We start from the raw sequence: 72,089 nt of genomic DNA, 5'->3' as shown, positions 1-72,089 counted from the left end.
TTTCACTTTGTTCATTTATCTAATTCCAATTACATTTAGATTTTCTTATTCCATTCAAGTCAACTAGAGCAAATATCATAACAATAACAAGGATTTTGTTCAGTTTGGTTATAAATATTCATTCACTTGGTCAGTTCATTTATTCCACATATATTTATAATAGAATTTGAAAACACAGGATTCAATTTCTGACACTAAATTGGCAGGAGGGAGAAGCAGAGATTTTTTTTTGACTAAAATATTTTACACAACAGACTAAACTAGTGGCTTTGAAGCAGTATTGGGAGGTGGCTCTAAATTCCCAGTGGTCTCTATAGATAGTGGGGAGACAGCCAACTGGTTGGGCTTCAGTTCCTCTCTGCCTCTACCTCTCCTTACCTGCTATTCCATTTTTCCACCTAGTGCTCACCATTTACTTCAACCAGAAGAGTTTCAGTGTTGTTTGTTTGGTATCTGAGCAAGATTTCCTTTCATGGAAAACAAAAAGTTTTTTAAATTACTAAACAATATGTTATTGTTAAGTGTTACTGTATTAACTATTCACATACTTATTAGATTTATTGAGTAAGTATCGTTCTAGTCCTAACCCTGGGTAATAGGGAACATGTCTATGTAGGCATGGAAAGCAGATCCTCTTAATTAAAAAACAAACAAACATGTAGAACCTATCTGGAATTAAATAAATAGAGAGTGTTCACTGTGGATGAAGGTCTGGACTATTCCTGTTGGGGGAATATTGAGACAGAAAAAAGACAGCCCTGTAGTTTAACTTAGTTGGAAAGACAAACCAAACATATAAAATAAGAAAAGCTCAAGGGAAGAACTGACTTTAGCAGGTAGTACCCAATACTCATAGACTGGACCACTTCGTCTCCATCTGGAGGGAGTTACAGGAGAGAGTTTGTGTATCATCAGCCCAGGCAGGGGGCCCTCCTTGATGATGGCATATTCTGTTTGGGTTTAAAGTTCTAGGAGTCTAAAGATATTTAAAAATATGTCAGAAAGTCCTTGTCTGTTATAGATTATTTCTGCATCTCCAAATCATGCAAATTCTTAAGTGCCTTTTGGATTTGGGGGCAAATATGAAAACAGTATTTAAAATAATCTCATCTTCTCTCTCTGCATTTAGTCTCACCATTTCCAGATCTGAAATGAAAAGCAAAGTTACATAATTATATTCTTTTTAAAATTATTTATTTATTTATTTATTTATTTATTATTATTATTTTTTAATTTAAATTTTATTTATTTTTTAAACATATAATATATTTTTATACCCAGGGGTATAGGTCTGTGAATCGCCAGGTTTACACATTTCATAGCACTCACCATAGCACATACCCTCCCCAATGTCCATAACCCCACCCCCCCAACCCCCCTCCCCCCATCAACCCTCAGTTTGTTTTGTGAGATTAAGAGTCACTTATGGTTTGTCTCCCTCCCAATCCCATCTTGTTTCATGTACTCTTCTCCTACCCCCTTAACCCACCATGTTGCATCTCCTCTCCCTCATATCAGGGAGATCATATGATAGTTGTCTTTCTCCGATTGACTTATTTCGCTAAGCATGATACCCTCTAGTTCCATCCACATTGTCGCGAATGGCAAGATTTCATTTCTTTTGATGGCTGCATAGTATTCCATTGTGTATATATACCACATCTTCTTTATCCATTCATCTGTTGATGGACATCTAGGTTCTTTCCATAGTTTGGCTATTGTAGACATTGCTGCTATAAACATTAGGGTGCACGTGCCCCTTCGAATCACTACGTTTCTATCTTTAGGATAAATACCCAGTAGTGCAATTGCTGGTCATAGGGTAGTTCTATTTTCAACATTTTGAGGAACCTCCATGCTGTTTTCCAGAGTGGTTGCACCAGCTTGCATTCCCACCAACAGTGTAGGAGGGTTCCCCTTTCTCCGCATCCTCGCCAGCATCTGTCATTTCCTGACTTGTTAATTTTAGCAATTAATTCTAAACTGACTGGTTTAGGTGATATCTGACTGGTGTGAGGTGATATCTCATTGTGGTTTTGATTTGTATTTCCCTGATGCCGAGTGATATGGAGCACTTTTTCATGTGTCTGTTGGCCATCTGGATGTCTTCTTTGCAGAAATGTCTGTTCATGTCCTCTGCCCATTTCTTGATTGGATTGTTTGTTCTTTGGGTGTTGAGTTTGCTAAGTTCTTTATAGATTTTGGACATTAGCCCTTTATCTGATATGTCGTTTGCAAATATCTTCTCCCATTCTACACATTTAATGCAATTCCTATCAAAGTACCATCCATTTTTTTCAAAGAAATGAAACAATTATATTCTTATATATGGAGGGTGAAACATTTTTATTTGGGCTGTCAAGAAGAAACAATGTTAAATTCATAAAAATCAAAATTGCACAGAAAATTGGAGTTTTTGTAGCTATAGATTTTACTCTGAGTTTGATCTCTGTCATTGTCTGCAGAGTGATGTCTGATTCTATGATTTTCCATTATGTCTGTGTTTGAAAGCTTGGTTCTGTCCTCCCTTCATTTAAAACATTCCTAAAGCCATTTTCCAATGAAGTCCCACCCAGTGAATTGACTCACATCAGAAGAATTCCAGAAATAAGAACAATTGTGCTCTTTTTGTCATTGATGTAATGGTGTTTTTCAGCATACTTTACTAGTCGTGAGCGATATTTTGGCAGGCGGCTGAAACAACCCTAGATATCTGATTGCGTTACTGACTGCTACCTTCCAAAGGGTACCTCTGGGGAAGAAACATTATTTTAGGAACATTCTTTATTTCTTAACTTGAGGATATTATCTGTTAACAAAATAGTAGATTAAAAAACACGAGAGTTTTTTTTTTTTTTAAGTGTATCTGAGGAATATAACTGCATATATTCAGAACACCAAATTCTAAACATACAGATTCCTTAAAAACAGAGTAATATAAAACACTTGATAACTCCTGGACTTGTCCTTTTATGATTTTGGTGTTTTATTACAGCAGCCTTAATGGATGAAGACAGAAATACTTATTATTAACATATTTGCAGATTTCATTCTCATATTTTCTCTGGATATGTTTTTATCATTTGAAAAGTGGTCCTTATCATGAATATCTAGCTTTTATTTATTTTTTTAAAAAGATTTTATTTATTTGTTTGTCAGAGAAAGAGAGAGAGCACAAACAGGGAGAGCAGCAGGCAGAGCAGGCAGAGGGAGAAGCAGGATCCCTGCTGAGCAAGGATCCTGATCGGGACTTGATCCCAAGACCCTGGGATCATGACCTGAGCCGAAGGCAGACACTTAATCGACTGAGCTACCCAGGCATCCCCATACGTAGCTTTTAGATTTTAGTATTACCTTGTGAGAAGAGTTTCTTAGATGATCTTTAAAAATCACAATTTTAAGTGATTAAATAATATTCTATTATACAGAATAATAAGAATGTAACTTATTTAAATATTCCCTATTACTGAATGTTTAGGATTTTTTGAATTTTTTATTCATTATAAATAACATTTCCATGAACATCCTTCTCCATATATATTTAAAAGTATAATCGATACATTCAAATATATAAATATTTTAAAAGAATTTGAAGTATTCCAAATGCTTTTCTGAAAATTTGTAGCAATTTACCTGTCCATCAGTATTGCTTCATAGATTTATGAAACCCAAATCAAGACTTTCTTTTGCATTTTGATCTGTTACTCCTACATAATAAATGGGCAAATTCTCGCTAATTTCCCCCATGGTTAACACACAGGACAAAATCTGTCCTTGCTCATTATGACATTTAACTGCATATCTCGAATTACATTAAAGTTTCAATAGTTATAATTCATTTCTGAAGGAATTTTAAGTGGCAACAGAAAAAGAAAGGGATTAAAAGAATTACTGGCTATAAGAACTGTATGGACTTAAAAATGGCTAATCATTACAAAGAACAGAAGGGGCAGGCTTAAAGGTTTTTGTATTTTCTGCCCTCATTTCAAAGGGCAAAGACAACCAGAAAGGAGACTGGATCATCATTATTTATTCAACTACTTGGTCCTTCCTGTGGGGCATATTTTCTTTGCATCACTATTCACAACCAACTTTTCAGCCAAAATCTAATTGGATGTTAGTTGAGTGGAAATATGGCCAATGGAATTTATGTGAGAAGAGTATATCACACGTGTGACCTGCTTCTAGGATTCAGTCATTCATTCTTTAAATATTTATTGAGGACCAACTAGGTGCTGGGCCCCATTCTAAGCATATCAGTGAGCTAAAGAGATTAAAAACTCTTGCCCTCTTGGAACTTACATTCCTGTAGGAGAAGACAATAATAACACAAGAAATCCATCTTATAATACATTTGGAAGTAAATAGTGAAATAAGGGAGGGAAGGGGATAGCTTGAGGGGGAGTAGATGTTAACATTTTTAAATGGGTAGTTAGGAAAGGTCTCCCTAACCAGATGACTCTTGAGACAAACTTGAAGAAGGTGAAGAAATGAGCCACGCAGATGCCTGTGGCAAACCCCCACGGGGGTCCAGACATGTATGGTCCATTGGAAAATTGGCTCCGCAAAAGTATTCGTAAAGAGGGTCCAAGATACATGAGACAGACAAAATCCTGTGAGAGAACAGAAGGCTGTATGGATGATAAGCTTGACCCAAAAGCCTCTGAAGATGAGAAGAAAGATCTTATATGGTGGTTCCTATTTAAATCCAGTCTTGAATATGTCTAGAAAGACTTCTGCTGCCCAAGTGACACTGAGTTAGCACTGAGCATACCACAGAAGGGGAAGACCATTCTCCATTACAGACCTCACAGCACAAAGGACTATGCCACTTAGGGTATAGGATAAGAAGCAGCCATGGTCACTGTGGTATGAGATCATCCTAGGGAACTTGGCCCCTAGCAATTGGCTCTTGAATTGTGGATACTGGTGGGGATTATTGTGTCTTGTGGAATAAAGGGCAACACTAGCAAAAACTACTGTCTTGAATCAGGAGAGAGCTGGGGGAGCTAAACAGTCAGTGTGGCAAGAATCGTAAGAATCGTAAGAGACAGAATAAGGCAGAGCCTGGTAGACATCAAAGTAATGGAGTACAAAAAAAAGAGATCCCTTGGAACTTCTAGAAATTTGTGTGTGTGTGTGTGTGTATGTGTGTGTGCGTGCACGCGCGTGCATGTGCTTTATAGGAGGTCAAGTTCTGTCAGAGTAACTTATGTATGAAATTTATTTTTTCCAAGTTTTTATTTAAATTACAGCTAGTTAACATACAGTGTAATATGAGATTCAGGTGTAGAATTTAGTGATTCATCACTTACATACAACACCTGGTGCTCATCAGGACAAGTATACTCCATCATCTATTTAACCCATTCCCCCACCCACCTCCCATCCAGCAACCCTCAGTTTGTTCTATATAGTTAAGCGTCTGTTTCTTGGTTTGACTCTTTTTTTCCCTTATGTTCATGTTTTGGTTCTTAAATTCCATATATAAGTGAGATCATATGGTATTTTCTTTCTCTGACTGACTTATTTCACTTAGTATTATACTCATAAGCTCCATCCACATTGTTGCAAATGGCATGATTTCATTCTTTTTTTCATGGCTGAATAATATTCCATTGTCTTTATCTTCTTTATCCATTCATCAGTTGATGGACATTTGGGCCCTTTCTGTAATTTGGCTATTGTAAATCAAAATTTATTTTAACCTGATTTGCCCTCACAGGCAAACATATAAATTATTTCTTAGTATTTTTTATTTTTTAGTATTGAATAAAAGTTTTGCCATAAATACTTTCTCTTTAATTTTTTTCCTTTTTTAGGCCAACAATGCCAAAGACCAACAGTAAAAGACAGTACTAATTTCTGTAGCAGGGAAGTGTGACTAACACCACAAACCTGTAATTTAGTAAACTCACCTAAGACAAACTGAATATAAAGGACCATAACTCTTATAACCATTATTTTTACCTGGCCATTTTAAGGCCAAGTCAGCAAGAGAGATTTCCATCAGAGACAAAGGACTTTATTACTTACAACTCAGTAAACAGTGTGATCATCAGCATATTTGGTCACCTATACCTCCCTTCTTACTGAGTGATACTAAGGGAGCCAGGTGAGCCCCACCAGTTAAGTTGTTTATAGGGGGGGAATCCTGCACTTGGAGAATCTGCAAGTTTCATACTGGGAAACAAGCTTGCTGGTCCATTACCTGGGCTGGGGATAATATCTCTATCTTCCATGAGTGCCCACTACACAAATATCCTTGCACAGATAATACGGGATAAAAGAAGTCAGTGTTTCTGTTTGCAAGATATACAGAAAATGAGAGACCTACAGAAAACTATCTCCCAACACTAGCAACTGGTTTCATGGAAAAAAGCCAAAAAGCGAAGCACAAACCTAACACCTTTCTGCCTTTTAAGACTATGCCTTTTCTGAAAGAAACCCTGCCACAACTAATAAATTCTCAAATTACCATGACCTTCACATTGCTAGCCATATTTTCTGGGGCAGTGTGGCCCTTTCTTTTGTGCTATGGGGGGACGACCCTTGTAGCCATGCACTCCAGCGCTCTCCAGGCATGGTTACTTGAGGTGAATACCTTGTAGAGACTGGTCTCTATTCATCATTTCTTTGATATGCTGTGTTTCAGGTTCAGCAGAACCAATGGCATTTGGTCCTAAATGGGTAGACCTAGCTATCTGGTTACCTAGTGTTGTGGGTTAGAGTCTAAGATGGAGAGGAGATTGTTGGAAGAGAAGCATGACACAATGGCCAAATCATAAACCATAACTCCATTATGTCCAATTTTCATATTGAATAGGCAATGAAATTGTATTACCTGTCTCTTAAAATGGCAAGAAAAATCAATATATGCCATTTCTTCATGTGATGAATGTTTCTCTATCCTCCCTGCTATTGCTACCCACAACATTTTACATTAGCATGATAAGAAACATTGCAAAGTGTGGAATGGGCCTGGGTCTTCAGAAGGTGAGTTCTCATATCAGTCAGTGAATATAGTGTTTAAAACAACATTTGTCATTATGGCTTAAAAAAAAAAAGCCCATAATCAGGATAGAGTAAAGCAACATTAAATTACTGAACAAAGATTTCTTCTACCACCCTGTAGGATATCTGGGGATAGCAGTCAAGTGTGTGTTACATAAAAGAAAAAGTGCTAGATCTGGTATTCACTTCATCTCCATGTGGCTTAGTTATGTGGTCTTGATTAAATTTAACATCTCTGACTCACATGTTGATATTTTGAATGGGGAGAATAATCTTTGTTCTGTTCTCCTCATAAGTTCATAATAATTATTAAAATTAACAATGTACTATAAGCATATGAAGGCCTCAGTAATCATGTCTGATGTAATTGTGAAATAGTATTACAATTATGACAATATTTAAATCAAAGAAGAATTTTCCATAATATTGATATTGAGGAATAAGATCAATATTTCTTTTTTTTTTTTAAGATTTTATTTATTTATTTGACAGAGAGAGAGAAATCCCAAGTAGGTAGAGAGGCAGGCAGAGAGAGAAGGGGGACTCATGCTCCCTGCTGAGCCCTGAGAGCCCGATGCTGGGCTTGATCCCAGGACCCTGGGATCATGACCTGAGCTGAAGGCAGAGGCATTAACCCACTGAGCCACCCAGGCGCCCCAAGACCAATATTTCTGTGAGTTTCTTTCTTTCTTCTTCTTCTTCTTTTTTTTTTTTTTTTTTTGTAATATAGGGAGTCTTGTCTGATTGGTCAAACGACAAAATTTACATAAGAATGAATGACATTCTAGAATATGTTATGGTAATCTAAGTAACACCTTTCCAACATTGTTTTAATTTTTCACTAAAGTTTTTCTTTTTTCTTTTTTCTTTTTTTTTTTTAAGATTTATTTACTCACCTTAGCAAGCAGGGTGGGGAAGGGGGAGGGGGTGGACAGAGAGAAAGCCGTTGGGAGAGGAGAGAGGGAAAGGGGGAGAGAGAATCTCAAGCAGATTCCCTGTTGAATATGGAACCCCACACAGGGTGGATCCCATGACCCCGAGATCATGGCCTGAGCTGAAATCAAGAGTCTCATGCTTAACTGACTGAGCCACCCAGGTGCCCCTCACTAGTGTTTTTCTTAGGTGCACAATCCCCATATATAACCAAGTGATGACTAAATTGTTTTTTCATATTTCTTGGAGTGTCTTCTATATTCTTCATCTCAGTCTTCTGTGATAAGATCACCCTTAATTTATGACTCTAGTCCTAATACTAATGTTTTTTCTTTTTGACAACTGGGAAATTTAATAGGAATCAACAAATATACAGCAGGTAGGTAGTAGAGAAAAGGTCTTTGTCTCCACATGTGACTAGAGCAATTCATGCAAACCATAACCTATAAAATGATCTACAATATCTGCTTTTGTTTTAGTAAAATATGGATCCACAGTGATTCCATGGATTTTAGCCACCAACACTGGGAATTAGTACACCCAAGTACTAGCCCCCCCCCCCCCCCGCCTTTTTCTAAGCGAATTCCCTCACCACTAACTTATGTAAGTTCTCATCTTGAAACTGGTGATGGCTGACCCAGAAATATTTCTAGGATCAAAACTGAAAGCAGGTAGATGTTGTGGTTGTGAAGCTAAGAATATCACATCTGCCTGAATTGAATACATGTCGAGGTTGCTGAGATTTGGTTCATTGAGCAACTGGGTGACTGACATATAGTTCAGCTATGACTGCACACTTGGAATTTCTTTTAGCAACTGAATAGATGCTGTGTGTGTGTGTGTGTGTGTGTGTGTGTGTGTGTGTGTATGTGTATTTATAAGACAGTTACCCAGCAGAGTTAGTTTAAGAATCAGGTGTCATTTCTTTCCTCAGATACCCAGAACCAGCTGTCTCACTGGAGTGCTGTTAGCTACATTGGAGGGAACAACAGAGAATGATAAAGAAGGTAAAAGGAAGTTGAGTGAAGGAGTTTGGTTGAGTCTGGTTTCTTGGATAAACTACAGTTAGTCAAACATTCCAGAATATCTGCTTGCTAAGACTCAATTTGTGCAGGTCTGAGTCACTCTTTGGGATATTGTTTAATGCCTAGACTAAGTATTTTTTATGAATTTTTAAAATTTTAATACAATTGAAATCAATGTGCCGGGTTCATTTCAGCTCCTTCCCACCAAACTGAGGGCCAGGGGCTGCTTCAGTTATTCTGCCTTCTCTTTGCCTGTGATAACAAGATAGAAAGGTATCTGTTGCACTAAACTTTAGACTTCACCTTATTATTATTTTTTTTAATCTCAACAGATTTGGCATCCTTTCACCTGGCTGTGAGCAGAGAGTGCTTGATTTTATCAATTCTATGAGGCATGGCTCAGAGGGGTACAAAAGAGCATGTGTCTGGCACCATGAGCTTCAAGAAACAAGGAGTAGACTAAGTATTCTTGAGTGTTTCCTGAGCAATGGAAAGTCATGGTGGTATGTGCGAATGGTTTGAGTTGGTAGCTCTCAAATTGTAGCAGGCATCAGAATCATCTGGAGAACCTTGAAAGCAGAGATTACGTGGGCCCATCCACAGCGTTTCTGTTCAGAAGGCCAGGGGCAGGGCCTGGGAATTTGCATTTTTAACAAGCTCCCAGGTGACGTAGATAGCACCAGTTGGGGGACTACACTTCGTGATCCATTAGAATCTCCTTGTTTCCATGTGTATATTTTATAATAATCCTATCAAACTACATATTCAAATCTCTATGAGTAAGCTCCACCCCAACCCTCAATCCCCAACCCTTCAAATAATAGATGGGTGGGAAGTTAAAGTTCTTGGGTGAAAGTGACCAGTGGAGAGTCATGGAAATGAAGTCCGTGCTCAGAGGGACTGCTCTTTTTAAGAACCTGGCTGGCTTATTTTGAAATAAGCTGAATTCTAATACTTGTGGCAGAGACGATGAAACACAAGGTTCTCTGATGACAAAAATGATGACAACCGACCCCCGAGATGATCGTCTTCACTTGTAAATATACCATGTGGAATTGGATGGACTCAGATAAGAAATTAAGAAGGATCCTGTAGGACAAGGTGGAAGGTCTGGATGCTAGGCACTTGCATGTCCCCTCTCACTCTGCAGTAGCCTCTAAAACTTTTCCTTCAATCATTTACTCATGCCATCATACATCAAGTGGTAGTTGAGTGCCTACTACATTCTAGGAATTGACCTAGATGCAGGGCTCACAACAAGATCGGGCATAGTTTCTACTCTCGTGGTGCTTCCCTCTCAGTGTGGGTGGGAAGAGGTGGAGGGAAGAAGACAGAAGGGGAGAGCGAGTGATGATTGAGAGTGAGGTAGGGAGGGAGGAAGAGAGACAGAACATGAGCAAATAAATAATCCAGAAAAATATCATGTAGATAAGTAAAGTGCAGAGAAATAAAACAGTGATTTGATGCCAAAAGACAGGTTATAGAGTGGCTTTTCTGTATTGGGTGCTCAGGAAGGTCATTCTGGATGACATTTAAGCTGTGATTTGAATGACAAGAAGGAGCCAGCCATGTGAAAGATCAAGGGCAAAGAACCTTTCAAGCAGAGGGAGCAGCTGGTGTAAATGCCTCAAGGTGGGACTGAGCTGGCAAATTTAAGGAATGAAAGATTGGTGTGGCTTGATCATCCTGGGACAGAGCCTGAATGATACCAGATGAGGCTGAAGGATAGGCAGGGCCACTCTAAAGTCATTGATGGGATTTAAGTGTAGATGTGAAAGACAAAACTGTTGGCTAGTAGTGATCTGTTGGGACTGGTATCTTGCTGCTGCAGTGGACAGAACACCCCACAGAGTGGGAGACAAAGTAGAAACAAGTATCTAGATGGGCATCTATGTCAGTAGTACAGGGGAAAGGTGATGGTGGTACTGACTAGGTGTTTTGAGTTGGAAAATAGATTCTGGAAAAATGTGGTTGATTACCAGTTGTTTGAATATGTGTAGAGAATGTGCATTAGGGAAACAGAGGCACCAAGAATTATCTCCAAGGTCCTTGCTATTCAATAATGTGATTTGAGGACCACCAGCATCACATCATTTGAAACTTGTTATAAATGCAGAATTATCTGCTATAACTCAGACCTACTGAATTAGAAGACCACCAGGTGATTCATTTATTCATTAGAGTTTGGGAAGCCCTGTGCTTGATTATTGTTTCAGTCTCTAGGGAGATTAGTTCTACTTACAGAGATGGAGATTCCTGGGGCAGAAGTCACTTGGGATTGGGAAGAAAGAATACTTTCTCTTTCATGTGTGTGAATTTTGAAAGATTCATTTGGCATACAAATGAGGATCTCAAGTAATGATTGGTTATGCAAGTTTGGATTTCTGGGGGATGATCATGACTAGGGAGCAAGATGTTGGATTCGTTAGCATTTGGGTGGTGCTCATGATCCAACAAATAAATGGATGAGCTCACTAATGAGAGTGTGTAGATAGAAGAGAGGGACCGGAAGGAGATGAGCCCTACAAAGTTTAGAAGCCTACACTTAGCTCAATTCAGATATAAGTTGGTAAGTTGGTATTTTTATTAACTAAGCACCCTTTTAAAGATTATGTACAACTTTTGTCCTTCCAGTCCTCTGCAATGGCTCTCTGGATTGTGCCCCATTTCTGTAGTTAGCCAATGGGCATTTGTACCGGTGTCTACTTGGATAATGTAAACTTGAATTTTAGGGTTTTACCTAAGAGCTTTTTACCCAGCCCTCTCCGACTCTGGCCTGGTTTTGGATGCCAATTCTCTGTTTCTAGAAAATTCCCTGAGCATTGAGAGTGACGATTGTCTCTCATCTTTCTTTCTTGACGGAAAAAAGCAGCCGGTGATGTGACTTGATTCACATCTTTCAAGATCAAAGTACAAAAGATGAGGGAATCAAAAGCGAAGAAGGAAACTGGAGCTTGCTGGACTGTCCAGAATGATTCTTGAACCTTTGTTTGTAAGCTAGAAGAAGGCAGAGATGAAAGTTACATGTGGGAGTCCACCTAGGGAGATTTGGCTTGGAAATTAATTCTGACACATTGTTTTAGACCAGATAGGCTAGGTAATATTGTAGCAATAAGCAACACTACAATCTCAATGGTTAACCAAAATTTTAGTGTTATTTTCAGAGATGCAGTGCTGGCCCAGGCATCTCTCTAGGGGTCCTCCAGTTGGAAACCTAACATTCTGGGCTATTTCTACCTCATGACACTTTTCTCTCGACATGGGGCTTTAGGGTTTGCCTAAGCAAAGAAAGAGAACATTAGGGATTATGCATTGGCTCTTAAGTACTTCCTCCCCGAAGTGGCCTCCATGTCCCAAACCACTGGCCAGCAGTAGTCATAGTCCCACTCAACCGCAAAAGGGCCTACGGAACTTAGTTTTCTGTGTATCTAGGAATGGTTGGAAAACCAAAGAGGGCATTAGCAATGTCTGTTACAGACACCTTTGGGAAACGTCCCTCTAAGCCTCATATTCTTTGACATTCAGATGCTTAGGCACATGGGGTATGGCCTAAGTGGGAGGTGTGTAGGCAGTGGGGTGAGAATTTGTCCTATTTTGAAGACATGCACTGATGTCTTTATCCCTAAGCCTGTGTGACAAACTTCCAAAAATTTTTCATCTTGGCCCAGAGACCATTAAAGAAAAACAGACTAATCTCCTTATAGCCATGAGTAAATAAATATACTTTTACGAGATATTTTATAAGGTAGTCAAGGACTTTGAATTAAGGGCCTAGATCTAGATCCTCCTAGGTACAAAATAGGCAAGCATGGATTTATGTATTTTTTAATTCTATTTCTTCCAAGGTTTGTCATAGGATTAAACGTTAAAATAGAGTCCACACAGCAATGATGAATCAGAAAGGGAATGTAGAAAGCTTAGGCGCATACACAAAGGATAAACTATGAGCCTTCTCTGAAGGGCAGGAATGGGATCTTTCATTTAACACATCTTAGTTTGTTATCCTGGGAGCAGTTTTGATACCAGCTTCTCATTATGGGAATAGCCATCAGGCTCCACTGCCTTACGGATGTTATATATATGTGTATACAGTCTCACCTCTAAAATTTCAAGGTAATAGAAAGTAATCTAATTATGTGGATAATTAAAAACAACCAAATGGAAGTTTAAAACTTATACTTTTATGACTGCAGAGAAGACTATCAAAATGACAGGGTGTCTGGATGTGATCGTTGCACGCACTCAGATTAAATGAGTGCATTAGTTGATTGTTTCTGGTATGAAGATAAGCAGAGAAAAGTATAATAATGTTGGCATTTAAGTGGACCTAATTAGGCTTCAAGTTTAACACTCCATTAAGATGAATGGGAAAGGGTCACCCCTGTTCAAGCTGTGGCATTGTCTTAGCGTGTCTGGATTTTGCCTCTGAAGACAACAGTCTGTCAGCATACGTTCTCACAGTTACCCCTGGAAAGCGGACTGGAAATTTAATTCTTTTAAAATTAAATCTCAGATTCTGGAGGCCACAGTGAAATCCATGGGGAGAACTTAAATCTTCAAGTTCTGCAGCTGTATTGGTCAAACAACAACAGTACTGATAATACTTTCCCTTGTCTCTAGGAACTTTCCTGTGCAGATTTTAGTTTGACCTGAATATGATCTGGTGAAACTAACAACCTCCAGTTTAACTGAAGGACCCTGTCCGTAGAAGAAGTGAGTGACTTGGGTAAAGTTACAGAGCAGGTCACTGGTAAAGCCAGAAATAACATGGAGGGACTGCTCAGTTTTTGTTGCAATAGTTTGTCATCCATCAGAGAAAGGGAAAAAGGAATAATGATCTCATCTACTAAACTGAGTGCACATGCATTTGAAAGAAAACCCAGGAATCAAAGGGCAGCACAGCACAGTAGACCTGTTTACAGGGAGATGACCAGGTGAGTCCTAGCATCCTGCCATATGGAAATTTGGCTCAGTGATAGGTGAGTAGAAAAAACCTTGAGTTATGACAATGGCCAAGGTGCACAGTTATGGCCTGAAAGTTGGGAGACTCTGGAGCACATTCATAGTCATCACCCAAAGAGCCACAGGGTAACCCTGTGCCTTTCACTGACTGGATTTGGAAACTAGACGTTTGAATACTGCTTAGGAAGAAGTCACATATGGTTTGAGTTGAATGGTTGGGTAATGGTTGTCATGATTTTCTGATTCTTTGGAAGGTGGTATGGCTGTATCTCCATTATAATCACAGGGCTGCAATTTATAATTCTGGTTATGCTATGTAGATTTCATTCATGTCATTGGACGATTTTTTTCTTGCTAAAATTTAGTTGCTTCTTTTTGAAATTGGTGAGATGATATACAGCCTGCTTATCCAAATTCTTTATTTTGTGGTTGTGTTCTTCAGTAAAATTGTGGAAAGGAAGTTTTGGTACATACCTGGTGCCTAGATAGATCTATTACTATGTCTAGCTCTTTTCTAAATGTGAAATTATTATAAATTTTGGAATTGTTTAAATGGGTCCAATTGTAATAAAACAATGGCAGTATGTTTTTATTAATCATTGATCTTAGGCTTTTGGAGTCGGATGGAAAGAAATGTGGTTCCTAGAGCCAAATAATTATAAATACTGAGATTCATTATTTCAGATCCATGACTGATGATGTGCTTTAGCTCAAACGTTTCTAATAATGGAGAGTTGAGCATGGCACGATCATTTCTAATGTTGATCATCTTGAATTATTAGTTCTTTTCACTCTGTTTTGTAATATCTATACTTACTGATACTAATCTGACTCTGAGAATACAATGCCTCTTCTATCTGCTATTGATAGCTTTCAGATACCTGAAGCAACTGATCATGTTAGTCCCTTTGTTTTCTCTTTTTCATTCATTATAGGGCATACAGAAGTTTTCAGAAACTTTTCTTCAAAGTTTTCTCCCAAGTGTTAGTATTACATGAGGATTCAACCTAGCTTATAAATGTCCTATGGTGTTATCATTAATACTTGGTTATTCTTACTCATTGAGAACAGATAAGTTAGTATTTGGAATGCATTCATTTTCACAGTGTATTTTGGCTTTTAAATTGTTTTTGTTTTAGGGAAAATGAAATTCATTTGGGTCTATCCTATTAAATATTTTCTTTGTAGTAAGTTATTTGTAATAAATTTGCTCCAAAATGAATCATTTAATATCATTTCCAAAATGCATGGACAAGATAAAAACCTGTAAGTGGGGGTGCCTGGGTGGCTCAGTGGGTTAAAGCCTCTGCCTTCCCCTCAGGTTATGATCTCAGGGTCCTGGGATCAAGCCCTGCATCCAGGGAGCCTGCTTCACTTCCTCTCTCTCTGCCTGCCTCTCTGCCTACTTGTGATCACTGTCAAATAAATAAATAAAATCTTAAAAAAAAAAGATAAAAACCTGTAAGTGACAAAAAGAAATACGTAGAAAAATAAGATAGAAATAAGATAAAATAAAATAAGATATACAATTATGAGGTTATTACGTACTTATTTGTGGTGGGTCCAAATTGGATTCTTAACTTGTTAGCAGCCAACTTAAAGAAAGAAATAAGATAAGTTATGAGACTGATAGCATCTAAAATGATTCAGAGACAATTGGAAGAAACTTGATTCCTCATACTGAGTCCTGAGAACACTTTTTCCTGAGTTCGCAAAGAGATGACTCTCTATGATGAAGTAAGAGTATCTTCAACAACATTTTGCTAATGAATTCCACAACAGATTTCAAAGGATTCTTTCAGGATAAAGTGATAAAAATTCCCCAGTGCAATTGCCTGGTACTTAGTAAATGCTTGTAATGGGTTAAATTCCCTTCCCCACTCCCCCCAAAAGTTGAAGTCCTAATGCCCTGTACCTGGGAGGGTTACTTTATTTGGAAATAGGTTCTTTGTCGATGTAATCAGGATAAAATGGGATCATACTGACCTAGGGTGGGCCCTCATCCAATATGACTGGTGTCTATAGAAAGAGAAGCAATACAGACAGAGACATCAAGGGAATATGGCCATGTGAGGATAGAAGCCGAGATTGAAGTCATGGTGCCACTTGCCAAGGAGCACCGGGGGCTCTGAGGAGCTGGAAGAGACAAAGAAGCATCCTCCCTTTGAGCTTTCAGAGGGAGTGTGGTCCTGCCAACACATTGATCTTGGATTTCTAGCCTCCAGAACCATGAGAGAAGACATTTCTGTCATTTTAAGCCTCTCGATTTCTGATACTTTGTTATCCAGGCAGCCCTAGGAAACTATACTGTGCTCAATACATATTTATTAATGTTTGGATGAATTTTATGGACCACTTGACTGATAGGAAAGGGCTGCTCAGAAATTTAGAGACTGCTATGATCGACTAAGAATTAAATGGATATACTCTCACTGGATATATTTATCGTCATTTCTATTTTCACTAAAGTCAGCATTTCTGCATAGAAGATTTATTTATTGTGGGGTTATAATTAATAAACCATGATCAGGAGGTTTAATGTGTAGATTTGGCCACTACAAGGCACCATTTTGTTTCCTGTGACTTACAGCTCTTAGAGCTTTGTGCAGTATCCAGCATACAGTAGGTAGTCAATAAATGTTTATTGGAATTATATGGTAAATTCTATTATTACATGATTAATAATGAGGGTAGAGGAAGGTCTCATCCCCAAATGCCATTATTGTTATTATCTTTAAAGATTTTGTTTATTTACTTGAGAGAGAGAGAGCATGAAAGGGGAGAAGGTCAGAGGGAGAAGCAGGCTCCCCACAGAGCTGGGAGCCTGATGCAGGGCTTGATCCCAGGACTCCGGAATCATGACCTGAGCTGAAGGCAGTGGTTTAACCCACTGAGCCACCCAGGTGCCCCCTCCCCCAAATGCCATTATTATAAAGGAGACATATTACACCTATATATTTTAATTAGCAGTGTTACTTACCCTTGTGAATTTTACTAAGTATGGGTGTTCATGCTTCTTTTTCATTAGTCCTTTTCTCAAAACACATACTCATGACTTTAATCCTTATCATTTCCTACTATCTTCAAGAAATCAAATAAATCAATGACTCCCTAAACATCGAGAAGAAGAGAACATGAAAAATGAGCCAACAGGAAAAGCAAGGTCTTGATTCTGGTTGGAACACAGTCTACCAAAGATTTTGTGAGGCCAGTTTCAGTGTCTCCCGTACTGGCTTCCCTCCTACTCCTCTATCCTCCAGGCAGTCAAATGTTATGATAAGATAAAGGCAGCCAGGAATGGGTCATCTGCCCACTACAAATTATGAGAGCTCACCAAACACAGATGAATATCATGCATGATGAGCTCATTTGGAGAAAAAAGATTTCACGTTCTTTTCAGTAACCTAATATTTTATTCGGAATGATAAAGCTTTTGAGAATTACTGAACTCCTATGCATAGTGGTACTTTGAACTTGAAAAGGAGAGATGAGGTCTCTCAGGTTTTCAGTGCTGAAGTTATCATTCTGGACCAGAAAGGAAGGCAAGAAAAAGCTGAAAGAAAGAAAACAACAACAACAAAAAACAAAACCAAACATGTCGTGGGCAATCTCTAGGGGAACCCATGGAAATACAGAGTGCTTGAATGCTCCTGTGTTTGCAAAAAGTTCTGTTCTATTCATCCGTCCTAGGTTCATCCCACCGGCAGTCCCACCCCTGTCAGAAATATAATGGAGCACAATCTCGAAACGGCCCTACCCTTGCAACATTCACAGGTTCTCTCTCCCCCTAAATTTGAGCGGAGGCACTTTTCCTTTCTAAAGAGCAGCATCTGGCCTCTTCGTGCGCTCATTTGCATGCCAATACTGGATTGCTCTCCCAGCGCACAGCTATTTAATAGTGGTGCTGGTGTCCGAGCTCTGGGAACAAACCAAATGGTTTGGGTGTGCTTTTGTGTGCAGTGCGGGTCGTTGCTACAGTGTGCTTATTAAGAATAGTACACATTCATTATAACAAGATTGCTCTTTTGCTCAGGGGCCATCACGGCGCATTCTGTAAATGAATTAACAGTAGCATGCATTTGTGTATTATGGGCCCAGAAGATGCATTTGTTTATTAAATAAATCTGCAACACAGAAAGTATAGTTGGAAAAAAAACTAGAAAATAGAATGCGCATGTACAGTAGCTATTTGTTTTTTTTTTTTTTTTAAACCTCAACGTCTTGGCGAGTTTTCCTCCTTTGTTTCTTTTAAATTACCAGACATCATAGGCCACACTATAGACTACCAGCCTGCAAAAATTGATGTTAAAAAAAAAAAAAACAAACAAAAAACAAATTTAAGTTGCAGAAGCACAAAACATTTCCAGAAGTGGTTCTGTAAATAATCACATACCTTTAAAATGATTTAGTATTATGATTCTTTGTTTCCCTTTAAGTTCTCTTATTTTTCTTTAAGTCATTTGTTATTATTTTTTAACTTAATTTTTATTTTTGGCTAAAATGTAGCTTGCATCGCATATATAATTTCCCACATTAAACTCTGTTCTCTGTTGAAATACAAACTCTGCTTTTGGGACATTCAGCTAATATTGATCCATCTATTTCCAACCTTTTGGCCCAGGTATAGCTAGTATAAGTATATTAATAAACATGAGTCAGTCTGTTGGATTTTATTCCTGTTCACTAATAATTTTTTAGAGCCCAGTGGCTGTTCACAATTGCACTGAGAACTCAGAGTATGGTCGTAGCTGTGGCTATTCGGTATTTCTTTCCATTTATATTTTGTATCTTGCTGTTTTTAATATGTAATCTGGTATGTTGTTCACTGAAAGTATAACAGAAAGAAAATGGGAAGATTTTAAAATAGGAAATGTTGAGAGTCTAAAGCCACAGCTGGGATAGTAGGAAATCTATTAAAATGAATTGAGGAAAAAAAAAGGAAAGAAGAAACACTCATAGTCCCAAACTTTTGAAATTCTTATGTTGTTTAAAGGATGAATACGTTTTACAAAGGTAAACTAATTTCATATTTGATTTCTTGAAATAAATAATAAAATCCAGGGATAGTAAGTAAAATTTGCCAAAATATTTTAAAAGTGAAAGCCTGGTAGAATGAGGGGATGAGGATTTCATAGATTTTTGGCTTAGCAAAAGATCTATGACACTATTAAAAAAACACCCAGCTAATTAGTACATCTGCAATCTAAAAAAGAAATGTGTTTTGTAAGAAAAATGGCAGGACTTATATAAAAGATATCCCACATGTAGCAAAAATACATAGCTGACTGAGGCAGGATTATTCTTTTCTTTCCCATGGAATCTTCAATACTTCCCATTTTGTCCTTAAAAAATAATATTCAACTCTGCTATTTATTGGGGGGGGAGTCCCCAGCGAATCAACAACCTACCGTTGTAGCAATTGATTTGAGAATTATGTAAGGGAGAAGAAAAATACTTGAAACTCGGTTCCTTTGCTTTCATCCTTTTTTCTTGGGGAGGGGAGGGCCAAAAGCTCGATTTTCCAGAGCATTTTATTTATTCCAAGGCAGCTTTTAGAGAGGCCAGCCAATCAGAAAGTCTGTGAGGGCCCGGGCCCAGACTCAGTGCTGAGCTCCAAATGTGATTCCAGTCCTGACAGGGGGATTATAGGAAACAGATGACTTACGCTTCTAATTTGTGGCCTTAAATTGCAAACAGAATTTCAGGAGTCGAGCAGAGTAATAAATGGCAATAGAAAAAGCCACACACAGCCAAATCAGTATGTGGTGGTTGTAGGTTAAACTAAATGGGAAGAGACAGGTTATGATGGTTCAGTGTATTACAGAGAAGAAAGTCTTAAATTACCAGTGCTGAGAGGTATTGCTCCGCGGCAGACAGGGTGGACTGCGCAGTCTACAGATATCCCAAGCAGAACAATAAAAAAAACAGGTTTAACATAGAACCTGTTGCTGGAGGAATCATTTTTCCCCCTCTTTTAGAAATGGAAGCGGTGTTTTATGTTTGTTTTGACCTCTGCTGTATACTTAGCCCCTTCACATCTGTTTTCGACCGTTGCCGTTTTTCACACCAAATTAAATGTCGAGGAGTCAGATAAAATAAGTTCGAAATATGTCCGAGTTATTTTTGTTGACTTCCAACAAATGTCTTAGTAACTCTTTTCACATGGAACGATACCATTTAAATGCCAGCGTAGAAAATTATTTTCCTTTCAACATTTTAGGAGCTAAAGGAAGGAATTTTGAGGTGTACTTAAACTCGGGAAATATTGCATTGGCCTTTTTGGTAACTTGCATGACGGTTTCAGGCTTGCTTGAAGGCCATTCCGCCATATAAAGTTATGTCCGTTTGTTGGATAGAAATTCCAGAGAATTGTTAAACAGCAGCATATAAAAAAGCCATTATTCAGATCTGCTTCAAACCATAATACCAGTTAGAATCAAAAGAGATCTCCTGTTGACCGTGGAGAAACCAATGTGCAGGTAATCTCTAAATGTGTCTGTTAATGTGTACACGTGTGTCAGAGAAACAGTTAAGACCATCATGACACACATTTTCATTGTTATAAGAAGTCTGGCTGTCATAAGTCTTTGTTATGAAAATTTAAAAAGTGACATCACATTTTTAACTTCTAATAAATACTGTGATAAAGGTAAACTTTCTTTGGAAAGAATATCATCTTTTAAGATCTAATATGTCTGTACATCAGAGACTGACAACTAATTCATGATAAAGATTGATTCGGAAATAATTACCCCATCCTATATTATTTATTGCCAATATATCAAAATAACGTGTTCCTTGTGAATGGTAGAAACAGGGCTCACGGTAGTTCACGATGCTGGTTTGAAGTGGAGCCAAGTAGAAACTACAGTTTTTCTCCCACTTTCCTTACGAACAACCTATCTATCTATTACACTAAATTTCACATCTTTTAACTGCTGTATTAACTTTGAATTTGAGTCTTTTGTTTAATATGCTGAAGAAAAGATGTTGTCTGATGGGTAACCTGGGGAAAATGAACTATTTTCATTGTGCTCTTAACCAAGTCTGTTGATAATCATTGAAGATGACTGGCTAAATAGGTTTTGATTAATCACTTGCAAAAATTATGCTTGTTAGAGCCACTTTATATTCTGTGTCATGGTGATAGCAATGTAGGTTATAGCTGTTTCTTTGTAGATGGTGTGGGTTTTTTTTGGTTTTGTTTTGTTTTTAAATCACCTGGCAAAAAGAGAAAACAAACCTTAGTTGAAAGCTTTTGTCTCTAACAGAAAACTCTTTTCATGCCTGCCTTTTTTTTTTTTTTTTTTTAAGAAGTGCTCAATTATTATTTGTGTCATAGTGGGAAGACTGGGTCTCTATAGGGCCTGAACCTTTTCAAACAGGAGATAGCTTTTGTTTTTATACCCCATCAACACCGATCACCTAATTAAATCTGATATCTCTGGCTGAAGCAAAATGATTTGTAATAGTTCTTTGGAGTTTACTTAATTAGTTTCGATGTCTTTTGTGTGGTAAATGTGGTGATATTTTATAAAATGGAATTGAGAAAAGAGGAGGCAGAATGCACTCTTGTGAGCAATGGGGGAGAGAGAGGTGAGAGGGAGGGCAGACCCATATGGCCAAACCATGAAAGCAAGGTATAGCCCCAATGCAAGGCCTTGCAGACTGGAGTCATTCATTAGTTGAGATCATCAAAGAAGATCTGACCTGGAAAAAGGCTTCCTGTCAAACGTAGGCCTGGGCATCTGTCAGGGCCTCAGATTCTACACCTTGATCAGCCCAAGACACTGACACCATTTTCTTTAACAAACACCAACAGTCTTTTTTCTCCTTCATTTTAACATTTCTCAGGGGCTGGATTCCCTTTCTTCTTCCGCTCTGTAGAGAGTAAAGGGAGCTTGTTAACTTGCTTAGATATTTTGACTGTGGATGCTCTTTGGCCACTTGCCTGTGGTAACAGTGTCAAAGCATAACTTGGTATAATTGCTGTATTTGCAGTCAGAAGAGTGTTCTGTCTTTATGTTCAAGCTGCTGAATAAAAAGGAAGTGTCATTTTGGAAAATCCTGTAAATTATCCTCAAAGGTCTGGCAAAATACAATGAGTGACATACCTGGTATGTCTTTATTCATTGCCAAGCTACAGAAGAGTAAAATAATGGGGTTTTAACTAGGTGAATTGAAAAGCTATACATTCCCATGTTCGTCTAGCTGAGACCGGTGCACAAGACAATAAAATCAAACTTAAAATGAAGGCAATAGAACTGGGATTTTTATTATTTAAAAAGTAACTGAAAAGTATTATAATTTTTTTTATGCCTCGTGTCACAGTTTATATGTGGTATGGGTTAGAAATGACCATTTTTGATGGATCTTCATTTAATAGGGATGTCCATAATTTACAGATACTAGCAATACCCATTCTGCAAGTGGAAATTAGGATTGTGGCAGAATCTTATCTTATTGATGAGTAATCATAGATGGCAACCTAGAACCGTATGCATTATAAGATGCACTTCTAAAGTGAGAGAGTTGTATTCACTCTGTATGTGAACGATGTGAACGATGTGAAATTTGAAGCAAATGATGACTACGGCTATTCCTCTGGTCTTTTCTGAGTGAGATGCCTGTGTGCACCTCTTCAAGGATAATCCTCACAGAATGAGTGCCAGCTGATCGTTATGTAACACTGATAGGCATGAGGCTGCCAATTCTGGCATTCTTCAGTCTGAGAAAAATGGTCCTTGCAGTTAAGTAAACCCTTCCTGTGTCTCACAACCGTACAAAACCGTGTGCTGCTGGAAGGTAATGGCTAGTAATTAGCGTGGCAGGCAGGTAATAACCTGAAATCACCTGCCAATTGTTTCTGAGTGCTTGCTCTCTTTCAAAGCCCAGATGAGTGAGACAGTCATGGGAGGGGGGGCTATATGGATGCAGGTGGAGAAAAGGGAAGGCGCACAACCAGGGAATCTCTTTCCGAATAGAGCATCTCCCTATTTGTTGCTAATTTTAGCCCCACATCCTCCCTGAGGGGCTCCACAGAGGCATCGAGAATTGGCAGGTTACTTTACCTGCCTGCTGCTCCTACTGGGAGAGATGGTGCCTGTTGAGAAATTCTTTGCTGTTCTGGAATCAAACCAACCTTCTCAGTTTCAGCTTCTGCACTAGAAAATTGGGATTCAGAGAGTAATGGCAGCTCAGCTTGTTTGTAAAGAAGCATGAATTACTCAAAGCCAGATTTTGCTTCCCGGTTATAGCCTACTTCTTTCTCTTTTATGAGATTTCCCCCACCTCATGGAGAGCCTGTGGTGTTGACATGAGAGAGGCTGGGTAAAGAGACTATGAGAAATTGAGACGGGATCACTTCTCTAAGGATCTTATAGAGGCCTCAGACCAGCACTCACACATAAAAGTCTGTATGGGGTACAAATGAGTAATATAATTGAACATATTGAGAGAGTGGGATGGGAGGGAGGAAGTAATAGTGAGCCGGATAGCTTGTGGTTTCTCTAAACTTGAATGAATTCCATTCTGCTCCAGCCAATTGCTAGAATATGGATTTGGGGAAGACAGAATTTCTAATACTTCTCTAAAGAAAAGTTATTTGAGTATAGTTGATGTATTAATATTATATTAATTTCAGGTGAGCACATAGGAATTCAGCTTTTCTATAAGTTATGCTGTGCTCACTGATGTGAGAAACAAAGGCGAAAGAAAGAAAAAAAATATATATATATACTTCTTACAGCCCATTGACAATTCCTTGAAATAGGCAGAGTGACATCCCTCTAGGAACTCAGCTGCCTCAATGTTAATACTTTGGTAAGGGCAAGAGGCAATCATGGCCTGACCCCCCTGGATCTGTAAGTCTACTTTAACATATAAAAATTCCTTTGGAGGGGCACCTGGGTGGCTCAGTGGGTTAAAGCCTCTGCCTTCAGCTCAGGTCATGATCCCAGGGTCCTGGGATCGAGCCCCGCGTCGGGCTCTCTGCTCCGCAGGGAGCCTGCTTCCTCCTCTCTCTCTCTCTCTCTCTCTGCCTACTTGTGATCTCTGTCTGTCAAATAAATAAATAAAATCTTTTAAAAAAAAATTAAAAAAAAATTCCTTTGGAAACTTCCTTTATCTCTACTTCCCAAGATACATGTTGGCAATCATCCTCCTGGCATATAGCCCACCGATATATATCTGAAGGGTCTCATGACTAGGGTTTTACTAGTTTAGTTTTACTAAATGACCTTTTCCTAACAATAGCTAGCCCCCTCAAGGTCCTGGAAACTTTCCAAAATTCTTTAGAGACTTATACTATCCCTAACGCCCTCTCAACTTGAAAGTATATAATTGGCCGTTCTTTCTGCCCATGGGTCCTCTCTCTGAGCTTTAATAAAACCAGCTTTTTGTACAAAAGATATCTCGAGAACTCTTTCTTGGCTGTTGGCTCTGAACCCCAACATTTCCTACATCACTCACTGCAAGTGTAGCTACCATCGGTCACCACACATCACTATTACAATGTTATTGACTATATTTCCTATGCTGTGCCTTTTATTCTCATGAATTATTCATTCCATAACTGGAAGCCTGTGTCTCCCACTGCCCTTCCCCCATTTGCACACCCACCCTATCCCCTTCCCTCTGGCAACCATCAGTTTGTTCTCTGTATTTGCAATTTTGATTCTTTTTGTTTGCGTGGCTCTTCATTTGTTTTGTTTTTTGAATTCCACATATGACTGAAATCATATGGTATTTATATTTCTCAATCTGACTTATTTCACTTAGTGTAATACTTCTAGTTTCATCCCTGTTGTTGCAAATGGCAGAACTTAACCTTTTTTATGACTGCATAATATTCCACCACAGCTAAGTGTGTGTGTGTGTGTGTGTGTGTGTGTATACCGCATCTTCTTTGCCCATTCACCTATTGATGGAGACTTAGGTTGCTCCCATATCTTGGCTATTATAAATAATGCTTCAGTGAACTTAGGGCTGTATATATCTTTTTGAATTAGTGTTTGTATTTTCTTTAGGTAAATACCCAGTGGTGGAATTATTGGATCATATAGTATTTCTATTTTTAATTTTTTGAGGAAACTCCACACTATTTTCAATAGTACTTATACCACTGTATTCCGATCGACAGTGTACAAGGGTTCCTTTTTTCCTATATCCTCACCAGCACTGGGTATTTCTTGTCTTCTTGATTTCAGCCATTCTGACAGGTGTAAAGTGACATCTCATGGTGGTTTTGATTTGCATTTCCCTGATGATGCGTGATGTTAAGCATCTTTTTGTGTGTCGGCCATCTGCATGTCTTCCTTGGGAAAATGTCTATTCATGTCCTCTGTCCTTTTTTTAATTGGGTTGTTTGTTTTGGGGTACTGAGTTATATAAGTTCTTTATATATTTTGGATATTAACTCCTGTTGGAGAGATCCTTTGCAAATATCCTCTCCCAATCAGTAGATTGCCTTTTCATTTCGTTGATTGCTTCCTTCGCTGTGCAAAAGCTTTTTGTTTTGGTGTAGTCCTAATAGTTTGTTTTTGCTTTTGTTTCCCTTGCCTCAGGAGACGTATCTAGAAATATGAAGATATGGCCAATGTCAGAAAAATTACTGCCTCTGTTCTCTTCTAGGATTTTTGTGGTTTCAGGTTACACATTTAAGTCTTTAATTCATTTTGAGTTTATTTTTTGTGTATGGTGTTAGAAAGTGGGCCAGTTTCATTCTTTTGCATGTAGTTGTCCAGTTTTCCCAGCACCATTTATTGATGTGACTGTCTTTTCTCCATTGTATATTCTTGCATCCAGATTTCCTAAATTCTTTTTTTTATTTTTTTATTTTATTTTATTTTTTTAAAAGATTTTATTTATTTATTTGACAGACCGAGACACAAGTAGGCAGAGAGGCAGGCAGAGAGAGAGGAGGAAGCAGGCTCCCTGCTGAGCAGAGAACCTAATGTAGGGCTCAATCCCAGGACCCTGGGATCATGACCTGAGCCGAAGGCAGAGGCTTTAACCCACTGAGCCACCCAGGCGCCCCCCACATTTCCTAAATTCTTAAGAGGAGCCAGAAATCTGGAATCTTATGGGAAGATATCCTGTTTTAAAGCTTTGAAACTAATTAGAAAAAATAAAATCTTTGTGTAGTGGAAAAAAAAAAACAGTGGCCTGATTTTAGGTCACAGGGTGTTGCTAGTTGATGAACTCTGTTTTAAATTATTATTATTTTTTTTACTTGGTACCTTTTCTTTTTGTAATCTTCTTAGATTAGTAAAGAGGGGGGAAAAAAAAGCAAAGGTGGGCTTAACCATGCTACAAATGTTATTTGACTTTGAAAATTTTCTTGTGATTCTTGTGTCCAAACAGTTAAAGGATGACGTCTTCGGAAATTGCCCCACATAATGCCTGCCTGGTTTTGAGCTTTTCCTAAATGGTGAAGGCCTCCTTGGGCCAACCCTCTGGGGCTCTTTCTTTTTTCTTTTTTTTTTTTTTAATGTTTATATTTAGTTTATTCAGATTTTTTAGTTTTCAAGTGGTCCTTCCCTTTTTTTTTTTTTTTTTTTGGGAGGAGAATGGTGCCATTGCTAAATCTTTATTTATTTATTTTTTAAATTTTTTAAATTTATTTTCAGCGTAACAGTATTCATTGTTTTTGCACCACACCCAGTGCTCCATGCAATCCGTGCCCTCTCTAATACCCACCACCTGGTTCCCCCAACCTCCCACCCCCCACCGCTTCAAACCCCTCAGATTGTTTTTCAGAGTCCATAGTCTCTCATGGTCCACCTCCCCTTCCAATTTCCCTCAACTCCCTTCTCCTCTCTAATTCCCCTTGTCCTCCATGCTATTTGTTATGCTACACAAATAAGGGAAACCATATGATAATTGACTCTCTCTGCTTGACTTATTTCACTCACTTTCTTATTTATCTCTTCCAGTCCCGTCCATGCTGCTACAAAAGTTGGGTATTCATCCTTTCTGATGGAGGCATAATACTCCATAGTGTATATGGACCACATCTTCCTTATCCATTCATCCGTTGAAGGGCATCTTGGTATTTTCCATAGTTTGGCGACCCTGGCCATTGCTGCTATAAACATTGGGGTACAGGTGGCCCTTCTTTTCACTACATCTGTATCTTTGGGGTAAATATCTGGGGCTCTTTCAAACTTAGTTTTAGTGGAGAACTTCTCTGAACGCTGACTCACTGGTTCTAATAAGTCATTGTTAAGGAGAATTGACTGACTCTCTCTCATGCCAGCAGTCCAGTAGGCTCCAAAGAACATACTTTAGGAGCTGGAAAGGCCTGGATTTCATTCAGTTTGGGCTCTGCCTACCTACTACTATTGCAACCTCAGACAAGCTCCATCCAACTCAACGTCCATACCCTTGCTGGCAAACTAAGAGTAATGTACTTAGCTTGCAGAACTGTGGTCAGGATTAGAGAAAAATGCTTAAATTATCGCTCTTATTAATCTCTCATATAGCACAGATGAATCGATTGTGGTCATAAGATTTAATAGCCAAAAACATACTTTATACTGGTAGAAATCCAAATCATAAATACATTTTATATTTGTTTGAATTCAAAACCTTCTGTGTTTTTCCAGAGTACTTAAAGAAAATTAACATGATTTCCTGGTAAAGTTTATTTTCAGTTTAAACAGTATCAAATAAAATTGCGTTCTGACATCTAGAACACTAATACAATTAAATGATTAGTTTCAAGAAAGTTTGAAAGCTAATCATAGTAAAATAGATTTAGCTGTTCAATGGAAAATCTGAAGGGAGAACTTGTGTTGGTTTGGGGGCTTGACCTACTGGACTGAATGATGAGAATTACTTCTTTTTTTTTAACCAGGCTGTCATGTTTTTTTACATACAAGTAAGAAATCTAGTAGATCAAGGTTAATAGAGATTAGTTATACATAGAATTTACTAGGTTGGTAGTGTAGTGGTAGGAAAAAGTGGTGCTGGTCACTGAATGTGCTGAGGACTGGAAGAGAAAGAACTTGTATAATAGGTGTCTTATAATAAGAGAACCGGATTTTGGAGGTGGCCCCAACACGGTCTAAAAAGTCATCATGTCTGTACCTCAGATTTTCTTTCTATACGGTTACTATAATTTTAGAACAGTGGGTTCTAGCTATATTACATCAAACTGAAAAATTACTTGCTTATTTGTTGGGTGCTTTTTTTGGGGGGAGCAGGGGGTAGTATAATATTAAAACAGTGTTTCAAACTGAAAGAGAAAATTGAATTTATATGGAAGCAAAGGTGGAATTGGCTTAATTTGCCCTTTTTCCAAATGCTTTTTATGTATAGGTAACTAAGCAGCTTGTAGACACTTTTGTCCTCTTTCTACCTGCCATCAATTTTGTCTTATGTTTCCCTAAAAATAAAGATATTAAAGTCAGTCACCCACCCAGTCACTAGCTTCCAGTTTTTAGATTTTGATTGTTCAGCTGCATAGTAATTAAGAAAAATGTCTAGCCCTAAAGGTCTTTAAAGTTTTTTCCCCTCAGGGTAAAAAAAATAAAATCGGTACCTTTATTGTTAATTTAGAAAGGGCAAAACCAAAATGTAAGAATAGAGAACTATAAATCTTGTCTGAATGTATAAGATGAGCTACATGAGCTATTTAAAGAAAAAAAAGGTTGTGTTTTTTAACATGTTGTTGTCACTTTCCCTGAAATATCTGACTATAACAAAAAGGACTTCGTAATATACTATGATTTTTGCATGGCCTGATGGCTACAGATCCTGTGAGATTACTCATCTTCCTCACCTATTTGCTATCATATGTGTTCATCTCAATATTAACTAGAATTTTAAGTGATAGATTCCATTTTCTATAAAGTAGGACTCTAATAGAATACAATAGAATTTAAGCAGAGAAATCCGAACACACATTATGAGCAGTTACGTATAAAAATTGCAATACTCAGGTAGTTTATCAATATGAAAATGAAAAGATACCTCATTTACAACTATGTACAACCATCATTTCTATGTTACATGAGGAAAAAGTCCTCTTAAGGTCAGATTAATTATGTTGCTAAATAATCATCATTTTCTATTGTAATTTTTGAAACTTCAAAAATGAGAAAAATTGATATCCTGCTTTCAGAAAAAAACTTAAATCATCGAAAGCCAGGTTTTTATGAGTCATTACCAGAGTTTGTGCATTTTCTCTAATTAAATTATTTTCTTTGAAAAAAAAACCAGCTTTGGGGGAGGGGGCGGAAGTAAGTGGGCGGGGAGAGAGAAGGGAGCTCAAGAGGCACACACTTAAATTGTCTTAATTTCTGAGAAATGTGGGTCTGACAATCACTTAAGACAATATAGTTGATATGGCTGTCAGGCTGGACTCTTTTCAAAAGAATGTTTTTATAGAATATTATTGTGACACTTTGCTCAGATGTATGTCTTTAGCGGTATTTGATTAATGTCATGTAATAAAAAAGATGCACACCAAAGTGTCTGCACATGTCTTGTTAAGTATGTTTGATTCATTGTATGTGGTTCTCAGTTCTTTCCTCTTTCTGCAGTTCATTTTTTATCATTTCAATAATATATCTATAAATATGAAAAAGTTGGCACTTCCAAAGTCTTTGACATATATGGCTATTAATTCATAACTCTAAAAAATTGTATCTTTCAACTTGTCATTTTAAAGCTCGTAGAGTTTATTACAGTAAGTAACCTGTGTTAGAAATTAGATTTTGAACTTTAGCAAGAAGATAAATAAGCTCATGAACCTAAAAGTTAAAGATACCTAGACATAGATCTAAGCTAGAATTACATGAAAGGATCAATTATTAAAGATTATAATTTTAAACTCCCTGAAGATATCACTGAGGTTTATATTGGTGAGGCAGTTTCCAACTTACTTTGTTTTCTGACTCCAGATAGCAAATATTGAGCACGCTTATAATTAACAAATCTATCCAAATTCAGTTTCATGGTTTAGGTACTAATGACACAGGCAGTTTTAAGACAAGGTATTCTGAAGGCAAACCAATAGTATATATATTTATATTTTCTACATGTTACTGTTTTAGCGAGAGTAAGCCCTATAAGGTAGATGCTATTTTATTTCTATTTTCCAGATAGGGAAGCTGTGGCAGGGGTAATAACATGCCCACAATCACACATATGTTAAGGGACAGGGTGGAACTGGGCTTGGAAATCAGAAATGTGGCTCCAGAGTTTTTGATCACCTCTAGGTGAAGCTAAATGTGGAATGTCTTCTTCATGGTGCCTTTGGTCCTGCTTCATAGCCTTTGTTGCATAAATAACAGCTTGTTCCTCTCACTTTCCATGTTCCTTTCCTTGGTTCAGTTAAGAAGATAATAACTAGAGCCTACTGTCCAGGGATCAAGATGGCAGAAGAGGAAAATCCTAAGCTGACCTCCCATGGACACACCAAAACCGCAACTACCTATGGCACACCTGTCTCTGAAAATGACCTGAGGACTAGCAGAACAGGTCTTCCACAACTAAAGGTAAAAAAGAAAAAGCCACATCAAGACAGATAGGAGGACCAGAGATGTGGTCTTGTTAGGGTGCATAGCCCCAGCATGGTGACCCACAAGTGGGAGGGATATCACAAATATGAAGGTTCTCCCTGAACAGCGAGGAGTTTAAAGACCACATCAGGCACCCTAGCCATGGGGCTCCCACTAGAAAGATGAGTCCCTGTAATACCCAGCCTTGAAAACCAGTGGGGTCAAGTCTAGGAGAGCTGAAGGGCTATAGGAAAGACTCTGCTTTTAAAGGGTTTGTACACAAACTCCCTCACTCTGAGACCCACTCCAGAGATGCCGATTTGAAAAGCACTTGGGTCATATGTGAAGGAGATTCATTGACTCATTTTAGGGCATGTGCCGGAAGGGCAAATATCTGTAGGAACTTTCCTTAGGAAAGAAAACTGTCAGGTACCGCCATTCTTACTCTCCTTCTACCTAGTTGGCCTGGTGCTGGTGGGTGCTGTTTTTGACTCTCTCCATGTACCATGCCATCACTGCTCACCCCAACCCCATGTTCCCTGGTGAACCCACTGAGGCAGGCACCCTACCCCCCACAACAAAAGCAGCTTCTACCCCTGCCATTTATATGTGGAATCTAAAAAGCAAAGGAACAAAATAAAACAGAACAGAAACAGATTCATAGATACAAAGAACAAACTGGTGGTTGTCAGAGGGGAGAGGGTAGTTACCAGAGGGGTAATGGATGAAGGAGATCCAGAGATACAAACTTCCATTTCTAAAATAAAGAAGTCATGGGGATATAAAGTACAGCTTAGGGAACATTGTCAATAATATTGTAATAATTCTGTATGATGACAGATGATAACTGGACTTATCATGGGTGATCATGTCATGATATATATGAATGTTGAATCAGTATACTGTATACCTGAAACTAATATAATATATGTCAACTGTATTAAAAAAAAAGAAGGAAAAAGAGCAGCTTGAAGCTTGAAAGAGGGAGTCTATTTAAATGGCACAGCTAAAACAAAAGAAAAATCTCTAGCACATACCCAGTGGTTTATTCCGCTCAATTTTTATCTAGAAATATTACATGATTATCGATTAAAGTGAATCCTTAATTCAATAGAATGCCCAAGAGATCAGTTTGCTCTGGGTAATGAAATGTTCTGAAGAACTGAAAATGACCAAGAAACCCATGTTGTTGTTTATTTCCTCATTTTCTGTTAAAAATACATGTGAAAATATGCATGCATCCATTTCCCTCAAAAGTGAAGGTCTAGTGAATGAATGAAATACTTGATCAGTGAATTCCTTCATAGCCAAAAAGGAAAAAAAGAAAGAAATGGACAAAGGAAGAGAGAGAGAGAGAGAGAGAGAGAGAGAAAAGAAAAGAAAAGAAAAGAAAAGAAAGGAAAAGAAAAGAGAAGAGAAGAAAAGAAGGAAGAAAGGAAGAAACTAATGGGCTAACATTAGGACAGCAAGTCCGGTGTTCCACGTAATGGCTCTGACTCAGAGAGGATTTGGGGCTCTGGAGTGCCAGGCTAGCACATCATGTGTGAATAAACTCGTGGCAGCCGCTGAGGGTGAGGCCCGAGGACATGGTTTATGTTGGATCCTCACCGGGTTAGGGGTGACTCATGTACACTAAACAGCAGAGTCATGAACCATTTACACACACCCAATATCAGGTTCACTCCAAGGCTGTTCTCCCACAGCCATTTTACGGCTCTCTCTAAAAAGCACAGAACTTGGTTTGGCCTTTCCCAGGGGCGGCATGAAGAGGAATTCAAGAACAGAGGGCCTTGAGGTCCCGCAGGGCCCGCCTGGGGAGACTGTTTACCCTCTGGGCTCTGAAAGGTGTGCACACGGTACTTTTCTCTGTCTGGTGCTGTGTGGAAGAAGTGGGTTTGGGGTCCCTTAGAGGCCTAGCTCTCGGCAATGTCCTCACCACCTCTGAGACCTTGGGCGATTCAGTTGTTATTCTTGGGTATGGCTTTCTTGGAAAACTATAAAACTTACAGAATGGGATGGCAGAATTTTATGCCTTTATAGGAAATTAACAGAAGAAATTGTAACATTATTTTCAGGAGTCCCTCATCCAGTTGCTTCAGCTCAGGAATGACTGACGCCAGAGAACTGATCAACAATGTTAATTTTGTTCAGTTTTATGTCTGTTTAGTGTCAAGTGAGAGGAAGAGACGGTTTAAAATGTGCACTAGTAATTTTTGATATGCATACAAGGCTTTTTGAAACTATAAATAAAGGACCTATGCAAGGACTAAGAGAAGGGCAAAAGAAAGAAGTGTTCAACATTGCAGGCTGAAAGCACATATGGGCATCTTCTGGGTAAGAAAGCCTGGTCTACGGTGCACTGTTCACGGAGCGCCCCATCCGTGGCCCAGCAACTCCTCGGAGCCTCTGAGTCCCCCTGCCTGAGCCAGGACTGCCTCTGCTCGTGATCAGTGCTCTTGAACTAGCCTGGGGAAAGGAGGGGCCTCGAGGGAGTTAACCATGTTGTTTAAGGTTATACATTTGGGGGACACATTGACTAAAAGGAATCCAGCTCATAGTCTTAGATGATCCTCTGTTCTTGGAGATAGAGAGAATTGGAGAGGAACACCGTGTTTGTCACCTTAAAGTGTCCAGGTCTGGCACTACTATTTAGTATGTACTCTGGGCAAGTCCTCTCACCTGTTGGGGACTAACTGACTGCATCTGGGAATGGAGGGAGACGGACCCAAAGGTCTCTAAGGGCTTGAGTTTGCATGCCAGTGACTGGACTTTTCTATGTAAACACTAAGTATATTTACAGTAACTATGGAGAAGGACTGTGTCCTTGCTGATAATTGTAAATGTCCATTATGTCAAAATGCACGATGGTAAAAAGTGAAGTTGAAAAATGAGGAAGAGGTGTGACAGGGTGTAATCTACATCGTTCTGAGGGGTGTGTACTTTGTAGGCTGCTTAGGGTCAGGGCTGAAAACTCTATGTCTTGTAGCATATTTCAGAGTCAGCCAAACTACATTTTGGAGAAGAACCGCCTTGTCCAGCAAGGGAGAGGACGGTAATTAAAACAAGGATAGCCCCGTGGCTCACATGATCCCTTATTCTGATGGAGAGAGGAGGCAGAGAGGAGCATGGGAAAGAGAAAAAGACTTGGGTTAAGAAATTATGTCAAATCCATGATTGAAATTTATATGTTTCAAAAATACACAAAAATGTTGTGAAGAGTATAATGAATCTCCATGTTCCCATTAAGATTTAACAATCAATCCATGGACAATCTTGTTTCATATATATCTCCACTTAACCTTGTTTTACTATGATGACTTGGGGGCAAATCTGTCACATTTATTTTTATCTGTATATATTTTCAAATATACCTCTAAAATTTTAAAAGTTCTTTTTATTTAAAAGGCAATTGTAATATTATTAACAAAAATTCCTTATTATTATTCAGTAATAAGTTAGAGATCAGATTTCTCCAGTTCTCTCATACACACACACACACACACACACACACACACACACACACACACACACAATGATTTGTTTGAATCTGGATCCTAATAAGTTCATAGATAGCTTTGGGAATAAGCCTCTGTTCAGACTCTTTTAATCTATAGGCATCCTTCTAATTTTTTTTTTTTCTTAACATCAACTTTGGTGAAAAAACTGAGTCATTTGTCCCTGAATTTTCTGATTTTAATGATTAAATTTCAGTGTTATCTTTTGACATGTCCCCTGTATTTCCTGTAAATTGATACTTTAAAAGCATGATTAGTTTTTTTTTGGACAAGTCTTCAAAGATGTGTAGTGTATTTCTATTAGGAGGCAAATAATGTTTTATTGCCTCCTTTTTTTTGTGATATTAGTAGCCATTATTGATTATTATCTAGATTTCTTAATTCATTACAGGCTACAGTATATTAATTCTATTAATATAATTCCCTTTTATCTTACTAGCTGAAATATTTTTTATTAAAAGAAACTTCCCCTACTTGATTACTTGAAGAATTACATATTCATTATAATTTGTATATGAAACTCAGGAAAAAAAATAATACTGGATTTAACCCTTTATTCACCAGTTTCAACTTATTTTCGAGCATTCTTCAAAAGTGACCAATGAGAGCTCTGTGTGTGTTGAAACTATTTATTTTGATCTCATGAATTTAAAAAATATTGGACCTTGAACTTTTTAGTCAGACAGATGTAGGTTTTCATCCTGACTCCTCCATGTTACACCAGAAAGAATCTTTCCTTCTTACTTCCCATGAAGTAAGACCTTTATCTCCCACGATAAGACTTTCTCTTGACTCTTGTGACCAAGTTAAAACCTCCCAAATGCACTGTTTCACATTCATTTGTATGGATGTCTGATTTCTTTACTAGACTGTAATTGCATATGGGAATGGGCCATGTTTTCTCTTAACTAAGCATCACATCCCCATTATGAGTATGTCAGTAAATCTTTGTTCATTGAATGTTGAAAAACAGGGATAAATTAATCTCTCTGAGTTTCAGTTTTCTCACCTGGAAAATCGGGGAAACAATACCGATGTCACAATAGTGACGGTATGTGAAGATTAAAGGAGGTGACAGGTGCAAGACACCTGGTCCATTGCAGACTTTCTCAAGTGGTAGCCAGTTTTACTGCCATTTCATATTTAATGACCTTGGACATTACCTGCCCAGGAAACAATTATGAAAAAATAATTATCTGCTTCTGTTTTTGAAATGCTATGTCAGATGCCAAATGAACAGCATGTACAGAGTTTAAAAGGTCCTGAACTGGAGGAGAGAAAGACATAGCTGTCAGGTCTCCTGCCTCCAAGTCTTATGGGGAAGATGAGGTAATAATTGAGAATGATCTCAAAATAATTATAAAGAATTATAGGAACCAATTAAATCTGAGGGGATGGGTGAAGTAATTTAAGTTAGGGAAAGTGGGGGAAGCATGAACTCTGGAGGAGGCTTTGTGAGTGGAAGAGAAAATCTGGTTAGGACTGGTCTTGGTGTCAAAAAAGGAAGTTGCTGTTTTGGGAACGCTGACTACATGTCCTCCCCAATACTCACTTAACTAAGAATATCTCTTCCATTGGCTGGCAATCATTCAAATCAGAGTCTATCCTTATGCAAATGCTACAAATTTAGATATTTTCTCACTCACACCACACTTTGTCCCACTTCCATAATTTTGCTGGGGCTGGTCCTTCCCCTGGAGTGCCCTTCTCGCTTTTCTTTACTTACTGGTTTGGTATCATGTCAGCAGTCACTTCTTCTGGGTGTCGTTCTCAGACTCTTACCCCAATCCACTAGATATGTTAGGAATTTTCATTTTGGCAAACTCCAAATGCTAACAGTGTGGAGGCTGTTAACAGTGTGGAGGACCAGTTAGAAGAACCCAGAGACTAGGGATGTCATAGTCCAGGTAGATGAGGAGGCCTGGGACTGAGGCAGTGATTTTGGTTGAAAGGGGACAAATGTGGAAACAAATTCAGGAGGTAGAACTCATAGTGCTTGAGTACGGTGTTTGGTTGAGGTGGCTCTGAAGAGTTCAGCATACAGTGTTGGCCCTTTAGCACAGTCCAGACCTTATGATTCTTGTATTACTTGATGTTTGGACTATTCCTGCTCCTGTTCCTTTCCAGAAAGCTGTGTGACCTTGGTTTTCCCGTTTTCCCAGGATGTCCTATAGATATCCCTGTTGCTGCATTTACTGTGCTGTTTCTTTCTTTTTTCCCCCCTCTTTTATTTATTATTATTATTATTAACATATAATGTATTATTTTATTAACATATAATGTATTATATGAACATATAAGGTACCATGCTGTTTCTATCTGCTGACTTCACCAAACTGTGAGCCCGGGAGGCGGAGAACTCTCTTATTCATCTCTGTAACCTCAGCAGAGCGCTCAACACACACTCAGTGTTTAAGATATAACAGAAGGGTGCTGAGGTCTTATCTAATCATTGTACATTTACATTTAGATAAGATATTTAGTTACCTGGAAGGCTAGTTCAGTAATGTGTTCACACGAGAACCAAAGTTAGTTTATCTGATTGATCCCTTTTACGGCAGCAGGAACCTACCTGGTGAGTTGCGGGTGTGCCCAGCAAGCTGATCTGGGGGAAGGTCGGCTGCATTGGCTAGCTCTCAAAGCTGGCTGAGATACAGGGAAAGAGCAAAAGTGGTTTGTATGTTTGATGTTGTTTTTTGTTTGTTTGTTTTCTTAGCTTGACCCCTGTGTGAGAAAAAGCAGGAAAAAGCAAGAAGTACTTAGGGACGAGTAATCAAAGTTTTAGTCTTGGCCAGACTGTAGACACTGAGCTGAGACAAACTATACAGAAGTTGGGGGGTGGGCAGCTGTTGGAGAGCCTTACAACATGGACACAACAGGGCGTGTGGAGAAATACCCACCATAGAAATGTATAATCGTCTTTCCAGAAAAAAGACGCCTTATATTTTCAGTGTTTTGTGTATTTGCACTGAGAACTTGCTCATTTATCTAGGTTCTTAAAACAGTTATCTGCCTAAGAGATGCTTTTTGACATAAACAATCTACCTGGTGTCAGACTTTCTCAATAGATAAGACACATTTGTACTCAGGAAGGAACTTCTGCACTAAGATAGCACACCAAACTTTTATTGTTCATGTGGGAAGAAAGGCGTGTGTCAGAATAACAGGAAAACCCACTCCGGTGTATCTGAACCTGATGTGGGAGGAGGGGTCGTCATTCATATGAGGCACACAAAGACTCTGGCCAAACTTGTAACGTGGACTGTCCTAGAAGTCATTGCTTTCTGAATGTTTGAGTGCCAGCAGAGATGAAATGAAATCCAGGAGTTTTTCAGACAGTGTTAGCAATGAACAAGAGGATGTTTATCATTAAATAGTCAGACTGATCATATTGCGTTTCATAGGATTTAGCCCTTGTCTGTGTTTGTCCAATTACATGTTTGCATCCATAACCCGTGTTTCTTTCCTCAGCGGAGGGATAGGCAGGAGTAGATCTTTTTCTTTGAAAATGTTTGTCTTCTATCATGTTTAAATATATAAAATGTCATAGCTATTTTCCAATAGCTATATATTTGCTTAAAAAACTTGTTAAGTATAAAGATTTATAGGTGGTATTTTGACTTCTGACTTATATGGAATCTTAAGAAAGTATACTAAATACACCTTTAAATTATACTGATTTGGAAGTCTGTGAGAAGAACACTTTACAGAAATGCCAACAGGGTTGAGACCAGAACAGAGATGTTCAAGTATAATGGTTCTGGCATTCTTTGCATTATTATGAATTTTTATTTGTTTCCTTATTACTGTCAGGTAGGCTTCTCCTGAGAAATTTGGATGGATGATTTAAAGGAGGTATGTTTCCAGGAAGACTTAGTGGCAAGACTGGAAAGAAGTCTTAGTGAAACATGGCAGAAGTCATTATAACGTGACCTTGAGTCTCATAACTCTGGAGGAAGTAAGTATGGGGTAGTGTCAGAAAGGGAAAGATACTGAGGTGTTTCTAACACAGGCACAGGGGTATGTGGCAATGATAGAACATTACTAAAGTTTTCCTCTAGAATGAGTCATTGCCAAATATAATTTGAAGCTTTATGCAGCCTCAAGAAAATATCAATTTCTATGATTTTTATGAACTTGCACTTTAGAAAGGTTGGCAAATTGATAGACAATGAAAAAATGCATTCAGTATTCACAGTTGAAGTTTATATTGTGGCTTGAATGTAGCTAGGTATGATACCAAAGTTAGGGACATATGGATGTCTTTCCGACAGTCTGATTTGTTAAAAACAATACTGATATAATTTGACTGATAATGAAGTATTCTAGGCTTAATTGGGAAGCAACTTTTGTATTATAGTTCAAGACTAGATAGTAGTTTCTCAAATCAAATGTCTAAGCACCCTAAAGAAATGAATTTCATTGCAAATCTGAAATGATGGCATATTAGAGTCCCTAACTTAATTAGAGACAGATATACCTCTGGTCTAATAAGCTCCATATTGTTAAATGGCAATGGTAGCATCTCCCTTCATCAGTGTCCTCCAAGATATAATTTTATTATTTGACCGAATCTATGGTGATATCATGTTATTTTTTCCTTTTTGTTTTTGTTTGGGTGATAGACAGGGTGTGTGGTGGGATGAATGTTCAGAAGTTTGGGAGCCAATTTGTATGTATTTCCAAAAGATAACATTAAAAAACAGTCAGTGGAAGTATAACTGGAGTTCTGTGTTCTTAACTGTTCATATCCAGGAAAATTTCCTACATTAAAGAAAAATCAGAGCAAAGAGACTGGTCTCATTCCCACATGAACTATTTTCCTATCAGCAATAAATTATAATAAAATGTGATAAGAATCAAAATTTGGCATAGTTTTGTAAGAGCTTGATATTGTAGGTGTACATATGTCAGATATTAAACATATTTAGTATTAATTTTCTCTAGCACTATAAAATGAGAGGCAGATAGGGTATCTTCTCTAGAGTGCACACAGTTAAAATAATACCTGGAAATGACAAATGGTCAAATATGTGGATAACTTTTTTTTAAAAAAGATTTTATTTGTGTATTTGTGTGTGTGTGAAGAGAGAGAGAGAGAGAATAAACAGGGGGGAGGGACAAAGGGAGAAGCAGCCTCCCCACTAAGCAAGGAGCCCCATGTGGGACTTAATCCCAGAACCTTGGGATCATGACACGAGCTGAAGGCAGACGCTTAACTAGAAGGCATCCCAGGGCATAACTTTACATTTTAGAGATACATTATTTTATAGACAAATTTAGTAATAATGTGTATTTTACTTCTAGGAATTTGGTGACCAAAATACGTTGCCTTCCCCCTAGTGTCCTGATAATAAGATTTCATATTCTGTGAGCATTTCATATTTCTCCAACCTCTGAGCCCATGAAGGGTCATCAACCCTTAACGTCTCTAATCCCCCAAGATAATGCTAATCAGGAGAAGTCAGTTCCTTCCATAGGCACTGTGAGTACCACATGGCAGACTTCTTCCAGGAACTCTGATCAGCTCAGTTTGCAAGAGCCCATAAAGGATTTTACCATTTTCAGTGGCAGTTTTGTCAAACTGAAACACCACTTGTCTACCGCCCAGTTCAACTTTCCCATGATTCTTAAGGCGGCCCTGGCTTCCATTTTGAAAACAGAAAACAAAACCACAGATCTATGAAGGTCAAAGGGGGAAGTTAAGAAAGCTGTAGCAATTGTTAAGACGTGGAAACTTCTTGTTTAAATTTCATTAGCTTCACTTATATTGACTCTCAGGTAGACATTCTAATGACCTGTAATTCTGTTGGATACTTTATGAAGCAGAGGGAAATAGTAGACACATGGATAGAGTCAAAGCTGCAATATTGGTAATTAGTTCAATAGAATAAACAATGGGAGTTAAGCTATTTGCTAGAAGTTTGAGAGCAAATTTGACAAGGCAAGGAAAATAGATTGTACTCCAGAGAGAACTAGTTAACACTTAAATTCAGAAAGCTCTGGATTCCTTCCTAGTTGAGTTGAGTTGAGTCCGGTAAATAGAGAAGAGGGTAAGAAAGAGAAGTAATTCAAAAGCGGGGGAGGCTAGGAGAGTAAACTGAATTTTTCCATGAAAATAAGATGGTTTTTTTTTTTTATAACTTTTTTCACCTCTTTTAAGTTATTGCTTTCAGTTTACTTCAATGCAGTCACTGAAGTAGCTTAGAAAGAAATCTTTGATATGCCAGATCAACCAAAAGTTTTAAAATATCCTTTTGTGCCTCCATTTATAATGCAAATAGTAAGTTGGCATTTTGGGTTCATTTCACCATCGTCTCTGAAGTGGGTTAACATACACAGAATGAGGAAGTGAAGGGAGTCCCACAAGAGAGCACATCTTTGATAGTTCAATAATAATAAAAAATGTATTTAGGTCTTTTCTAAATACCTTTCCCCTCCTAAGGATATAAAAAATGAGAGGAAGAGATCTAAGAAGAATAAATTGTGGTTGTCTTTTACGTTAGCTGAATGACTAAAGATATTGTTCTATGAATTAGCCAATACTTAAATATTCCTAAGTCTAGCCTTTATGAGCTCATAAAAGACTTTGCTTATGTGTCTGGGAAAGCCAGTATCTTTATATACTGTCAGAACAGAACTAACATACTGTTTCAATATAGGTTTAAAAACCAGCAGATATTTTGTTATATAAAGCAACTGGGCAATCACCTTAAACCCACGTTTACATTTTAGTTTTATCCTACATAAACATTCCCTAGCTGAAATAGTTTTAAAAACTGGTAACCTATGTTTGAGAATGATGGAAAGAGACTGAATCCTGGTTGAAAGATTATTGCCACTGTAGTGTTTTATTCATGGGAATCTCCAATTTTTTTTCCAGATATACTAAAAAAGCCAAAATTCATTAATGTCAGAAACACAAATGAGGTTTGGCATGGATCACACATCCATGCTAGGAGGAGGGAAGGCTGGGAGCCCCGTCCAGTGGATAAAACCCATATTCCACTTTCTCATTTGAGTTCTTTTGTAAAGCCTCTCATGCATTCTGAAGCACAAGAATTTCTTCTAGGCAACTGTTGTCAAAATATATTTTCCGACAAATACCCACCAAAATGCAACCAAGAGCAATAATATTTCAGGAAGCTTTAGCTCAAGTGTGAGTAATAACCACTGGATAAACAGAAGTTTTACCATCTTCTGTTTCATGATTGAGCTTTTCAAATGTAAACGATTTATAAGGAAAAAAAGTGGGTCATGTCAGATTGGAGAAATGGAAAAAAGCTTGACAGGAGAGGTAGTTAGGACAAGGCTGTGATTCCAAACTGGTTGAGATATCTTCTCTTTGAAGTCATTATTCCTTACCCTGAATCCTCCCCCTCCCTCATGGGCATTGGCATGGAATTTTTTTTTTTTTTTTTTTTTTTTTTTTTGCCTTCACTTCTCTCAGGACCCCAGTTCAAACTCCTTCATATTCTCCCCCCTTCTTCTTTCATTCATCTCCCTGACTCTTCTCCCACTAGGGCTTGTTGAGAAACTGTTACTCCCCAGGTGCTCTCCTCACCTCAGCCTTGCTTAAGTACCCCTTCTACTTTTATTTCTTTTCTTCTTTTTGAGATTTTATTTATTTATTTGAGAGAGAGAGCACAAGCAGGAGGAGGGACAGAGGAGAGGGAGAAGCAGTGTCCCTGCTGAGCAGGGACCCTGACATGGGACTTGACCCCAGGACCCTGATTCTAGGACACTGAGATCATGACCTGAGCTGAAGACAGACACTTAACTGACTGAGCCACCCAGGCACCCCTCTTATATATATTTCTTAATGGTCTATAGTTTAGGAGAAAAAAGATCTCTCAGTGACCCCCTTTTTCTTTTATCTGAGCTGAACTAAGTTTTATAACTCTGATTAGAGACAAAACTTTATTCTTCCACAGTGCCACTCTTTCTTCTGTCTCATTGACCACAGCTGGTATAAAAGCTATCAATGCTGAAATGTTTAGCATATCAAGACTTATTTGCAGAAATGATGATAAAATACCATTAGAAAGCATGTTATATTCCTTGGGAGGAGATGCTGTTGGAACCCTACCTAGATTCCCTTCAGTGGTTGGTACGTGCTTCCCTGGCTACTTTGAGTTTGGCTGTTAAACTCAGCCCTGCCACCTTCCTTGTAGGATTGCCCTCTGGCCAATGACTTGCAAAGGCCAGCTTTTGGGAAGGAGGAAACTTGCAAAGGCCAGCCTCCAGACCTCAAAGGAGCAAATGGCGAGGTGCTCTTTGTTCTCCAGAGCTTCTCCATGGCATCAACTGAACTAGTTTTCTCCAGCCCAGCCCACATTCCTTTCTAGTGTTCTTTCCCTCTCTCTTCCCTCTCCTTCTTCAAAACACTCCTCCAAAAGAAGTCATTTGAACAAGTATTCCTATCTCATTCTGTTTCTGGAGAGAGTCACCTAAGACATTCACCTTTGAAATAAAGAAAATTTTTAGAATTATTTGACTAAATATTCAATATGTAAGAAATCAATTTTAAGATGGACATGGGTAGAATAGCCTTAGATTTGGAAAAACTGAAACTTTAAGATATTTTTAGTTGTGCCAAAACTTAAGAACTACAGAGATATTATCTTTTTTTCTCATAAAAAAGAGGAAATACTTTTTAAGGAGTTGCAAATATTTAAGATGTTATTAGCCCAAAAATCCCATGAGTGGGACTGTAGTTGTTTCCTAAGTACTTACATTATGACTAATTTTATAATTTCCAAAATAGTTTCAATTACATGACCTCAAGTCAATCTCACGACAGGCACGACAAGCAGGGATAATTATTAGCTCCCTTTTCCACATGTGAAGATTGTGCCTCAGAAAGGTTAAATGACTTGGCTGTTATCTCAGAGTTTGTAAGTACCTGACCGATAGTCAGTGCTCAAACTCAGGTATCTGTAGGAAACATAAGTGAGATTTGCTAATTAATTTAAACCATGTTAAGTTTGTCAGAGGCTGGATCTTCAAATCCTGTTATTAAATCTATTTGGGCTGCCTTAGCTGTCAACCTACTAATCTGGAGTTAATCTTGGGCAAAGTGGTCAAATTCATATTAAATGTGTATATTGATTATCCACTGATGTGTAATAAATTATTTTAAAAACAAGCACATTAGAACAACAAACATTTATTATATCACGGCTTCCATGAGTTGGGAATCTGAGGGTTGCTTAAGTGCTATCATTAAGGTGCTGACCAGGCCTGCAGTCTCATCTAAAGCCTCAGTTGAGAGAGGATTAGCTTCTAAACTCACTTAGGTAGTTGTTGGCAGGATTTAGTTCCTGGGAAGTTATGAGAATCGGGGCCCCATTTCGTTACTAGCTGTTGGCCAGAAGCCATCTTCAGTCCCATATCACTTGGCCCTTTCCATAGGACAGCTCACAAGATGGCAGCTGACATCCCTCAGAGCAGACAAATGACAAAGTAAGAAAGGACAAATGAAGTGGAAGCCAGAACTTTTTTTTTTTTTTTTTACTAACTTAATCTTGGAAGTGACACCCTGTCGCTATTACTGCATTCTGTTGGTTAGAAGTGAGTCACTAGGTAGAGCCCACTACGAGTGGGAGGGGGTTACACAGGATGTGAATATCAGGAGGCAGGAGCCATTTCAGAGGCTGCCCACCATGAGGTTGGTTGTCTTTCTCATGTATGAGGCCCTGCCACTTGATTCAGAGAGAACTCCTTGTTCTCTCTATACAGAGGCACAGGATTATTTTTACTCTGTTAATTTCATGGGTTTAGGTGTATGTGTCCTGGTTGAATGCTCTTCTCATTTGTTCTTCCTCCCACCCACTCTTCAATTTCTCTTCTCCTTTTGCTCTTCTTTTCTTGCTTCCTCTACCCTCCTGCTTCTATCTATACTTACTTCTCATTCAGACTCCCTGTGTTTCTCTCTCATCTCATTCTTTAAGCAGTCACCATCCTTTCAGAATTCAAATCCTCTATATCTTTCCTGCTACCGTGTTGCTTACTGTTCCTCTATCTGCTCACAGGGACCAAGGGCAACCAGCAATTTTAGATGCTGGCTTTCAAGTTTCTAAATAACGTGATTTAATTCACCTATTGGGTCCAGTCTTTCTCCTAAGTTCCTCTAGGAAGATGACACCATGATGAAGTAAAACAAGGTAAAATTTTTATAGAATATTGAAAATCCCATTTTGGGGGAAGGTGGATTTTTCCCCCCATTTCTCCATGTATAATGTCAGGTCTCAATTGTATCCAGTGTCCAGTCTCCTTTTATGTTAAATTCTTATTTTTTTTTAAGATTTTATTTATTTGACAGAGAGAGATCACAAGTAGGCAGAGAGGCAGGCAGAGAGAGAGGAAGGGAAGCAGGCTCCCTGCCAAGCAGAGAGCCTGATGGGGGCTCCATCCCAGGACACTGGGATCATGACCCGAGCCGAAGGCAGAGGCTTTAACCCACTGAGCCACCCAGGTGCCCCCCTTTTATGTTAAATTCTTAAAGAATTTAAACATAAGATGATCATAATGATGATCATAGTAATGATGAGATGATGATATAATGATAACAAGGCAGGCTAAAGGATACTGTTACATCACTTATCCAAAATGACCTGTTTAACTCTTGATCACCAGAACTGACTGTAAACTCTATCTCTATTTCCAGCATCTAGCTCCATTGGAATGAATGAATGTAGCACTTTAGCAGAACTATAGTAGATTGGACAGGTTGGCTATTTCAGCTATTAAAGATAGGGTGGAAAAATGGTTTTCCCAAACCTTATGTGGAATTCTGGAAAACTGTTAATGGTATCTCTACTTCTATTTTCCAGAAGAGAAGATGCTCTCAAGAAGGGACTATTTGACCCAGCAGAGAGCATTTCTCCCACACTGGGGCAGAGTTGATGTGCAGTAATTAGCCTGTTTTGGTCTAGGATGACTGATAGCGATTCCATGGACTGTATTGTGATATTAGACAAAGGTTCTTGGGGCAAAACATGATTAGAATATGTTCAACTTGATGACATGTATGTTAAGCCTATTGGCACATAGCAACCAATTTCATTGCATGACCTACTGGTTAGAAACATCAAAAGTAGGAGGCAAATCATTTGGAGAAGGGTTGTTTAGTGAGTTAGAATGAATGGAGTCTTTAGTGAGCACCGGCATCAAATTCTGTCCTAGCTTGTTGCTTGTCATGCCTTATTCTCCATCTGGGATGCCCAAGGCACTCTTTTTCAGGACACTTGACCTACAAGTCATATTTCAGAAACTACAGATTTGGTGCTTGCTGATGGAGTTTAGACTCTGAGGAGTCCGGCTGCTGGATTACATACAGACTAATGACCCATCAGATGCTAAAGGCAAAAGCTTAAAGTGCACTTGTGAATTAAACCACAGTATTGTCGGGAAGGAAGAATTTATTATGTCATTAAATTTAATTCACTAAGTTTTGCTTCTTTAGATGCACTGCGCTGAGGGAAAAGTAAGAAATTAATTTTAAACAAGCATTATTTTTCTTCTGCTTACCCAGGTAAAGGATAGCCATGTGATAGAGAGTATTTTATTGGGATTAAAAGAAGCCATTAAGAGGAATGATAAATTGTGAAAACTGGGCATGACTGCATAGCCAGGCATGAACTTTTAGATCAGAGACTGTGCTTCAGTTAGAAAACACAGAGGAAAACCAGCCTTGCCTAATTTAATGACACCCTGGGTGAAGTTTTCAGGATTTTGCATAAAATCTCGGAGGCCCATTGATACGAAGATGTCAGCAATAATCATAGTTGACGCTTAGAGTGTAATCTGAAAGTCAGAATGGACACAAAATGAAAATCAAGATAGAGGGTTTTTTTTTTTTTTTTTTGCTTCAAATCTAGTAATTATTAGGATATGAGGAAAATTCTCTTAATTTAAATATAACAATAAAACATAAAAGCATAAAATATGCGGTGTTGAATCTTTCTACATATACCTCATGGTTTCCTTATAGCAACAGTTAAATGTTGATAAATAGCAACTGAAAGATAAGTGAGGAAATTGCTGGGTGTTTGCACCTTTTGTCTTATCAATCAAAATAATCTGACCATCCTCACAGGGGGTTCTAAATGAATTTCAGTTGTATAAAGGTAAATACAGAAATTAGGCTTTATTGTATTGATAATGCCAGTTCTAATAATTGAGAGACTTTTAGTATTTGTATTCCAGGTAATGAATTTCCTATTAGTGATTGTTATGTAGTAGAATGAAAGAAAGAGTGCAAATCCTCAAAGAACAGATTCTGGTCATTTTTTTAACTGAATAAATTCCATAGCAAACAGCTTATGTCAAATAAGAGAAAAAAATTACAGCGGACCATTGAACAGCACAGGGGGTGGGGGTGGGGCTTAGAGGCACCCATGCTCTGGGCAGTGGAAAATCTGCATAAAACTTTTGACTTCCATGAAACTGAATTACTAATAGCTTACTGTTGATTGGAAACCTTACCAATAACATTTACAGTTGATTAACACATATCTTGAATGTTGTATGTATTATATACTGTATTCTTATAATCAAGCAAGCTAGAGAAAGAAAATGTTATTAGGAAAATCACCAGAAAAGGCAAACTACTGAAAGGGAGAAAATATTTGCAAATGACATATCCAATAAATAGCTAGTATCCAAAATATATAAAGAAGTGATAGAATTCAATACTCCCCAAAACAAATAATCCAATTAAAATATGGGCAGAACACATGAACAGGCATTTCTCCAAAGGAGATGTTCAGATGACCAACAGACACATGAAAAGATGCTCATCACTCATCATCAGGAAAATACAAATCAAAACTACAATGAGATATCACCTCACACCTGTCAGAATGGCTAAAATTATAAATACAAGAAACAGCAAGTGTTGGCGAGGATGTTGGAGGAAAAGGAACCTTTGTGCTGTTGGTGGGATTGCAAACTGGTGTGGCCACTGTGGAAAACAATATGGATTCTCCTCAAAAAGTTAAGGGTGCCTGGGTGGCTCATTGGGTTGGGCCGCTGCCTTTGGCTCAGGTCATGATCTCAGGGTCCTGGGATCGAGTCCCGCATCAGGCTCTCTGCTTAGCAGGGAGCCTGCTTCCTCCTCCCTCTCTCTCTCTGCCTTCCTCTCTGTCTGCTTGTGATCTCTGTCTGTCAAATAAATAAAATCTTAAAAAAAAGTTAAGAATAGAGCTACTCTACAATCTAGGAATCAGACAACTGGGTATTTACCCCCAAAATACAAAAACAATAATTTCAAAGGGATATATGAACCCTGATATTTATAGTTACATTATTTACAATAGCCAAATTGTATAAGCAGCCCAAGTATCGATGGATAGATGAATGGATAAAGAGGATGTGGTACATATGTACAATGGAATATTAATCAGCCACAAAAAGAATGAAATCTTGCCATTTGCAACCACAGGAATGGACTTTGAGGGCATAATGCTAAACAAAATAAGTCAGTCAGAGAAAGACAATTACCGTATGATTTCACTCATATGTGGAATTTAAGAAACAAAACAAATGAGCAAAAGAAAAAAACAACAACAACAAGGAAAGAGAGACAAACCAAGAAACAGACTCTTAACTATAGAGAACAAATTGATGGTTACCAGAGGGGTGGTAGGTGGGGGGATGGGGGAAAAAGGAGATGGGGATGAAAGAATACACTTATCGTGATAAGATAAAATTAAATAAAGCAAAATAAAAGTAAAATAACATGATAAAATCACTAGGAAGAGAAAATACATTTATAGTATTGCACTGTAAAAATATCCACATGTAAGTGGACCCACATTGTTCAAACCCATGCTATTCAAGCGTCAACTATACTGTGAAATAGGCCTGTGCTCAAGAAATTAAATATATTGTAATTTCATTAGTATTCTTTCCTATCACGGGATATGTAAATTCTGTGCTTATGGTGAGCATGGAAATAATAACCAATGGAGCACTTTTTTTTTTTCCCTTTATCCATTCATTGCTAAAGGTGATGGCTTTAATTTTTTTAAAGACAATCTGGTTTAAAAAAAAGACAATCTGGTTTAGAATTTTCCTTTTCCTTCCTTTCTCTCTCTCTGTGTCATGTTGGAGTCACAGGTTTGTTTTGGTTTTATTCCTGAAATTTTAATCCTTATTTTTTAAAGATTTATTTATTTATTTTAGAGAGAGAGTGTGTGCATGAGTGGGGTGGGGGTGGCAGAGGGAGAGGGAAAGAATCCTAAAGGAGACTTGTCTCAGAGTACAGAGGCCGACTTGGGGCTCGATTCCAGGTCTCTGAGATCACAACCTGAGCTGAAACCAAGAGTTGGCTGCTTGGGGCACCTGGGTGGCTCAGTGTGTTAAAGCCTCTGCCTTCGGCTCAGGTCATGGTCTTGGGGTCCTGGGATCGAGCCCCGCATCGGGCTCTCCGCTCAGAGGGGAGACTGCTTCCCTTCCTCTCTCTCTACCTGCCTCTCTGCCTACTTGTGATCTCTGTCAAATAAATAAATAAAAGTCTTAAAAAAAAAAAAGAGTTGGCTGCTTAACTGACTACACCACCAAGGCACCCTGAAATTGTTTTAATCTTGGATCATTACCAGGAACAACAGACAAGAAATCCTACCTTCTAATGATTTAATATGCTTAGTAATGCAAAGAATTAAAAAAAAATAAGAATAGTTTGGTGGTTTCAAATTTCAAGGTAAGGCACACCTTATTGGGAAAACTGAGATGGGAAGTTCCTCTGTCCTTTGTGGAGTTTGAAGTTTTTCCAAGTGTCTTACTCCACAAATCTGGGATGAGTATCTGGCCTGGTTCCTCTGTCAATTGTTTTTTTTTTCCTCTAAGAATGGAAGATTTTTTTTTTTTTAAGATTTTATTTATTTAGGGGCGCCTGGGTGGCTCAGTGGGTTAAAGCCTCTGCCTTCGGCTCAGGTCATGATCCCAGGGTCCTGGCATCGAGCCCCGCGTCGGGCTCTCTGCTCAGCAGGGAGCCTGCTTCCCCTCCTCTCTCTCTGCCTGCCTCTTTGTCTACTTGTGAGCTCTCTCTCTGTCAAATAAATAAATACAATCTTTAAAAAAAAAATTTTTATTTATTTATTTATTTGAGAGAGAGAGCACAGCAGGAGGAGCAGCAGGAGAGGGAGAAGAGTCTCCTCGCTGAGCAGGGAGCTTGATGGGCTTGATCCCAGGACCCCCGAGATCATGACCTGAGCCGAAGGCAGCCGCTTAACCGACTGAGCTACCCAGGTGCCCCAAGAATGGATGGTTTTAAGTAACACAGACCAAGGTTACCATGGCTGTCTACAGAGATTTCCTAAATAAACTCTTGTGTGCCCATTAATGGAGTGTCAGAAAGGAAATGAAATTCCACTCACAAATATCTCATACATTGGTGAAACTTGGTTTTCGTTTGTCTCTATAAAACTGTGGTCTTCATTGCCTACCTCATGAATTTATTGTGTGGGCTAATTAAGTAAATGTACTTAAGCTCCTGTAACAGTGCATAGAGTATAGAAAGACATTCTGTACTTTATACGTATTTATTTGTTAGCTCAGTGTTTCTCAAATCTTACTGTTCATAAGAGTTACCTAGGATCTTGTTAAAATGCAGATAAGAACTCAGTAGGTCTGGGTCGGGGGTCTGAGATTCTGCATTTCTAACAAGCTCCCAGGTGATGTGAGTGCAGCTGAGCCACAGACTGCACTTTGAGTAGCAAAGATTAGGGAGTGGTTTATCTTATCCCTTAGTTACGCTGTGAGTCTGGAGCACTGAGGTCTTAGCCCCGATGGGAGGGTTGTCTCCTACTGATGGTCTAGGAGCCTCTGAGAGAGCAGTTGCACGATATTATTTTATATTATTTGTTGCCCATAAACTCTCAAAAATCTGAAGGATTATACAATGCATCATAGAAATAATTGTAACATGTAATTCATCATCTTAAAGTCTTACCCATAATTCCACCCACCCTTCAGGTGATTCCCATTAGACTTTGGAAACCGTTAAGGCATTTGGGAGAAATGCCTCTTCTAGGGGAGTAGAGTTGTGTTTTGTAAATTCAAAAACCATTTTTGGCTTACACCACAAATAGCTTTCATGCTGAAGCCTACCTGCTGTGTCCCTGGGAAACCTCTTTAGGATTTCATTTCGGGGATGGTATTTAGCAAGATCCAGGTGCTTGCTGCCCCGGAGCAGGTTGCTGCAGAAATAAGACTTGCACCGTCATTCATCCTGTTTACAAGGTTTACCTACCGAGACCCTCGCTGCCCGCACTGTTACTTCAGGTATGTGGTTGTGAACCTTATCGATTGTATTCCCTATGCTGTACTTTTCATCCCGGTGACTTATTTGTTTTATACCAAGAAGTTTGTACCTCTTAATCTCCTTCACTTATTTCACCCATCCCCCCCACCTGAGTTTTGTTGTCAATCTCAAAAAGAATGGATTCTGAGAAATAGGGGTTTAGAAATTTGAGTTTCATGGGCATTTTATCCTTTTATTTATATTCAAACATTGTATGGAAAGTAAAACTCATCCTTGTCCTGGACTGAAGTAAAATACTATGAGGGAATAATTGTGATTTAAAGTCTGAATTTACAAACTCCAAGGACTGCCCAAACTGAGAGAGGGTGTGAGTTAATATTTATCCTGCACCTTGATACCTTCAGATGGAAAGTACTACACAAATATCAAGCACTTTGAACCCTGTGGAATTTCCAGTCCTTACCATTTGCTAACAGCGAGCTTCTCAGTGGTTTGTTATGGGAGGTATTCCTTTCGCAAGAGCACAGCAGTGCTGGCTTAGGCCGGTGTCTGAATTCTTTAGTAAAATCACACTTCTCACCTGTTTTCTTTTGTGGACTCTGCAAACTTTAACATGACCAATGACCTACGCTATCATTTTAGTCTACAGTATTTTGGCAGAAATTATATGTCTGAATAGCCGAAGTGAGAAAATGTGTTTGAAGTCGTGTCCCATGCCGTCTGTATAGAGAGTATATAACCCCTGAGGTTGGTTACAAAAATGTGAGGTTTTTCTTCGAATTTGGTGCCCAAGGCTAGGGGTAGTTGCCTCTCAGAGGTGGGTCTCAGGTGTGTTTTATATATATATATATATATATATATATATATATATATTTTTTTTTTTTTTTTTAAACTGTCAAGCCCAGGCAAGGAAAGGCAGCTCAAAGGGAGCTTTTTTGTTTAATTGGAAGATAATCCATAATGAATGACACTGTTCTCAAGGCAAAAATTCTACAAAAGAAATCTCTAACTTCAGGATCTTACCTGGAACCGTTGTGTACCAAGTTATGTTCAATGATATATTTTTAGAAATCCAGCATTTTAATGACCAGAGATCTACAGTGTAGGAAGTAGTCCATCAAACTGAGTCAATGGATTTTGATAGCACTCTCATAAAAATATGTAGAATTATCTGGTGACTTCAGTAAGTAGAAAGAACACACATACTTTCTCACTCATACCCATACTCTCTCTCTCTCTCTCACACACACACACAGGTTCTTGCTTCAAACTTCACATAGAAAACAAGTCTCATGAGAAATGACAAGGTTTTAAGAAGAATTAAACTAGAATATAAAGAGCTGATAAATAATTGGCAAGTAGTAAGCGGTTGCATAAGCACTTATACAACCATTTTGGTGTAGACCAAAATGTAAATCTCAGATTTCCACTGTTTCAACTGGATCCTTTCTCCAACCCACCTCAGATGGTGGATTATTTTCTTCCCTCAGACCAAAATAATTTCTTTACATGTGGTCAGAATACAAGAAACGGATATTGAAAAGTATCAGGGAATTAGGAGAAATAATTGTAAATTATTAATTCTGACCGTTAAACTAATGTGTATGGCAAATACTACCTTCTCACCTTCCCACTGACCTCATACCTTCTCACCTTCCCACTGACCTCATACTTGGTATCATAAATAGAAATTCAGAGGCTTTTTGATGTCTTTGCTTTACAGTAATCCTGAGATTATGATCCTTTCTGACTATAGCTTTAGACATTTTTAATTTTTTCTTTCCTTCTGATCATTTTTTACCATCAGTATTTGAATGTGGAACTCTTGGTCTTACGGGCTGTACTATGTATTTTTGTCTTCAAATCTTTTGAACATTGTGATGCTGGTTGTTGAAGCTTGGAGTTACCCAGGTGGTAGTTATTAACTGACGTGTCATGGTTCATGGTGAACAAGCTAGGTCAACAAACTTGTTTTTCATCATGGCTGGTTTTAATTTGAAAGGGAGCTTGTTACCTATTTGATAATGCTTCACTGAAGTTCACCTATTTCAGGTAGATTAATAGCTTGTTCAGGGATGAGGAGCCTAGGGGCCCTGTTGTAACTGTGTGCTGTAGGTTCAAGGTTCAAACTTGAGAAAGTAAAAAAGTCCTTGTTTTTCTTCCATCTATTTGCTAGGGCATGCCTTAGTGAACCTTGATACTTGGTAAGACTTGAATAGTCACAGGTTTGAGACTTTAGAGTAATATGAGGAGCTGTGTTATATAATTAAGAAAGAGATAGGTTTTGCTGGTACCTTCCAAATCACAAGACTTTTCAGTCTTGAAGATCATGGGGTTGGTGGAGATTGAAGAATAGATGTATCTAGTTTCCTGACCATTTTCTAGGAAAAAGATTAAAAATCTCTCTAAAATGGGATATTAAATTTTGTACAAATCCAGATACCATAGGGAGGTATGAGATTGAAGTAAAAATTGAGGAAAAAGCTGTTCATGTTTGAATCTAATACATGATGGTAACATATCAGTAGTTCCTTAAATGAATGGCTATTTAGGTACACATATAATATGTTGAAAAGGGGCACCTGGGTGGCTTGGTTGAGTGTCCAACTCTTGATTTCAGCTCAGGTCATGATTTCAGTGTCATAGGATTGAGCCCTGAGTCAGGTTCCACACTCAGCATGGAGTCTGCTTGAGTTTCTCTCCCTCTGCCCCTCCCCCTGATCACTCTCTCTCTCTCTCTCAAGTAAATAAATAATTCTTTAAAAAAGTATGTTAAAAATTTTGTAGTAAATTATTCACTGAAGAATCCTCTTCTTTTTCAAAAGTGGAGTTTCACCATATTTGTTTTAGCCATTCATGCATAGATCCTTGGGCACAAAAGATGTATCAGCTAGCTCTGTCCATCTGGAGAAGAAAAAAAAATTCAACCTGTACTCTCTTCATAACATGAATCTTATGACTCTCGATGTAGCTGAAGTTCCCACTCAGATTTTGCTCTTGAAGCATTTAAATTCAACACTACTATTTGAAGATTAAACCACAGTGGAAATATTAATGATGTCTCTGTGCTGAAAACAGCTTGGCAATCTCTTAAATTGATAGGTTTTTAAAGAAACTCTCCATTTCAAATAAAGATCTGATATCTGGATCTCCTAAACAGTCTGAAATGTAGCTTACCTACATGGATTGGCTATCTAAGAGCTTGTAAACAAATTCATAAATTTGTCATGCTGATTATAGTGTTGGCAAACACAATGGCTGATCATGTTATAAATGTTTATCAACACCCGCACTCACCCACCTGCTAAGAGGTGCTACGCTTTAATGAAATTGTTTGAATATCAAGGCTGGTTGCTAAGATACAATGTTCTTGTTACTAGGGATGTGATGCTTGCAGATTTCTGTTATCAAATAATGATTAGAGATGTGCTAACCTCAAGGTGCTCAGTGCAGTGAAAGGTTTACTGAGCTACAAATTAGTAAACTGTCTGCTTGAGCAGGCACTGGCAGAAGAAACATGTGCCTCATCCATACATGACTGGCATTTTAAAAGAAGAGAGGACAGGGAGCGTGGCCATGAATGACGGGTCCTTGAGAGTTTGCCATGAAAGGTTTACCTACTCTACTGCCCAGGATGATATATCTTTAGCCAGCTGGGGAATTTATTGAAATCCATTGCCAATAACTCCTTCCTTTCTTATGAAAAATCCATTCTTTACATTTCTTTTTAATTGCTTGTTACGGAATTATTAACATTAAACATTAAATTTAACATTAAGTTAAACATAAAAGCACTAAAGTTCTCTGTTATGAGAAAGAAAAGTAAATCAAAGTGTAATCCCACACAATGAAGATACATTTTAACATGCACACATTTTCAGGATGATGCCAGATTTGAGAGACTTATTGGTATAAATGTCTTATTTAGCACGATGAATTCTGCAAATAATGACGCAGACTGTTTTCTATTGAGAATGCAATCCTCTGGAATATTTAATCTAATATAAAGTATCATGTAAGTGTTGGAATATTTCTCTTTATTTTCACATTATTGCAAACAATATAGTGGAGATGACCGAAGCTGTGTTGTGTACAGCAGTCTAATTGTTCATCTTGTTAAAGTAGCAACTGTGTTGCGGTATTTTACCTATATTGGGAATGTTGTGAGCACCAAATTTTCACACTGAAAATATTTCTATGATTTTATGACAGTCCCTGGAATTCCCAAGGGCTTTACTCGTGACTAGTAATATTTCAGAAACGTGTGGGCAACTGTACTTCCGGTGTCATGTATAATTTTTACTCTTGTTACTTTATAAGAAATTTCAATTATTAGGATCACAGATCTGATGGGTACTAAATTGACTCTGGAAAGTTCCCTTAAAAATTGAAATTGTATACCTATTTCAATAATGAAAGTGTTAAAATAAAATGATATTTAGATATAACAGCTGGCCTTCCATTAGATCAGGATCACGGTGAGAGCAGAGACTCAATCTGTTTTGGCTCACCTCTGTATAACCACCCTCCAGAAGATGGCCTACATAAAGCAGGCACCTTATCAATCGATGACTGATAATTACATCCAGAAAATTTTGCTAACGTCCATAGCAGATACACATGACTTTGCAAGTTGAATTTTCCTTCCCTCTGTGTAGAGTACAAAAAGATGGAAAGAAAAATGTGACGTTTTATTTTACCTTTGTGAAATAGGTTTTGCATATCCTACTTTTATAGATAGGAAAGCAAAGTTCAGAGGAATGAGATAATGAATTACTCAATGTCACACAACCAGTGTGAGGCAAAGCTGGATCTTTTGTAAGTCTAGTCCTGTTTCCCAAACCCCAACTACCTCTCTGATAATGTCAGACCTGAGTGGGGGAAACAGGGCAAACCCTTAAGTAGACATAGGTGAGAGCACATTTAAAGGCAGCAAACATTATGTGTTTATTTTGTGCCAAATGTACAGGCAGGTATGTGAAGGATAAAAAACAATAATTTATAAAACCCTTGGCCGTAAGACGTTTCGGTTTTGAAAATGTGGAAATATGATGTGTTCACTTTAAAGAACTTGAAGACTAAATATGAATTTCAAGGAAAATATATTTAGCCTGAGCGCAGAGAGACAGTTCTCATTCGACACTGAATGAGGTTAGGAGGAGGCATTGAAAGGATGGGTGTTTGGGCGATGTAGTTTTGTTACCAACAAGACCTGGGTTTGAATTCTTGTTCTGTCACATCCTGGCTAAATCTGGGCAATTTTCTTAACCTGTATGTGCTTTTCTTGTTGCTATTGTAATTTTCCCATGTGGATTAAATTGGTTTTAGTAAGGTAATGTGCTTAGAAGCAGTCAATAAATATTCGTTATTTTTTAAGATCTATTCATTGACTGTGTCCTACAAAATTGAACTATATTACACTTGTTTTGGCCCAAAAATTGCTTCTGAAGCTTAAATTTCACCTCTTTAATGAGATACTTACCTTGTTTTTATACTGTCCAAAGATTGGTTCAATGAAACTGATTCACATTTATTGATGAATACAAAAGACCCTTTGCAAAAATGTCTCCATGTTCTCGTGTGACTTTTGTGCTTCAAATAGACTTCTAAGAGGCACATGGTTAATTATAGCTGGACAGAGAGACACGTGGAAGTGTTGCTTGGGCGGGAGTATGCTGTCATGCTGGGAGTGACTAGTGCTGGGTGGGCTTATCTGGAAGAGATTTGTTCTCTTCCTGCTCAAAGGGTTCTTATGAAGCTTAAGTGAGAAGCTAAAGCTGCATGTCAAAAGTGGCATCCAAAGTCAAGGTATATCAAATTATAATATCCTCTATTCCAAGGAGGAGAGAGTAGACAAAACCCAATCTTTCAGTGTTCTCAGGACTGTAAAGCTTACCAGTGATACCACACATATTTACTTTTGTTGGAAATTCACTGTTGTGACATTCAGCAACACCCGCTCTCCATTTTCTGTTTTATCATAATTCGATGCTCTTTTCTTTTTTCTGAGCCTTCTTAATGCACTCGCCAAATATTTTATCTTTAGTCTAAATTAGAATGCCGAATATTTGGCCTGCTGGCTCGGAATGTGGCTTGTCTAAGTCCAAATGGTCTCTACCCTCTAATTTTTCAGGCTAGATTTTAAAATGCTTCTTATTCACCAGTGAGAAACTTACAAAATGGGTTATTAAAAAAAAATGACACCAGTGCCACTTAGAGAATGTATTCTATGCACCCAAACCCTCCTTGGTCATATTTAGAGATTCCCCCTAAATATAGTTGTGCTGAACTACCTCCATATAATTCAGACCATGTCGAAACACAGAGCCCTCTCAGTGTGGGGTAGTGTGGGCATTTTGTTATCTACAGCAGCTGTTGGCTCTTTTTGAGGAGAAAAACCTACTTCTGTTTAAATTTGTGTTGCATCGAGCGAGTTGTATTGCTTGCAATTATATGTGGCTCAGAGCTGTGTCACGTGGCCTGACCCGCTAGAACTTGAGTTAATGCAGTCCACATGGGGTGCTGAGTGACACACATTAAAACATTCCACTTCTCCACGGAACTGTGGGAGCAGGTGATTTCTCTAAATGGCAGACACTCCCAGGCTTGTATTTTAAACCTCCACCACTTTAGCTAAAAATATCTTCAAAAGCCCACCCAAAACACTTCCCTTGGTTATTTTTGCAAATTGTTGGGTGATTTACAAAAGCAGGGAGGGAGGCACAAGGGGAAGTTTTGAATTATTTACATAATTTGATGGGATGGTGCCTCCCTTAAAGAATCCACTTGGTGTAAGTCACAAATTTATTTACTTCACATACTCAAGAGTCCTAGAGAGGCGACCTAATCATGTAATTATTAACTTGCTGCTTCTTAGATTCCAGCAAGTTGATAGTTATATTTCTCATCAAACTAAACTTAAAAATACCACTTATTTGAAAATTACTGTGTCCCAGCAAACAGCCCTTATAGGAATGCACACTATTTTTACCAATATATTTATTTCTCTCTGTGAGAATAGTGAGAACCGTTGGTCCTGAATTCAACCTGAAGTGTTTGGCTATCAGTGATAAAATCTGATATTGGGCCTTTCAGACATTTTAACGTGATTCCTTCAATGGTCAGTGAAACACATTGCTAGGACATCTAGATCAGCATTCTTCTTTTTTGGTGAGCAAACTGACCAAATCAGAATCTGACATGTAGTCCTGGTTTCTCCAGGCTTAAGCTCTAACCAAGTGAGGCAATTAGCCAGAGATATGGTGAAAAAAAGAGATCTTTGGAACACAGGTCTGGGAATCCCAGTTTATACTCTTCAAATCCCAAATCTACATACTACCCAGTGTAAGTCACTTAAGCTCTCTTGAGGTTTTCTGTCTTCTATAAAATTGGATGATGATATTATGCACACTGTAGGGTGCTTTTATGAAGGAAATTAGCTTAATTGTGTGAAGAGTCCTGTAAAATGTTTGATCTATAGGAGGCGTTCAAAGCAAGTCAGCTGCCATTAGCTTTGTTAAGTTTAATTAGAGGAAGATAAAACCAATAACTCTCCACTTATAAACTGAGTAAAATAAATTAACATGTTTATATGATACTCCAAGATCTCTTTTCCTTCTTCTTTTCTAGAACTGTTTGGAGCCCCATTGTACTGTGCAAGTCAGTTCTTCTGGGCATTAATTTTCTGAGAGATCCTGTTATGGGCTTTAGAGCTTTTGCTTTTTTTTTCCTCTTTAATTAATAAAGACTGTTGATCTAAAGTATTTCAAAATATGAAAGGCCAGAGACTAAATGCCACAGTAAGGCAAGAAATAAAACGTTTGCTTACCTAAGGCATTAGTTTTCATGATGTAATATATACATTTTTAACCTAGTGTCATCAAGATCTCCAACACTGACTCACTGAAGACAAAACGTCAGGTTAATTGAGCTTATCAAGAAAGGTAGTGATTTCTCAGAGTATCTATTAATGATTGAATAATTTATCAGTTGTAAAGTGCATTTGTCCCAAGATATGTCCAGAGTAGGTACAGCATAGGAAATAATGCAGCAAAAATATAATTCTAATGAGTTACCTTTGGTTGCTATTTGACATAAAGTAAATATTGAATGGCTCTAGTGTTTTGGAAATTTACTTTTGCCCGTAAAGAAAAAGATATAACTAAATTAACAATTATGCTTATTTCTTTTAAATAGAATATATGTTGATATGGGATGTTTTTCAGTCATGTCTGAGGACATGACTTTATCCAATTTATCAACCACAATTTTCTCTTTCTGTGGAGATGAAATTAATATCATTTCTACTCTGGGTAGTTTTCTTTCTTTTCTTCTGACTTTTGGGGTACTTTTCCCTTAAGTTAGATAATAGGATTTTTATGCTTTGCTTCTATAGTTAGGCTTTCTTTAAGATGCTTGTTTATACTTAAATAGCATGTTCTAGCAATGAAATAATTCCCTGCACTTCATGTAACATCACACTGTTGAACCTGAGCAGCTTGGATCATCTGTAGACCCACAGCACATGCTCAGTAACTTGGTATTAGATGGATGAATAGATGGGTAAAAGAAACAATGAAATAAAGGAAACAAGTCTGAAGGAAAAAATTGGTTCGTCAGAATGCTATATACCTTTCCAATTGTTGTTATACTTTTCACAGGTATGATTTGGGCTGTTTTGATTTTAAGGTTCTCCTGGGACATGTGACCTTACGTTAAATATAGGTATTTCCTAGATTAATAGTAAACTTGGTGAAGTCTCCATTTAAAAATTTGAATCCATCTCCCACCCGTAATACATGTGGATCACTTGAGTAAAAGCTATGGTGTAAGGAAAGGCAGGATGGTTGGCGAGATGGGGCTGACTTTGTCCCAAGACTTATGTGAATGAATGATTTTACTCCTGGAGCACTGTGCACAGGTGGAAGTCTGGATATAAAAATAGAGACCATTGTGATTTTTGGTAACAAATCATATTTATTAAAACACATATGTTAAATATATCTGGGTGTGTGGATGGAAATTTGCTTTGGAAAACTGGTTCTAATTTGGAAAGAGCTTCTGGTAATGTCTCTATTTTCCTTGTCACATCTGCTGGCCCTTACCAGTGAAGGGGAAGTTGCTGAAGGGAGAACTGCCTCTTGGTGGAGAAAAATCTGGGGAAGCCTGGATGTAAAAGCACACGGCCTCAGTTACAATTTTTCTTCCTAGAAACACAATTTAAAATATACAAGAATAAGCACTCTGTTTAGGTAACATCTATTCTAAATCCTTTCTTTTATAGGTGAAGAAACTCAGATGTACTGAAGTTCTATTGCCTGGCCCAAATGGCACAACTAGTTTATTGGATAGAGTATCAACTGAGGTCTCTTAATTCCCAGGTCAGTACAATTTTTGTACATGACATTGCCTCTTCATTTATTATGAAAAGAGTCAAATGATACATTTCATGGAGATGGAGACATAATTAACATGGTATAGATTTAGCATTTTCAGTAGTAGTGAAACATTTGTACTAATGATGTTTTAGTGCCAAGGAGAACGATTGGAGAATGGCAAAAAAACCCCAAAAACTAAAATAAAAAAAAAAAACCCAACCCTAAAATACAAGAACGTATAATGTGACTGGGATTGAAATAATCATCTGCTTAGAAAACCGTGCAAGAAAGGACATACCCAAAACTAATTTTTTGCTCACAGAATCCAAATTGTGCAATTCACATTTGAGAGAGGAGTGGGCCTGTGGGGAAGTGAGACTTCAAGTAGAAAATGGCTTTTGAAGGGAGAACAATCTTTGCATAGTTGGGGAGGAAGAAGTACATCCAGTTAGGGGGAACAAACCTGATGTGAAAGTGTGTGTAGTACAAATGTGCCTGTCACAATGCTCCACTGCTGGTGGCCAGTAGCCAAGGGTCTGGAAAAGGGAGAGTAGATTCTGTTGTGTAGGGAGACAGGAGATTAAACTACCTAGTACATTAGAAGTGCATAGACTTCTGAGTCAGATAGGCCTGGGTTTAAGATAGCATCTATTATAACTTGCAACTCTGCCCCAGTTACTAAGCTCTCTGAGCCTCAATTTCCTCATCTGCATGATAGACATCATGTCCACAGGGTTGGACACCTACATATCAAGCATTCCAAGAGCCTCCCACATCATAGGTGTGCAGTAAACCTGTCCCTTTATCTTCTTTATCCTATTGGTTCCTCTCTAAGAAGTAACATAAAATTCTGAAAACACGGATTCATTTAAAGATCTATATTAATTCTTTATGGAGTCCACTACTAAATTGGCTCTGGGAATATTATAGATATGATGTGGATAACTGTCCAGGGCCAGGAGCATGTTCTGTGGCAGCACTGTAAAGGCAGGCATAACCAGGACATGTAGCTGGAGGATACAAATACTTCATCAAATTAATATTCTGTCCAATTGTATTAAGCTAACTGTTGATATTAATTTGTAGAGAGAAATATTTGGTGGATCTTTTATTTTAGCCAGGAATTATCTGCAGAACATAACTCAAGTATTTAGCCAAGAACTATCTGCAACACATGACGTAAGTATTACATTATGCATCCAGAAGGTGATATTGAACAATTCCAAGAATATGAATTGCTTTTATGGACTAGTCAGCTTTATGGGCTCTTAAAGTCTATGAGGTATATCTTTGAGTATCTTTTGGTTGATACAGTTCCCCTAAGTCTTGCTTCTTTCTAACTGAATAAGTGTGCATAAAGAGTTATGACTTCCGTGAAGGGTCCTAACTTCTTTGGAACTTTTACCTGAGGAACTTGATGGAACTTGATCTGAGGAAAATGTCGATTCAAATGGATTATAGTCATGGGAACAAATTTGGTTGAATTTTAAGGATCTTATAATTCTATAAACTAGCCCAGTCTCTCCCTTTTGGCTATTTACTATAGGTCTGTATTTGATTGTTGATGGTGCCTGTCCTATGGGAGTACTTACTATAAGCATTCATTGGCTACGTCATTATTGATGACCATTTAAGGATTTGGATGACACCTGTAGCTTATTGAGATACATGCAACAGTTTTCCCATAGGTTTGGAAATACCAGGTTATAGGTACTTTCAGTTATTCTGATCTATGGCTGTGGACCTAGGTTTTCACAAAATGGGGTCTATTATACAATCTTCCTCTTTTCTATTTAGAGTAATGGAGGTGGTTGAACCAATATCATAAAATAAGTATTAATATAATCCTGCCAGAAAGCTACTTCTTATAGCCAAAGGCTAAACTTTAATACAGGTTTAAATGCAACTCATATTAAAAAGATGAGAATTAAGAAGAGCAAAAAAGAGTAAATTAAAACAAATTATAATTTTAACTCAGGAAACTTTAATACAGAAAGGTTTTTATTTTTTTTTTGTTCCTATTATTCAGTTTCCCTTATTTTCATGACCTAGATTTTTTCCTGTAACAACTAAGGCATTCAAGGTGAGGTATCCCTATGTGGAGGTGTTTTGGCTCTATTCTATGTAAATATTCTATATTTTCCAGAAGTTATAATATAATTCTGTGTTTGATAATCTGGTGCAATAGGCATTGTTGTGGTAAGAATCTTGCCCTTGATGGAAAGTAATGAGACCACATTTGTTCCTTTTTCACTTTTGATTTGGAAGATGTAAATGCAGATGGTGTCTTGGTTCTTGGGGGCTTTCCTCTCTGACTCTGTGTGTTGAAGGTTTTTTCAATTTTATTCAAAGATTTCAACACTCAGGAGCACAGCAGGCACTTATACCTAGTCTTCTCAGAGTTTATGTTTAACTGGGGAAGGGCTCAGCTGATGAGGATAATATAAAAAAAATGCATTAATGAATTAAATATTCAACGTATTTTTTCTTTTAATCTTGAGATTGTGCATGGTGATAACTTCTGGGCTTGAGTAGAGAGAAGGATCTCTCCATTTTTTTATTCCATTAATTTTTCCTTGTTTATTAGCATTTTTAAGATCTTTCTCTTACAAGGTTTTTTCCTTTCCTTCAAAATTCTCTGTATTTTTCTTCACTTTTTTTTTTTTTTTTTTTTTTTTGAGAGAGAGCATGCACACATGTGTGAGTGAGGGTGGGCAGGGCCGAGGGAGAAGAGAGAATTGTAAGCAGGCTCTGTGTCCATAAGCTGGGTCTCACAACTCTGAGATCATGACCTGAGCTGAAATTGAGAGTCAGATGCTTAATCAACTGAGCCACCCAGGCATCCCATCTTTCTAGTACCTTCTCTACCAGACATCATATGGTTAATTTCTAGACTGTTTTATACTCACTTTTATTCAATTTACCTTTACTGTGACATAATTTTCATCAAGAGGAAAAGATTTAGGAATTGCCTGTGTCCAGCTGAAAGAGGGATGAGCTGTGTAACAAAAATCTTCAAAGTTCCAGTGGTTCAGTAACAAAGCTTTATTCTCACTCCTGCTCCTCAGCCACCATGGGCCAGCAGAGGGGTTCTGCTTGCTGTGATTGTTCAGGTCTCCATGCTGACGGAGCCACCACCATCTTGCACATTTCTGGACTTAACACAGGAAGAAAGTGATGGTTGTGAGAGGTAGTGAATTAGAAATTAAATATTCTATCCTATGACACATTTACTTATATTCTCAACACATTGGGCAGAACTCGTCACATGTTCCTACATGACCCAAAGGGAGGAAGAAGTATAATCCTCTTATGCCTGGAAGGGATTGGACTGGAATTGCATTAAGTACCATAGCACGAAGCTTGCCAGGCTGCCTTTGATCTTAGTTGAAGGTTATAGATCACAGATGGAGAGACAGTGAGGTTTGGCTTTATTTAGCAGCTATGAAGATAACTGGCATCTGACAATGTCTACCATGTGATGTAGCCAGTTAAATTCCACCATACCTTGGACAGTCCAATTTAGACTCCAAGTACTTGGCATCATGCTAGCTCGGTTCCAAGAGCGGAGAGAGTATGACCTAAACCTATGGCCTATGATAAACACAGATTTTGGGGCCAGAGTCCCAGATATGAGTCCTCAAATCTGACATTTACAATCAATGTCTTCTTTGGAGAGTTATTTAAGTCTCTGAACATTAGTTACTTCATCTTCAAAGTAAGATGATTATAACAAAACAAAACAGGCTCGTTGTTTACCCCTTCTCCCACCTAACTGAACTGTAAGCTATCTGAGAACTGAGATTTTTGTCTATTTTGTCACTGAATAATTTCCAAGTTCTTAGAATATTGCCTGATACATAGAAGGTACTTAGTAAATAAATCCATGTTGAACTAATACATGTATGTATGGGATTTTTATTAGCATCAAATGAGTTCATGGATCTGAAATCCATTACAGAGTATTTGGTACATATTTAGGGATCAATAAATGGTAGATGTTTTTACAATTCTGGATGGACATTAGGAGGTAAATTGAGGTTGCAAATCATGGGGGAAATCTTTCCTAGGTATATTCATAGCAGAATGTATTTCAGGGAAGACCCAAGGACAAAGTAAACTGTGTGGTCAGGTTAGAGGTTCAATCTGATTTTAAACTAAAAAAAATTATTTCTATCCTCAAAAACATAAACCAAATATGGGACATTCTTATTACTGGCATTATTTTATAACTGTCATAATTTTGTAACTTTTCTTGGGGTCAAGACAACCTGTCACAGAGTTGTATCCATTGGGACTTCTCCAAAGGCTGTGGGGTTGACATCTGTAGTGGTCAGGCTTCATAATTTTTCCCGCAATGATCCATCCATCCATCCAATTCAATCAATATTTATTGAGTACCTGCTTTATGCCACGGAATGAAACTTGGTTCTTGAGTTTTCTTTTATTATTTTATTTTCTGTTAGGTTAACAGAGATTTTTAACTTTAGTATTGCACAAAATGATAATTAAAGATCTATAGTTTAGATTATGACAGGACCTTTCTGGTAACCAAAGTGTCATATCATATAATTATATGGTCTTGTCCAGAGAATAATGATGTATTTGGAACATTTAACTAGGTAAGCTTACATGAACCAGGGAACCAGTAAAGATTCTAGCAAAGATGGGGTGATTATGGTGCCAGTCCTCTAGTTCCATCGCTTTTAGAAGAAGAGTTTGATCTGATTAGCTCTATCACTCAACTTTCAGTGCTAAGTATAGCTAAATGTCATTTCAAGAGTTTAAACTTGAGGAATTTTAGGAATGTATTTTTCCTTTTATTTTGATTATTTGTAGATGGTTTGGCACAAATACAAAAAAAATTCTCTGCTGTATTTATTTATGATACGTCTCTGTTGGGGAACAATAATCTTTCTGCTTCTTAATCTAAATTGAACTGCAGTATACCAATAAAACAAGTCACAACATACAAAGTAAATTTTCTCTGTATAAATAATTAACTCTTCAAGATTTATTGGCCTTTCTCTATTTCCCCCTTTCTCTGAGTGGTGTAATCCAAATAAAATGTTGCATTTATTCTGATCTGATAAAATATTCATAAAAGAAACCACTACCTTTGAATTTGGATTAAGAAACTACGAAGAAAATATGATTATAAATGTTGACCTTTGTCTAAGTACTACCTAAAGCTTATTAGCTGAAAACAACCATCTGCAGGGAATCTCCTTCTACTTTACCTTTATTTTGCTCCTTGGTTCTTATTAAAACTCTCATTGACTTTAAACTACTACATAATGATTTTGAGACAAACAAAAGTGAGTGATTAGTTTGTATTTCCATCATGTATACACTAGGCTAAGTAAGCCAGGACTGGGCTAGAAAATATTCTTGGATGATCTGGGTGGCTTTGAAAATGATGAGGACAATCAGGAAAAATCTGTCCCAGATGAGCACATTTTGTTGATGTAGAAGTGAGATTTAGAATTGTGATTTTGATCTTTTATGGTTATTTATTGCTCTTTGCCACATGGAGATAAAAGGGATCTGTATTAATCCTCAGCATAAACTTGCCTCATGCCCCTTGTTGTTGTTGTTGTTGTTTTTTCATGAGTCCTAGGACAGTAGGTATATCTTGTATCTTGGTTTTGGCTCTTGTCTAGGTGAGAGGATTCCAGCAAGACTGAAGGGACTCTGGTGTCCATCTAGGAACTGGAGTTTACTATGAGATGGGTTCTATTGTGAACATTCTAAAAACTCAAAATTCATAATAATGATGTGATGTTCTTAAAAGAGGCAGGTCTCTGATGCTCCTTTTACTCCCCAGAGAAGTTCTAAAATGAATTATCAAAAAAGCAGTTCCTTCATTGTTCTCTGGAGTATGTCAATCCTGGGTGAACAAATCTTTGTACTTTGGCTTATTTTATGGTAAGTTCCTCAGTTCAGTAATGAAACCACCTGAGCCTATGAGGGAAAGCTTCTTAGAGAAATCACCAGATATCAGGAGGTCCGGGAGTCTAAGGATCACCCCTGACTGGTGAGAATATTTTCACTGGATGGTGTCACACATATATTACAATGCAATTAAAATGATTTTTCTTAGAAGCTCAATATTTTATTTTGGGATCATGCCCTTCTAATTATTTTCAGGCAAATGTGTGCTTTCTTTTATAAAATTATGGTAAGAATAAAAGGCAGCAAAGTAAAGTTTTTAACTATGTAGGTGCCTTAATTTTTGCTTCAAACAGGCCAATACAATGTGAAAGTCTGGGAACCACTGAACTGAACAACTTCTGATCTAGAAGGGGCCCATCAGTCCTAAATGCAGTCAGACACCTCTCTCCTAATTTCAGGTGCTGACTGTCTTGGTGAGGCTCTGTGTCATCACCTGTCCCAGCCCAGCCTAGCCAAATGGGATTGGGGATGTCAGAACTCACTGTTGGCCCAAAGAGGATCTGAACCAACAGGAACTGACATAGCCTTTTACAATAAGCCCAAGTGTCAGCACTTGACTGCCTTGTTGTGAGATAGACACATTTTACTGTTAGCATCAGGATTTTGAGTCATACTTATTTTCTGACCTGGATGAGGCCTTCCGTTTTTCAAAATAATTTTCCTTCCAATAGTAAGCAGGGACTGAGTATCTTTGGATGAATGAAAAATTTTCAAAATAATTTTCCTTCCAATAGTAAGCAGGGACTGAGTATCTTTGGATGTTTTTCATTCTGCCTACAAAGTGAGGGCTTGCTAAACCCTGGAGAAAGATGGAAAACTGTGTCTGGGTATATATTTTATATTTTAAATTATGTGTTTATTGAGGAAATGCTAAGGAATTTGGAAGTGAGTGGATGAGAAAATAAAAAGAATTTATACTCTTATTCATCCAGACATGGCAGCTGTTAACATTTTGTTACACACCCTTTTGGTCTTCTCTGCACATGTATTTATTAACTTGGATCATACTGTATGTACATTTTGTAATCTGACCTATTTTTGATATTTTATAATATACAATGAATATTTCTTTAATCTTTTATCAGTCTTCAGCAATATGATTTTTAATGGCTGCATAATATTCTATTTTATAATCCCATCTTGTTGCATATTTGGTTTTGATGAGTTTCCTGTATCTATTTTGATATATATATATATGATTTTACATATATATATATATAATATATATATATTATATATATATATGTATATTTAGGATGGCTTTCAAAAACTAAAATTACGGGGTAAAGGATACAAATATTTTTAAAGTCTGAAGAAAGATTTGAACACTTTCTGAAAGGGAACAATAAAAGTCAAGTATCATTTTTGAGAACTATAAATCACAATCCAGATTAAATGTCTGGCAAACGACCATTCATATTTTCTGCGAAAATCCTGAGAATTTGAGAAAGGGACAATGTAAGGAAATAAAGAGCCAAGCTATAACATAAGTGTGACCAGATAGGAATGGGATAGAGCAGAGAATTATTAGCTTGTTAGTTCCTGTGAGGAAAATGTGAATATAGATGATCGCATTTGGTGATAATATCTGTGTTTACAGGATTAAGAGCAGCCCCAGAATAAGTAGTCCAACAAAGTGACACAGGATTGTTTAGGTCTTGAGTGAATAAGTTAAAGTTATATATACTGAAAACACGCCACTTTCAACCTGTGTTTCACACAAAATATAAGCTACAGATTGGTGGAGAGCAGTTGTTAATGCTTGAGTTCAGTTGACAAAGGTTTTATTCAACAGGTGCCTGGAGATAAAATGCATGTCCGATATCAGGTTTCATGTAACTTATATCTTATTTTGTTTGCGACCTTAACCTGCACTTTTCCACCTCCACCTTAACCGGTGAAACATGATAAGAGCGCAACATGCCGAGTGAGCATCCCTCCACCATCCGCTGCTCCGTACACAATTTGATCACACCTTTGGCTTTGCGAGCTGTAGGCATGACTTCCTGTTAAATTACCACCCTGCCAGAGATCTGATTTTGGACCGAATTTCGTGTGTTTGAAGTATTAAACCACTATTTACCAATCTCTAGTGAGAAGCCATCAAATAATTCAAAACAGCGGTACAAATACTTATATGGAATTCTAGGTAGAGCCAAATTAAATAGAAGTACATCTTTCTGAAAAAAATTTGTGTAAGCATAGTTCAAAAACATTCCCTGTGTCCTTTTCAGTAAATGAAGGCAGGTTATCATGAATTTATTTATTTATTTATTTATTTATTTATTTATTTTTATTTATTTTTTTTTTTAAAGATTTTATTTATTTATTTGACAGACAGAGATCACAAGTAGGCAGAAAGGCAGGCAGAGAGAGAGAGAGGAGGAAGCAGGCTCCCCGTGGAGCAGAGAGCCCGACGTGGGGCTCGATCCCGGGACCCTGGGATCATGACCTGAGCCGAAGGCAGAGGCTTTAACCCACTGAGCCAGCCAGGCGCCCCTTTTTTTTTTTTTTTTAAAGATTTTATTTATTCATTTGACAGAGAGAAATCACAAGTAGGCAGAGAGGCAGGCAGAGAGAGAGGAGGAAGCAGGCTCCCTGCTGAGCAGAAAGCCTGATGTGGGGCTTGAACCCAGGACCTGGGATCATGACCTGAGCCGAAGGCAGCAGCTTAACCCACTGAGCCACCCAGGCTCCCCTCATGAATTTATTTTAAATGCGTTTATTTGGGACACGTCTGAACTTCAAAAACTAAATGTATAGCCTGTGTGACCCTAGGAATACATAGCCATGTGCTTCTCTATTTAGACACAACACCCCATGCACAGCACAATCAGTGCTTCTCTTCTCCTTACTTGTTTCCAAGCGTTACTTTCCAATTAGGCTGCGGACCTGGTGAGATCTGGCTCTGAGTCTTAGTTATCTGTTTTCTGAGCTCCTGGTATGAATAGATATTTGAAACCTGTTTTTTGAATGCATGCTGCCTATGGAGGTTGTTGCCAACAATCTAAATGCACCTGAATTCCAGAAACGTTTTGTGATTACTTATTTTCCTTTCTCTTCTTACCTGCTTTTGAAGATAGCATGCCCAATACACTCTTCTAAGTTCCAGTGACATATACTACAACTTGCACATCCGTGTCTTGAAATGAGGGCAGGATATAACAAATATCCATAAACACTTACTTGACCCTTTCCGTGGCCCGGTATACCTCTCTAGCCCCTTAAGACACAGAAGGTAGGAGGACTTCCCTTAACCCATGGGAGTTGAAAATTGAAAACACACACACACACACACACACACACACACACACATAGCATTTCTCAAATTGTGGTAAGAAATCTCATGTTTTTTCTAAAAGCCACAACAGCTTCATCCTATGTCTCCCAACTTTGCCTAGGCACAAAAAGAGCCTGGCGATGTCCAGCTCTTAACTACCTTATTCCAGAAGTGATCCACGTGACAGTCACTCAGTTCAGTGGGTAGAAGTAGTCACATGGGTTCAGTCAGACTGCAAGGGAGAATGACAAGTCTTTCCCTGTGCCAAAGAGGGATAAGTCCTGGAATTGGTGAACATTAGTGACTTTAAAGACTAAAACCGAAAAAAAAAAAGAATACATTTAAAATTATATTAATAAAAGTGGTTAAGTACTTATGTAAAAATTCAAGCAATATAAAAGAATATAAAATGATTAACAAAATCATTCCCCTAAACCAGATAACCCAAATGTAGCCACTTTTAAGTTTTTGTGCGTCATTTTAGAAATTTTCTATTTAATTTACACATACACACATAATTTATAAATCACACTGTAGATGATACCAAAATAGTATCAGAGATTTTTTGTGCAACATTCTTTATTTAAATAGTCTATTTTGGGCATCTTTCCCTATGATTATATATGGATCTATCTCATTGCTTTTTATGATCTCTAACTACAGAGCTTTCCATTTGTGAAGATAAAATTATTTATAGAGAGTGTTGGTCTAATGGTGATAATAATGATGAGGAGGAGTTGGAGGGGGAGAAGGAAGATGGTGAAATTTGATATTAGTCAAGTGTTCTAACAATGAGCCAGACTCTGGGGTAAGCACTTTACAGGCAGTATCCCTTTTAGTCCTCACAATTTTAGGAAGTATGGGGTAGGTACTATTCTTATTACCATTTCACAGATGGGAAAACTGAGACATAGTGAGGTTAAGAAATTTGCACAAAAATCACATAGCAAGTAAGTGACAGAATCACAATATGACTCAAGTCTTTCTGGATCTGAAGCTTGTGCTCATAACCACTGGAGTGTGTGGCCTCTCCAGCATATGAGACTTTAAATTTTGATGTATATTTTTCAAAATTACGTCTTAAAATTTTAACACCCATTTAAGTCCTAGCAATATGAAAGAGTGTGTGTTTCCCCACACTTTCATTAACATTGAGCTGGTTTCAGCTTTGCCATCCTGACATGTGAAAAATTCTCATGGTAAATACTGTGTTGGTTTGTGAGGACTTCCTGAGCAATCCACTGGAACATGAAAAGAAGCAGGAAAGATGCTAGACACTTCTGGGAAATCCTACTTGTTTTGCAAGAATCTCTTGCGTTCATACTGTCTGAGAGGAAGGATTTGACAAGATGATTAATTTGCCTTTTCTCTTACCTAATTGTACATTTGCTACTCATCTGAAGCAGAGTTCCCTTCTAATGTCAGCATGAACCCAATCCTCAACCATTCACAGTTACATTTTTGTTTGGGGGATTTAGAGCAAGAAATGAGAAGAAACAATTCCCGGTTTCTAAAGTGTGTAAATGGTGAGCATGGATAGTCAAGGTTATGGGTTGCACTGTGCTATGTCCTGCAAGTCACGTAACAGAGGTGCCTGCATGTTCTTTAGCTCTCTTTGTGTGTGTGTGTGTGTGTGTGTGTGTGTGTGTGTGTGTGTGTGTCTGAGGGGTGGTGGGTAATGGAAGGAGGCTCTTGAAAATAGGACTATGACAAGGGCCCATCTGAGCCAGATCTAGAGGCATTACTGCATACAATTATTTAGTGAACATCTACTATGTGCCAGATCCTTTGCTAAGCACTAGAAACACAGTGAGAACCCAAAGATGTATTGTGTCTATCCTCATAGAGTGTACAGTTTCTAAGAGAGACCAGAAATACCACCTGGGTCAAGGGACAAACTAGCACATGCTACTGTGAGAACCTATGACTAAGGTTCTTACGAAGAATGTCTTCCACGAAGAACTAATGTTTGAGTTAAGATCTGAATGATGAGGAGCCATTAAAAATTTTCCTTTCAGAAAGAATTACATTTGCTACCTTAGACAGGAGAGGAAACACATACAAGAAATGTAGAGAAAATCAGTAGGATTTGTTGATGGCTTTGATTTAGATGGTAAGGGGGAGAGCAGTATCAAAGATGATGCCAGGTTCCTGGCTTGTGGACTTGGTGGTGTCTTTCTTAGCTACAGGGGTCACTGGGGTAAGACTGAATTTGGGGCAGTGCATTATGAGTTTGGTTTTGGAAAAGATTGAACTTTTACAATATCATGAAGACAGAATCTTATCTGTCTGATTCATTGATGGAGCCCTAATGCCTAAAGTGGTATCCTGCATTTTGATAGGTACTAAATTTTTTTTTTGGTAATTTCATAAAGCCCTATCTTTTTGTTTATTTCTTATTTTACCTTTCTTAATAGCATCCTAACATTTTATTCATGTAGGTTTTACATAATTCTTAATTTTTTAGTAATATTTCATTTGTTGCTGTAATGGTACTCCTACTCCCCACACCATAATATTCTCTAATGGGTTATTTTTTTTCTATAAAGGAATGCTATGTACTTTTTAAGTTAATGCAACCAGCCACTTTACTTAATTTGCAGATTTTCTAATACATTTTTAATCAATTTTATAAGTTCTTTTAGTTTTAGATTTCATTATTAGAAAGTAGAGATAATTTTGCTTCCTTATTACTTCTTATTAAAAATACTTTAAACCTGTATTACCTCATTTAATCCTTCTCATGACCTAAGTTTAAAAATCCTGATGAACACCTTTCCCTAGTTAAGCCAGTATATAACTTCATAGTAGAACAAAGTTATATTTCATTTTGTTAATGGATTTATCTTAAAAAATTTTTCAAAACATTGCTTCTTTTAAAATTTACAATGTTGACACCTCATTCAGAAAAATGAAACATAAAAGATGAGACTATGGATCCTATAAAGTCAATGCCTAGGGGCTCATTCATTCATTCACAAATTATTTACTAATACCGGTACATACCAGGAAAAACTCTGTGTTCTGGGGATACAGTAGTTAAAAATAAAGGTATAATTCCTGCTATGGTAGAACTCATATTCAAGTGGGGATGACAGACAGTAACTGGAACAAATAAAGAAAATATATGTTTTGTTTGGTAGTGAAAATGGATAAGGATAAAAATAGAGCAAAAGAGGAAAATATGAGGTGTTAGGAAGGGATGGGGAAGTTTGAGATAGGATGTCTAGGGAAGGCCTCCCTGAAAAGA

This window comes from Lutra lutra, chromosome 3 (assembly GCF_902655055.1).
Source record: "Lutra lutra chromosome 3, mLutLut1.2, whole genome shotgun sequence".
NCBI lineage: Eukaryota > Metazoa > Chordata > Mammalia > Carnivora > Mustelidae > Lutra > Lutra lutra.
The sequence above is the reverse complement of the archived record's forward strand: the minus strand, read 5'-3'. Positions refer to the sequence as shown.